The 72,089-nt window shown below is 38.6% G+C and overlaps 1 protein-coding gene, 2 long non-coding RNA genes and 3 pseudogenes across 7 annotated transcripts; 2 read left to right on the top strand and 4 right to left on the bottom strand.

Annotated features, from left to right (window-relative positions):
• The first annotated feature begins 8,614 nt into the window (after positions 1-8,614).
• LOC145592439 (E3 ubiquitin-protein ligase CIP8 pseudogene) lies at positions 8,615-13,800 on the top strand (annotated as a pseudogene). Of its 4 annotated transcripts, none has more exons than XR_014102417.1 (2): positions 8,615-9,898; positions 13,044-13,800. The product of XR_014102417.1 is annotated as an E3 ubiquitin-protein ligase CIP8 pseudogene, transcript variant X4 (transcript). The 4 variants fall into 4 exon arrangements; XR_014102415.1 differs by having other exon boundaries at positions 13,047-13,800; XR_014102416.1 differs by having other exon boundaries at positions 8,615-9,886.
• Positions 13,801-14,063: 263 nt separating this feature from the next.
• LOC145592440 (uncharacterized) lies at positions 14,064-16,287 on the bottom strand. Its single transcript, XR_014102418.1, has 3 exons — positions 16,198-16,287; positions 15,232-15,289; positions 14,064-14,727 (listed from the first exon to the last, which is right to left on the bottom strand). It is a non-coding gene; the product is annotated as an uncharacterized LOC145592440 (long non-coding RNA).
• A 1,542-nt stretch (positions 16,288-17,829) lies between these two features.
• Positions 17,830-18,777, bottom strand: LOC145592441 (uncharacterized). Its single transcript, XR_014102419.1, has 3 exons — positions 18,650-18,777; positions 18,221-18,333; positions 17,830-18,110 (listed from the first exon to the last, which is right to left on the bottom strand). It is a non-coding gene; the product is annotated as an uncharacterized LOC145592441 (long non-coding RNA).
• Positions 18,778-19,094: 317 nt separating this feature from the next.
• LOC145592201 (uncharacterized) lies at positions 19,095-22,328 on the bottom strand (annotated as a pseudogene).
• A 19,406-nt stretch (positions 22,329-41,734) lies between these two features.
• LOC145590919 (DEAD-box ATP-dependent RNA helicase 28-like) lies at positions 41,735-51,349 on the bottom strand. Its single transcript, XM_081647309.1, has 11 exons — positions 51,038-51,349; positions 50,756-50,938; positions 50,585-50,653; positions 49,893-49,999; positions 48,522-48,600; positions 47,177-48,082; positions 46,290-46,391; positions 43,445-43,543; positions 43,266-43,352; positions 42,656-42,918; positions 41,735-42,162 (listed from the first exon to the last, which is right to left on the bottom strand). The coding sequence occupies exons 1-11, from the start codon at positions 51,275-51,277 to the stop codon at positions 42,147-42,149; spliced, it is 2,151 nt and encodes a 716-aa protein (XP_081503435.1). The 5' UTR covers positions 51,278-51,349; the 3' UTR covers positions 41,735-42,146.
• Positions 51,350-66,365: 15,016 nt separating this feature from the next.
• On the top strand, positions 66,366-66,788 carry LOC145592202 (protein FAR1-RELATED SEQUENCE 8 pseudogene; annotated as a pseudogene).
• Positions 66,789-72,089: the final 5,301 nt, after the last annotated feature.

Below are 72,089 nucleotides of genomic sequence, written 5' to 3' on the forward strand. Positions count from 1 at the left end.
GTTGCTAATAGCCCTACAGGGCTCAAGGGTAGTACTAATATTTCTGATAATACATTGCAGGGTACAACACCAGGGAAGGTAGCAGCTCCAGATAAGAGCAGTAATGCTCCAAAGCCAGTTATCAAACTTCCATTCCCCAATCGACATTTAAAAACAAAAATGGATAAGCAGTTTGGTAAGTTCCTGGAGATGGTGAAAGATTTGCAGGTAACGGTTCCTTTTACAGAACTAATTACACAAATCCCTGCATATGCTAAATTCATGAAGAAAATATTGACTAGAAAAAAGTCTATTAGTGAGGTAGAGACAATCGCTTTTACTGTAGAATGTAGTGCCGTACTACAAAATAAATCTCCACCTAAACTAAAAGATCCGGGTAGTTTTTATATCACTTGTCATATTGGCAATCTGATGATTGATAATGCATTATGTGATTTGGGTGCTAGCGTTAGTGTCGTGCCATTGTCTGTGTGTTCCAAGCTAAATATGGGTAAATTAAAAGCTACTAATATTACTTTGCAAATGGCCGACAGTTCTTTTAAATACCCCCTAGGTGTTTTAGAGGATGTTCCTGTCAGAGCTGGTAAAATTTATAAACCTGTTGATTTGTTGTTCTTGATATGGCTGAGGATTTGCAAACTCCAATTATTTTAGGTAGACCATTCCTTAATACTGCAGGAGCAATTACAGATGTGAAATGTGGTAAACTGACACTATCAGTAGGGGATGATAAAATTATTTTCAATTTGAATAATACCCCTAAAAGCCCCATGACAGAGGAGAAGTGTTTTAGTATTGATGTGGTTGATAATTGTTCTAATAAGCCCCAAGCTCTTGCTAAAGATCCCTTGGACGCGGTATCTTGTGTTTTATCTTCTACAGGAGAAATAGACAAATGGCAAAAGGAAGTTGATGCAATAGAAAGAGCCCTTTACCGTGTGGGTCTTGGCTTTGAAGATGAGAAGGTGGTAAGCAAGCTGCGGAAACTGAGCCTATAATAAGAGTTCCACTGGATCGAGTTGCAGTTGCTCAATCTAATGACAACTTGAGGCAACCAAAGGTCAAAAAGGGGTCCCTTGTGAGCAGTAGCGAAGAACCACCAGTTCACGCCAAGGAGGATTCTCTTGATAGGGTGGATTGGCACCCTACAGGGCGTGTCAGGAAGCCGAGTCGTGGTCTAAAAACCGCTCGACCGGGTGAGGAACCACCCAACCAGGCGGTAGTCTAAGGGTCTTAAATTCTCAACTTGTGGTAAGAGGGTCGTGTGGGACCTAGATAAACCAGTGCTTTACGAGAGGCAACCCGTATTTTCTTGTTTTTTAGTCTAGCTTTCTTTCTTTCTTTTATGAGAGGAGAGAGGAGGGAGTTTAATGAGTTTATTGAGTTTTTGTACAGGTTTGAAGGAAAAGAGTTAGCCAAGTTGGAGAAAAGAGAAGTAGATATCCGTACTCATAGTGTTGTAGCGCACCCGACCGGGCGAAGCTCCGCCCGACCGGGCGCGAGAGATAAGTAGAAAAATCACCAATTTTCGGGGCTCGACCGAGCGCGAGATTTGACAAATATGAAACTTTTTCTCGCTCGACCGGGCGCGAGTGTTGAAGAATAAAAGTTGGGTATAAATCGCCCGATCGAGCGAAGAGGCGCCCGACCGGGCGCGAGAGGAATATAATTAATATAGTCAGATCGCCCAATCGGGCGGTGTGGCGCCCGACTGGGCGCGAGCCAGCCGTCCCCTTTTCCCCTCTTCCTCCTTCTTTCTTCTTCTTCCTCCTTCTTTCTTTTCCCATATTTTTCTTTTTCCTCCATTAATTCTCTCTCTAAAAACTCAATTTCCTCTACCTTCTCTCTAAGATTTCTCCTCCATTTCTCACCCAAATTCAAATATAATTACATATTCTTACTCCTCTCTTCATCCTATTCATTTCTATACCAAAATTTCCCAATTCCAATAAAAAGTTTTCATACCCATTTTACCAAATGGCATCAAAGAGGGCAAGATCAATTCTCGGGGGAAGTTCTAGTTCGAGCAACAATATGATCCAGAGTTGTAGCTTTCACAGTGGCCAACCATCCGAATCACTACTCCAACACAAAAGGAATGGCTCTATGAGCGTGAGGTAATCCCTTCACGGTGGTTACACCGCCCTACTCTCGAGTCTTTAGGCTTATTTGATTATGATAGATGATTCATGAACGATATAGGAATGAAAAAATTTGTTGATATGCACTATCCTACGTATCGTGAATTGACATGTGAATTTCTTTCCTCTTTGAATGTTGTAAATAGTAAAAATGGGACGAATTTGTTTTTTAGGTTGAACAATAGGAATATTAGTTTAACTTATGTTGAATTCTGTAAATTATTTGATTTGGAATTTGAAGAACATTTCTTAAAGTCAGTGGAGCATAGGGGAGGGCAAACGAGAGTAACCATAACCATGAATCGGAATTGAATGGTTGTTACCAACAATAATAGTATTATGATGATTGCACAAATTAAAATAAGACAAAAATTTACCCAATGAGGAAGTCATATGAAAAGTAGCTTCGGTGTCTATGTACCAAGACGGATCCGTGGATTGAGAGTCATCCTATGCACTGTCGATTCAATGTTAGGGGGTTAAATTTCCTAAAGCCATGAAACTATATGTTTGATCAAGCTCGACTAAGCTCGATTAAGCTCCTAAATTAGAAGACCCCACCTTAATTACAAACTTTGTTGACTTAATAGCTAAGAAAGACCGACGGCACAAATAACTAAAAAAGAAAAATAGGACAGTACACAAAAAGAAAGTGTGAATTAATTGAATTTCCTATCTTTAGCAAATGGTCCAATCCCACAAAAAGATCCTCAAAAGGAAATAATTTCACTGCAAAATATGGAGTTCTCGTACCTTTTTTTTTTTTTTTTTTTTTGTTTTTGGGAACGGCTGGAGTACTCGTACTTAATTAACAAGAAAAGAAGTCTTAAAAAAAAAAAAGAAATAATAAAATTATTAATAAAATAAAATTACTGGAATGCAAAATTTAGCTTTAGAAATAGGCAGATACTATTGCCTGAAACCCTGAACCTCTGAATGCTGACTCATTGACTAGGTTTTGTTCATTTTCTGATTTTTTATTATTTTCTGTTGGAAGTAGATGCTCCGTATTTAGAGTTTGAATAGGACTATGGTCTATGACTTAGAACTTTTAAAATCTTATGACTGATTTTTTTTTTTCTCTTTCTTGAATAACCTTAGGAATGATTGATTGAAACGGATTAATACTTTATCCGTTTCGTAATAATCGTAACACTAGAGTCTCATTTAATTTAATGTAAGACATTTTCAATCAAAATTTAGTATGAAAAACAAATTTTCAAGGAAAACCACACTTGTAAGATAGTTTTTTTTTTTTTTTTTTTTTTTTTTTTTTTGATTTTTACATATATAAGAAAAGGTAAAGAGAAATTGAAAATAAGAGTGGAAATGTGGGGATGGATGAAAAGAAAGTTAAAAGGAGGAGGAAAATGTAGGTTTCCTTTGTTTTGTAAAAAAAATGTTTTTTAACATTATGGATATAGTCTTACTCTTACATCATTAGGAAAATTATTTTTCAACCCTACACAAACCAAAACAAAAGAAAATGAGTAATAATGGAAAAAATATTTTCCATGAAAACATTTTACATCAAATCAAACGGAGTTTAGGTGTTGCACAAAGTTTTAGGGAAATTACTAATTTTAGGACCCATACCATGTACGATTAGTCCAAAATAAACTATACACAAATCATTAATTATCTAGTTATATAACAAACAAAAGGTGAGAAAAATTATCAAAATATGGCACAAAATATCGAAGACCTAATTAAATTATGAATAATACAACACATACACATACACTCATTGAATAAATCCATTGTCCGATTCACATTCCTCATCAATCATCAATATCTGAAGAAAAATTAAAAACAAATTTAATCATCAGTTTAAGAACAAATTTGATCGCTATTTTAATGATATAAACATGGTAATATATTCGTTTTAAAGAACAAACCTTGTTAAACAAATGTATGAAAAACACCATTAGAATCGTACAATGATATCTTATGGTTGTTATTTTCAAGGTAAAAAAAAAAATTACATACAAATCACCTTTGCGTCTAATAACATCATTTTTAAGGGAATTGTTTTATTAGGATAAGCTTTTGAAGATATCATCCATAATCTAATAACCTAGTCTGTATAACCACAAGCTCATTGGTACGACTAATGTCGTTAATTTAACCATGATGTGTCGTTAATTTAACCATGATTGATGCCATGATAAAAATGTGTTTGTGGCTCCAGAGCGCATGTATTCATAGATTTTACTTATATAATATAAATTATTATTCAAAGTTCACAAAAAAAAGGGTTATTTAAGTTTAGAAGCATGAAAATTATTTCATAAGAAATTGTTTATGAAAATTATATCATAAGAAAAACGTTAAATTTTATTATTATTATTATTATTTAACAAATATTGTTGATTTATTAACTTAGGGTCTGTTCACATTTACTTAATTTCAGTTCAGTTCAGTTCAGTTCAGCTCAGTTCAGTTCAGTTCCAATCAGTTCAGTTCAGCTCAATTCAGTAAATGTGAACAGACCCTTAATTAACTAACATAAAGAATATAACATGTGCTTTATTACGGCTATCGCTAGTAGCTAGTTTTATTTTATTATTTTTTTTTTAAATAGCTCGCTAGTAGCTAATTTAGGTGTATCTATCTTGTGCAATATATATTTATGACTTCCTTAATGCCAATAATTTGATTTGCTCTAACGGATTATTGTGCAGTGATCTTTAATAATACAAAATCAATTATGTTCATTGTTATAGAATATTGTTTGTGTTAAAATCAAATAAAGAATGTTTATCGATTGTTATAGAATATTTCCTATTGTGATTTTACATTTAAAAAATATTTCAATGAAAATATATATTCAAATCAAAGTATAGTGAAATATTTTATATAAGGAATGAGATTGTTTTTTTGTTTTTTTTTTTTTTCAAAAAAAAAAAGGGATGTCGGAGGGAAAATAACAACACCATGAAGAGACACGTATTATTCCTAAGGTCTATTTTAGCGTTATGTTATTCATAGGGTGGAGATTAAAAGAAAAATTTTATAATATAAAGTATAGTTAGTGAGATCGATGAGGATATATTTGTTTGTTATTCCCCCTATTCAAATTGATAATCAAATTTTAAATTTACAAGGTCTTTTAAATGTGCATACATTTGATAAATATTTTTTTAATAAATATTAACAAAAATTATAAAAAATTTGATAGAGAGTATTAGAGTAGTGGGAGATAGAAATAATATAAAAGTAGTGTGAATAGTATTGATAGGAGGGAGAAATAATAAAATACTAGTAGGTCCTTACAAAATAAGAAAATGTTGCAATTGTTATAAAACGGACGTAAAAGGAAAGCGTCATCATTATTATGAAACGGAGGAATACTTTGTATGAGTGAATAATTAATCTTTTTGCCACATATTCTTATTTGTATTTGTATTCTAGAATTAAAGAGAAAATACAAGTTTATTTCCGAGATAACAATTTCATGTATGCTTAGCAAAGAAGATTATATGCTTCAAGGTGAAGAAAGGATGCTTCATAAATTAAGTTCCAAATTTATTTATTTATTTATTTTGACTTCCTAGGGAGAACAAATTCATTAATAATAAGTCATACAACATCTAAAATAATAATATAGAAGTATAAACCACAATTTAGAGAAATGAATACAACTTTTATAGCCCAGTACCATAACTTTTTTTGCATTTTTTTGACACAACTCATACTCCACTAGTCCACCACTTCAAGTTTGACGCGAGTTGTGAGTTTCGACGTTTTTGCATCTTTTTAAGTAAAGTCATTCGCAATCCGCGCTAATGTTCAAATTGTAAAGCTGATGACAGCACCTAAATCTACATGAATCCAAATCATCCTGCCAATTATTAAAGCCCTATAAATAAAGTTTTTTTTTATCCATAATTGTTAAAAAAAATAAAAATAAAAATAAAAACCAAGAAATTTGGGAAAAATATTCTCAGTTATGAAGAAAACAAAGCAAAAATATAAAATTTTCGAATAAAATAAACTATATGTGACTAGGGGTGAAAGTTCGGTTTTTGGTTTGGTTTATTGCCCAAACCGAAACCGAACCCTTTATTTCGGTTTTTGGAATTTGCAAACCGCACCGCACCACTTTAGTTTTAAAACCGAACCAAACCAAACCACCTAAATTTCGGTTTTCTTAAGAAAAAAACCAAACCACACCAAATTTTCCTATCAAGCATCATAAACATCAAATTTTGCAAAAAAACCGAACCAAACCACACCAATAAAAACCAAACCAAACCAATCCATATAAACATAATTAAACAAGTTTTAATATCAAAGTTACAAAACCAAACCAAACCAATCCATACAAACATAATTAAACAAGTTATAACATAATTAAACAACTAAAACATATTTTAACATATTAGTAGCATAATGGCAGAATAGTAGGTCAGCAGGCTATCAGCACATAGTAGCATTGGAGCATGAACATAGCAGCATCATGAACACAGCAGCAGCAACAACATTTAGGAGAAGAAGTAGCAGCAGTAAGGAGCAAAGCAAATAGGCGAAATTGCAATTGAGCTTAGCAAATAGACGATATTGTAATTGAATTGCAGTAAATTAAAAGATTAATAGCATACATATGGATGGTGGAAGGTGGACGATGGTTGGTGGTCGGTGGTCGGTGGACGGTCGCCGGTGGAGTGAGGAACTGAGTGGAGTTACTGGAGTATGAGAGAGTGAGAGGTGAGAGGCTGAGATTGAGATTAGGGTTTTTTTTTTTTTTTTTTTTTTTTTTTTTTTTTTTTTTACCTTATATACTATGTAGAGTTGGGCTAGGTTTTTTGGGGTTGGGCCGAAATTTCGGTTCGGTTTCGATTTTTCGGTTTTTCAATTTCTGAAACCGAAACCGAACCACTTAATTTCGGTTTCTTGAATTTGCAAAACGCACCGAACCACTTAAGGAAAAAAACCGAACCATATTTCTAATTCGGTTTGGTTTTCGGTTCGGTTTTAAACCAAATTTGTTTCACCCCTATATGTGACCCTATTCTTTTGAGCTATTCTGCTATGCTCTACTCTTTTATGCCCTGCCCTTCTCTGCTGAAATCTGTTTTGCCTTGTTTTGTTTAAATTTGCTATGCTCTACAATGTGTTGGAAGCCTTATTCTGCTCTACTCTGCTGAAATCTTCTCTGCTATGCTCTTTTCTGCTCTACTATGTTGTGCTAATTCATGCTCTGCTCTGCCCAGAAGCTCAAAAGAACAGAGCCTATTTTTTGCCTAATCGGGTGAGAAAATTAAAACCTTAGAAGAGTAGAGAGATGGATTACAAAGTTTATTGTCCGGAATAATCTGACCTTTGCCTCATTTGCCTAAAATAATCCCACCTTTCGATTATTTTTTAATAATCCGACCTTTATACCCAATCCGCTCCATTGGTCTCAAGTGACTTGAAACCGACTAAACAGGTTACTATTTGTGACTTGGAATTATGTTGCACACGTCTCACCACGTGCTTGGCCAAAAATAAAAAAAATAAAATTAATCAAAAATTTCTTTTTAAAAAAAAACATTAAAAAAAAACCTCGCCCACCTTCTTCGACAGACCCACCTCCCCTACTTAGCTCACCCATCGAAACCACCTCCCCTAGCTAGCCCACCCACTGAAACCGTCTCCCTCCACTAGCTTACCACCAGAAACCCTCTTCGGCTCCCTTCCCAACATCGAACAAAACCCTACCCTCTTGTATTCCAGCACCAAAACACCACCTCCCTTGAGGTTTCGGGGCTGGAGAAGGGGAAGGATTGGGATTTCGGGACTAAAGAAGGAAGTAGGTGGGGTTTCTAACTGTGGGTTGGGTTGGGGAGTTGGTTTCGGTGGTGGGCTTAGGGGAGGGGTTGTGGTCAGAATTGGGGAGGGAAAAGGAGGGGAGGCCGTAAAAGGGGGAGAGGAAGGCCGGAATCGAGAGGGGAACGAAGTTGGTGGGCGGAATGTGAAGTGGAACGGACATGATTGCCAGAATTCGGTAAGGGGGCCGGTGGCAGGAACTGTTGGATTCTGGAATTTGGGTTTTTAATTTTTTTTTTTTTAAATTTTTTTGACCCATCATAGGCTCACACGTATCTAGTAACTTATAATAACAAGTTAGATGACCGGTTGAGACTATTAAAAGTGGAAGAGGTATAAAAGTCGGATAATTAAAAAATAATCAAAAGTAAAATTATTTTAAATAGATAAGACAATAGTCCGATTATTCTGAGCAATTTTTCCTAAAATTATTAGTCCCGAATTTAATACGAATACTTTGGGTAAAACAAGATGATAAGCAAACCAGTAAGCCTGTTTGTTACAATCAAAGTCTCTTTCGGATAACAATCAAACGCTAGTAACTAGGGGTCCCTTTATTACCACACCCACTGCGAAACACGAGATAACCTCTCCAGATAATTAAACTTCCTTAAATCTTAAAAAAAAAAAAATAAAAAAAATAACAATTAAAAAAAAATTTGTGGAGGAAAGTCCAAATCCCTTGTACCAATAACCAATCTCATTTCCACCCTTCACCCACCTCTTCCTTCTATCTCTCTCCTTTTTCTTTCTCTCTCTCCTCAACCCCATCAATGGCCGCCGAATCTCCTTCACCGCCGCCGTCGTCCCCTCCACCGGAGGCGATGACGGCGGCGCAGTACTGGTGCTACCACTGCGACAAACGAGTCTCCGTCGAATCTCTTCCTGGTCAACCCGATGACGTCATTTGCAACGAGTGTAAGTTCGGCTTTGTCGAGTCTATTCCTACCACATCTTCTACCACCAACGCCGCCGCCATTCTCTCTCCTCCTTCTGACCACATGGACGAAGGTACCCTCGGAAATCAGTTTCTTCAGGTTCTCCGCCTCCTTGCTCAGGTGGCGCGTGAAGACGACGCGCCACCGCCTCCACCGCCGCCTCCTCAGCCTAGACCACTCAACCCCGCTGATCCGTCTCCGGCCGATGAGTCTGACTTCCTACGCATCGAAATCGACGGCTGGGATGAAGACGAAGAAAGCAACAACCGCAACGTTAATCGCGAAGATGATGAGGATGATGATGAGGAGGAGGAGGACGATGATGATGATGATGAGGATGTGCGGAGTGTTGAGATCGAAGGACAGTCTGACGATGATGAAGAGGAGAGAGAAGAAGACATTCGGCGGCGGCGGAGAGATGTTCTCCGTCTTCGACTCCGCGATTTCGCTAATCGTGCTCGAAGCGAAGGGAGAAACAGGATCTTAGATTGGGCGGAAATTCTGATGGGATTAGAGGATAATTCAATTGAATTTCGCTTCGAAATGCCGGAGACTACAGATCGGTATATCGGACATCCGTTAGATTATGTCGATGAGGCCGAGTACGAGGCGTTGTTGCAGAATTTGGCGGATGCAGAGGGGAGGAGAGGGGCGCCACCAGCGGCGAAATCAGCAGTGGAGTGTTTGAAAGTAGTGGAGATCAAGACGGTGGATGAGAGTTATGTGTGTGCTATTTGCAAAGATGGAGTTAATGTCGGGGAGTTTGTCAAGGAGATGCCTTGTGGACATGGATATCATGGCGATTGCATTGTGCCGTGGCTCGAGGCGAGGAATTCGTGTCCGGTGTGTCGGTTCGAGTTGCCCACGGATGATGCTGAGTATGAGGAAGATAGGAAGAAGAGATTTCCCGCATTTCCTGGTAGTTCATCAGGGTCTGCTGGTGGGAATTCAGTTTGAATTGAATTAAATGGAAGAAGAGAAAGAAAGATAGAGGTGAACTTCTTGGTAAATTAGCTCTCTCCATTTTGTTAATCCCTTTTGGATTGTAGTATTTCTTCGTGTTGTTTTCTTTCTTTGTTTTTGTAATTGTATGAAACATGTTTTATGCTTTGATTTAAATGTTTGTCAATGTATATACGTTCTTTATCTTTATGATCATAGTATTTTGTTTCTTGTATGGTTTAACTTGTGGAGAATTAGGCTTTGTATTTATCTATAATAATCAATAAAGAAAGTAAAACTTGCTCACTATGTTGTTTGTGCATTGTTATGGGTCCAAATTTGCTCCATTCACATTCAAAGAAGTTTAAAATTTAAGTCTTTGATTGTTGGTTGTTTAGTTTTGCTTTTAAGCATTGTTCGTCACATATTGATGATGGTGATCAATTGCTTTGCTAGTATGTTGTTTGATGTGTGACTGAAATTTGGAAAGCAAGTATATTTTGATATTGAGTTTGGATTCCAGTCTCGGAACTTGGTTGCATATATGTTACCTGAAGGCCATAACCTGATTTGAAGGCATATAAGTTCCTCTGTGCACACATGAACTTATTGTTGGATAGATTGTTATTTGTACTTAATACCTGATATTGGAACTTACTTGATCAAACATTATTAAGGGTGAAAAAATGTGGAATAGTTCTGTGTTTATAGTTTTAGTTTGGAAAGCTGGAGTTTCTCTAGTTGAGGCTGTTTATGTCACCTCAATCAATCATCGGTGCCAGCTGAGATTTCATAGTTTCTGTTAAGAGCTGTGCTGCCATCTCAGAATTCGAACTTTGAACCTGTTCAAGTACTGATTGATGTGTTGTAGGTGATTTTTCAGAGTAAATTTGGGCTATTTTAAACATGTGATGGCTTTGAGAAACAAGGTTGGACTGAGTTGGATAGATTTTCTAGCTTTTTGTCTAGGTGCTTATGTGAGAGAGGTGTTAGACAAGGAAGGGGGAGTAGACTTTATTTAAGGAGAAAATGCTTGCTTTGCATGTTTGAACACGAGGCAGTTATGAGATGGTTAATAATGAGGGTTGTACTAACATGGTGTGTTGATTATGTCCAGACGTTCTATATTTTTTGGGGACTAGCTTTGACTGCTAAGATTTCTTTTCTTTTACCAGGGGTGGGGGGAGGGATTGCTTTAAGGCAGGCACTGAGGTGATTTGTGCAATACTATCATTAACTAACCTGTATATATCCCACTGAGGTAAGGTCTCAGCAAGTCTAGATGTTCGCTGCCTTTACTCCTAATCAATCAACACTGGAAAAAAGTGAGCCTAGGTGCTGAAGCTCAAGGTGATTTGGGTTAAGTACTTATATGACTCTTTTTAACAGGCGAAGCTAGGCACTGCCGCACTGGCAGCCTGTTTTCACTCACACTCTAATTTTGGGGATCTCTCCTTGCTTTGATGAGGCATGAGCCTGCCCTCTGTGTCTGGGCTTTAGGACTCCTGTGCCTTGTGCTTCTTGAGCCTTTTCATATTGGTTGAAAACTTTTAGCGTCTTTTTTCAAAAGAATTGTAAGTTTTTTGGAGTTTGTGGGTACTTTTTTTTCCTCGGGGCACACATTCAAAAGCTAAGGGGATATAAAAGGCATGAAGGCTCTTGTGCCATCTTTACCTTCTTTATATCTTTTTATTGTAAGAGACCATGGCCTTCAGAAAATGATTCATGGAGTCATGTTATTCCTCATACTTGTTTCTTGTTCTCTATGAATTTTCTGTATCCTGTTACTACTTGTTGGATGGAAATAGGGTCTCAGGCCTCCCTAAGCTCATAAGTGATTAATCATTCATATTGCATATATTTTTGTAGCCCTGGTCCCTGGATTTTTTGAGCAAATTATCCAAGGCCGTCATCAGTCTCAGCACATATTTGAGTTGGTTGTTTCTTGTTTCAACTTTTAACTCCTGCTTTACTCTGCAGAATTAAATGTTTGCTACTTGGCCTCACTGTGAATTATTTGATAAATGGCTAGATTTATAAGTCAACTTTTTGGTTTGAGTTATTTTTTTGCTCCCCTGAATAGATTTGTCATTGATCTGCTGGGTTTTATTCCTTGTTATCAATATCATGGGTCTGCACCTAAAAAATAAAAGTGTATTTTGTGAGTTCTGATTTCTGAGGCGTTGATGACTTTCATATGCTTGTCATTGCGTTTGTTGCAAATATAATGTCACCAGCTGAAATTTTAGAACTTAAATAATTGGCATTGAATATCATGGGTCTGCACCTAAAAAATAAAAATGTATTTTGTGAGTTCTGACTTCTGAGGCGTTGATGACTTTCATATGCTTGTGTCATTGCGTTTGTTGCAAATATAATGTCACCAGCTGAAATTTTAGAACTTAAATAATTGGCATTGAATATGAATCCTGTTTGTCACATATTTGCATACGTCAATTGCAAAGGCTTGAATCTTCCTCCTGATCTTTTAAAAATATTTTTATTGTAGTACATTCCTTTGGTATATATTTACCTAATAGGTGGTTCTATTATATTCATGAAAATGCCTCTCTTTAGCAAGTTGTGTTTACAGTTATTGCTCATAAACTACAGAACTTTATCATTGATACAAAGCTTATTGAGCAGCTATGTAGCGTTTCATGCATTGCAGCCTGAAGTGCATATAAATACATTCTTTATGGGATGGTTTGTTTCACACATTAGATTTACTAATTACTTACCCACAAAGGCCACAATTACTGATTATTGTTTTTTTAAAATCTGATTTGTAATCGAATATCAGATACTGTCTGGGACTTGGTTGCCATTGATTTTGTACAGATTGAGGGCTCGATAATACCCCCCCCCCCCCTTCTCTCTCTTAAGTGCCCTGAGGGCATGCTATTTTTTTAAATTACACCTTTTCTTTTTGTATATTGTTTAATCTCTTTTCCTATACTTCTTGTTAGGAAGTATATCTATTTCTTTTCTTTTCTTTTCCTTTTTTTTTTTTTAACTGTGTCGAAAATAACTGAAGTAGGTGCTGTTTCAAGATTTTTTTTTCAAAAGTAGTTCTAGCAATAGTTTTTGTAATGGTAAAATTTATTTTGTGAAGTGGGTAATGCCATAATGTATTCCCTGTGCTCTCTTAATAGTTTTACACTTAATGCTGGTTGTAAAGACTGCTGAAATTTGAAATTTTATTCAGCAGTTTATTCAAAGATGTATTGAATTGGTGATTTCAATCAGCAACAGTGTATGAGGCGAACATAATAAAGCAAACACCAATTGAAGCGGCCTTTCTATTTTGAGTGTCTTCTCAACAGGTCCAAAGTTTCTGGCAAGGTATGCCTTCTGGTTGATTGGCAATATAAATAAAGCAGCTGAAGAATCCCATTTGGTCATAATCTTCCCTTGTATAATTGATATTGTAACAGATTTGACATACGGAGTATTTTTTTTTCTTTTCCTTTTCCCCTTCCCCTTCTTCGCACCCCACCTCCCTTTCCCCCACCCAGCTTTTCTCAGTTTGGAGCATCAGAAGTTTAGTCTTGGATGGTGCCATGTTTAGGTTCTTTTGAGCCCTTTGTATATTTTTAGAATCTGTCATTTTTTTTAAAACTTTTGTACTTGCATCTGTGGTTTGAAGCTCAACTCATGTCGCATCACTGATGCATAGAAGTTTCAACATAGGAGTTGTCACTCATGTCAGTTGTCGTAGTCGAGGGGCATTACACACTGTTCAATTGAGCTGTGACTTATGAGATGAGAAACAAAATTTGTATCACAGTGCATTGGCTATTATGCAATCTGCATCTGCAGCATTTGGGAAATTGTCAGTTTCAGTGTTTTTTGTGACTGATTCCTGACTAGTGTCCCCGTATCGGATCTTGTATTGGAAATTGACATTCTCCAGGAAAGCAGCGCTCATGCTTTTTTAGGAAATATATGCACAGTTTGTTTGATCCAATGTGTTATACTGTTATGTGTTGTATGGTGGCCCCTTTCACTAAATCTGAGGAAAGACTCACATGGAGTGTGCTGTTTCTCCTAAAATAACGACGAGTTAACACATGTACGCTCTACTACTATCAGAATTATCAGTATACGGATAACATACGGAAGTATTTGCTCAACTTCCCAATAAATCCTTTGTTTTTAGGATTTCTTTTTGTTTTTGATTTTGAACCTTGATGCAAATGTTTTACGGTTTACCACTACTATCTAATTACGATTATTACTCTTTCAAAAAAAAAAAAAAAAACAGTTATTATTAGTAACATATTACGGAGTATTAATACTCCGTATGATACTTTTAAATCAATTACTTAGTCAAGTCAAACAAAAATAACTTCCAACTATCTTCTTATTTGAGAACAAATCCATTGTTTGAATAGATGCAACATCTTAATTAGGAATAACTTTTATTAACGGAAGGAGTAAATTAATTTATCGAAAATAAGTTTAAAAAAAAGTAACTTTTATCATTTATAAATTTAGCCGTGTCAAATTGTCATTAAAAAAAAAAAAAATAATCCTGTCAAAAAATAAAAACATCTCACACGTGAACTAAGACCTAATTAGCTAAGTGATTTATAAGCAATAAATAATGTGTATTCATTTAATCAAAAAAAAAAAGTGTTCATAATGATTATCATTTTATTGTAGTAATAATAATTAAAAAAAAAAAATTACAAACTGAATGCTACAGCAATAATTTTCCCACATGAATGCGTAGGACTTTTTTTTTTTTTTTGTTAAGGGAAAAGATTTCTATACATTTTACGTGTACAATACCATCCAAAATTGTATACACAGTCTATCAGATTGAGCTTGTGGAATTGAGACTATGAGAGCATATTCCATCCGATTAGTCCACCGATTAGAACAAACTGCAAAACATGGACGAAATCATGTATCATATAATAAGGGTCTGTTCATATTTACTTAATTTCAGTTTAGCTCCAATCAGTTCAATTCAGTTCAGCTCTAATCAGTTCAGTTCAGTTCAGCTCCAATCAGTTCAGTTCAGTTCAGCTCCTAATTTCCCTCTCTCATAAAATATTCAGTTCACTTCAGTTCAGCTCCAATCAGTTCAGTTTAGTTCAGCTCAACTCTAATCAGTTCAGTTCAGCTCAATTCAGTAAATGTGAACAGATCCTAAGACTCTTATTATCGTTATTGTCATAAGAAAAGAGTGCTTAGAAATTTGGTAAACATGCATATTATAGGTATTTTCTACATAAAGAACATTACTGTACTGTAGGTTCAATCAATTTGTTTGTGGATGTGTGTGTCTGCTGTGCGTGTGCGTGTGCGTGTGCGTGTGTGTTTTCCTGCAGTGGTATCCTCTAAATTATATGCACGATGAAAAGAGCTGAGAAAGGCTAACTGACCTTCATCAAAGGCATCTTTTCCATGAGAATGGATGGCCAACCAAAATATGGCATAATCCTGTTGTATTGAAAATTTGTTTAGCAATATTGAAACTTCGTACATCATAAAACTATAAAAGAAAGGAGCATTGAAAATGCATTGCTTTTAGTATGAGGGAGGGGCTTTGAGTACTAGACCCTCGTTAAAGGCGACTGTGCAAGATGCACTCTGGAATATTGAAGCTTTTGAAGGTGGCTTAAAAATTAGTCAATCAAAACACACCTCAGATTGTTAAAGATAAAAAAAAGGAATACTTAGAAGCACATTTACATAAGGTTCATATCAATGAAACGATTCAATTCATCAGGATAAACAATTAGGATTGTTTCCAAATGATTTTGCGCTTCTAAGCCATGATTGATTAGTAAAGTAGAACACCTAACTATCTAGTTATATATTCAGTTCAATATACCAAGGTCATTCTGTACCAGTAATCCTACATTCCTATGTCAAAAATAACATAAGTATAAATTTTTTAAACAGATCACACACATAAGACACCTACCCTTAATGATGAATTTGATCAACTATCGATTTAAAATTATCCAGAAAGAGTCCAACTATCTAGGATAGGGGCTTTCCATTCATGCAGCAACAGAGCAGCCAATGAAAATAATGGAAGAAATTACTAAGAGTACAAAAGGACAAGTATGTAGCTTGTATTAATGAGATTATTTTACTAGAGTGGTTTGGTTCTTCCTTTATTGAATCAACAAACTTATTCTCTAATGATATAACAGAATTAGTTTGCGGATTTAAAGAGGTAAGGATTGAGGGACAAGAAAATTTGTTAAGAGTAAAGTGAACTATGGAGGGAGATAAAAGGTAAATCAAGGGAAAGTTTCAACCAATGAAAAGACGAAAACAAAGATTCCAGGAACACATAAAAGCTTAATTATGCAATATAAGATTACATGTACACTTACCCTATCACTCTTCCAATTATATCATGATCTTCAAGCCATAGTTGGCCATCTGCATATAGCCCCCCATAACGGTCATCTACCGGATTAGCATCCCCTGAAACATCATGCACACATCAGTAGTGTAATTGTGTAAAACTGGGAAGGATAAACTACACATTGCTATTAGAATTAAGAACATTACATATCATTATAAACACAAGCTACTGCACATTTGGCCAACTTTTGGGTTACACTATTACACATATACACTCCCTATTCGGCTATTCCTTAGAGCTTAAATTTTTTTTTTTTTAGCAGGCACAAAATTAGTAGTGAGACCAAGACAGATCATCAAGCAATGCAGAAAAGGATTAACCATTTTCTTCTCAGCCTGCAGTAAGGTTAGAATCACAGTTCTCATATCTCTTTTAGTAGTCGATCATCTAGTCCACATGCCATCCTATGTGCATATCCAATCGTAACACTGCCTTTATTACTAGTTTTCCGGCTATTGCAGATCCCAAATATCGTCTTGTTAATGTCCAATTAACTGCCCCTAAATGATCCCTTGACGTGACTCCAAAACAAATGGCGTTGTTGAGGTTTAATTCAAAAACTAGTTGGTCCAGTACTCGAATGCACCCTTGTGCTTCATGACATTTTCTTTTGTTGCTCCCAAGCCTTCATATATTGCACTGACATACAGGAAGCCCTATGTACTAGAGTCTGTTTTTATATCTCAAATAATCCTACATAAGCATTAACAGTAATACTACGTATTTAACATTTACCTTTTGTTAACAGAATGAATTTGTTGGGAGCTTTCTGCCTTTGGACCTGCACAAAGAGCACAATACATAAGAAAAGTTGAGCAACATTATATTAATTAGATGAAAATTATCACAAGGCATGAATAGTGTAGGATTTTCATTAAACTTTCAAGGAAGATCGATTTGACAGAGATTAATAAGAGTTGGAAATTCCCAACTAAACCTTTCAAGAAAGCTACTTAAAGTTGCGATCAATAAGAGACTTATCCCTAAAATAGTAAGCTAGAAACTTAGAAAGATGTTTCTTACCTTTATTACACGATGAACAATAGGGATTTCCTTACCCTGAAATAACAAATGCAAATAAAGAGAAGTTAAGCAGAGATTTCGATTGAAAGAGATGGAGTAAATGGGATCAAACCATAAGTAGCAAATAAATTTTAAACCGGCATGTCATTGACAATAACCTCTATACCAATATGTCACCTATGTGCTAGCTTTTATACCAATGTGGTTATTTGGCTAACTTTTATAACCGGTATATTGTATTATTGGTAAAAAAAAAAAAAAACCAGTATATTGTAGTACTCCCTCTGTCCCCAAAACTTCTACTCTTTTAGCCTAATTTTAGTCTCAAAATGATCAATCCATTTGCATTAAAATACCCACCAATTTACAACAATATTTGTGCAAAATTAGCTTCTCCATATAAAATTTTGTTTTTTCATATATTTTTAATATTTTATCTCTCTACTTTTTTACAAACCCCATGTAAATTTATCTTTCCAATATGTTTTTATTTCTTTTTATTTAAGTTTCTTAATAACCGTGAAATCAACCCAAAATGGTCGAAGTTTTGGGGACGGAGGGAGTACTAAACAACAAATTCCCAATGCAAATGAAAAGAAATCATTAAAAAAAAAAGTCTTGTTAATGTCCAATTAATTGCCTCTTATTAATAAATGAAAAACTAAATAATAATCTCCTGTGTCTAAAGTCAAGATATATTAACATCAAGAAAAGTCCAATAAATAATAATAAAAAAAAAAAAAAAAACAAAACAAAAAAGCAAAAAAAGGAAGAACAGACCTCAATTTTGAACAATACAATTTATCCCGTTTGAATAGGACGGCTCTTTATGGTACTAAGGAACAATAAATCACCCTACACAATAATATAATACGAGTACTTTTAATCATCAAAAGAAAAATAAAATTATTAATTGAAACTTGTATTAATTATTAAAATAAAAATTATTGAAAAAGAAGGCGGACCTTTCGAATTCCAGGTTCCATGCTTCCGCTAATAACAACACTAACAGGGTATTTAGTTCCGGTTACCAGAACTAACAACTGCCATACCATCAACGCCGATGTAGTAAATAAACCTGTCAATACCATCAATTTTCTTTAATATAATTAGGAAATACTTCCCTATCTTATGCTAAGACAACGCATTTGACCCAAAAAGCTGAAATAGGGTAAGTAAAATAAGACAGATTGAATAGCAAATCTAGCAGTAAGCCTAAACATACAGTGTTAGCACTTAGCAGCGTGAACTAAGAGTTCTACGTCATATTGAATTGACAATTAGTAGTATGTGTATTTACACCTTTAAGCAACAAATAAACGATATAATGAGCATGTATTGAATTGACAATTAGCGGGTGCAACTAAGATATCAAATACGGATTGAAAAATCACCTAATTTTATGAATTCACTTGCCGCACCTCTCGACGGAATTGAGCGGTGTGATTGTTTAACGTAATCCAACATTTTTCTTTTTCTTTTTTTTTTTTCTTCGAACAAGAATGACCGAGGGACGAAAATAATCGGGTTACAGAATCAATAATAAATAATACAAGGAAGGCGCCTAATTTTAAATGATGGAGTGCTGCTTTCGTATTGGTTGATGTTGTGTCTCTTTCCTACATGGCAGCTCTTTATTGGTATGCTGAGGACCAGGGCCGTCTTAATCATTTTGGGGGCCCTGTTCTAAACTTAGAAATTGGGCCCTAAAATTTTTTTTAAACGAAATTATCATATAACAACATATTAAAAAGAAGCCAAAAAACACAAAGTACTTTATTTAAATTGTAAATAATATGATTAATATCAAAATACAATCTTAATTATTAAAAGATCAAACTATTTAAACAGAGCTATTCTTCTAGCATTTCTTGAAGCAAATTCATCAACCATATCTTCATATTCCACCTTCTCCAAAAGATCATTTTCAATTGCTAACAACGCCAATCCATTAAGCCTTTCTTGTAACATGGTAGACCGCAAATAAGATTTCAACAACTTCAATTTTGAAAAACTTGTTTCTGCAGAAGCAACTGTCACAGGAATAGTCAATAAGATCCTATAAGCAATACTAGCATTCGGAAAACAATCTACATCATTCAAAAAAGATAATATATCAATAGCTCCCATCTTTTTTGTTGGCATTGATGGAAAAATATCTCTTAATAGCTTAAACTCCACATAGAGTTCATTTCCATCAATATCAGATTGCCCATTATGTCTTAATGCTTGCTCAAAATGACTACAACATGACTTCAAAGATGCATCATCTAATGATTCTAACTTTTCAGAAGTAAACATGAAACCAAATATACTTTCATACTCTTGATATTGCTCAAATCTTTTATTAAGAGAAACAATAGCCTGATCAACAAGGATAAGAAAATAGTTTACTCTAAAAGATTCTTCCCCTGATAACTCAACAGAAGGGGTATCTAAATTCTCATCAAATTGTTTTTTTCTTTTAATAACACGCCTTTGAGGAAATATTGGATCGATATTCAATTCGATAGCAATTTCTTTAGCATCATTCAAGGCACTATAAAATCCAGCATCTCTATACTTTTCAAAATATGAAATCAACTCCTTTATTTTTTCCATAGCAACATCAATAACCATATCATTTGATTGCAAAAGCTTGCTAACCATATTAATTGCAGACAATATCTCAAACCATATAATAATTGACATTAAAAACTGAAAATCACCTAGCTCATTTCTTGCCAAAGATTTAGCTTCACTACTTAGTTTAGAATCAAGGGGATCATTCTCTGACACTTCAAGTAAAGCTTCTCTAAAATCTGACATTTGACATTTTATAGCTCTGACACTATCTATATGACTCTCCCAACGAATGGATGACAATGATTTCGGAGTTAACACTTTTACATTATCTTTCAAAATTTGCCATCTCTTAGTAGAATTAGCAAAAATGGTATATATGCGTTGTATAACTCCAAAAAAATCCTTAGCTTTATTTCAAGAGTAAGCCATATCACACAATGTTAAATTAAGACTATGACAACCACAAGGAGTATAAAAGGCTCTTGGATTTATATCTAAAAGTTTCTTTTGTACACCTTGATGTTTTCCTTTCATATTTGATCCATTGTCATATCCTTGTCCCCGTACATCAAATATGTCAAGACCAAGATTTTTCAATTCTTTTTGTATAACATCAAAAAGCCCCTGACCAGTTGTATCATTCACATTTAAGAATCCTAAAAAAGATTCTTCAACAGTAACTGAATATCTAGAGACATCCACATATCTTATTATTAAAGACATTTGCTCTTGGTGACTAATATCAGGAGTACAATCAAGTATCACTGAGAAATACTTTGCTCGCTTGATTTTTTTTAAGATTTCATTTTTAATTGCAGAAGCAAGCAAAATTATTAACTCGTTTTGGATGTTATGCCCAAGGTAATGAAAGTGTAAATTATCATTTGTGATACATCTAACATGCTCTTGGATAATTGGATCAAACTCTGCTAACATTTCAATCAAGCCCAAAAAATTGCCATTGCTATTTTGATATAATTTCTCGTTAGAACCACGAAAGGCCAAACTATGTTTAGCAAGGAATTTCACAATTGAAACAATTCTTTTTAAAACATTTTTCCAGTGATCCTTTTCCTTCTCAATTAGTCTTTGAGTCGTTTTATCAATAGTTTCATTCTTTTTGAGCCTTAGACGCAACTCATACCAAGTTGTCATATTCTTAACATGTTCAATACCGGTTTCATGCTCTTTAAGTCTTTCACCAATATGTGACCAATCACTAAAACCATCATTAGTTAATTGACCTCTACCAATTCCTTTTTTGAAAATTTTACAACAAAAACAAAATACTCTATCAAGTTCTTTTGAATAAACAAGCCAATCTCGATCACATTTCTCTCCATTAGATAAAACTCTAGTATATAAATTAGCCATAAAGCGTCTAGAAAATTTATCTTTAGGACCCTTTACAATAGAATGGTCTCTTTTAGGGCCTTTCGTCACTACTAAATCAATCATTTTCGATTCAAGAGCATCCCAATTTCTTGGATCAAATATATCAAAAGAGTAATCAAATTGGGTTGGTTGCTCTTCATTATTATTACCATTTTCATCAGTATCATGCTCTTCATCATCATCCAAATTATTCAAATTATCATTTTCAGTGGGCACATCAAAATCAACACTATTAACATTCTCAGTAAGAACATTTTCAGGAATTTCAGCATTAACATCATCAACATTCTCAGGAATTTCAGCATTAACATCATCAACATTCTCAGGAATTTCAGCATTAACATCATCAACATCTTGATTTTCAACAGAAATTTGTGGTTCTTTTATTAGAAATTTGTGAAGGGATCCTCTTAGAGATTGAGTTAACTCTTCATTTTTTTTCTTTTTCATACGTTTATCATGACCACAGACATACTTTCTTTTGGGAGGCATAATTAAAATATAAAAATAAAATTTTAACAGTACTTTTTTTTGAAGACAAAAAAAAAAAAAAAAAATTGCAAAAAACAAACAATCTGATAATCGAACAAACAATACTAATTATACAATCAAAATTAACAGTACTTACTAAATACTAAATACTAACAATCAAACAATACAATTAATCTAATAAATACTAATTAAACAAACAATCAAACAACTCACCCAAAAAACAATAAATTATACAATTAATCTAATAATTAAAATTGCAAAAGGATAGAAACAACCTGATAATTGATCCACTTGCCATTGATATATGATAATTTAGTAATTTTTGTGCTATTGTGGATACACAACCGCAAGGACAGCAACGAACTCGCACAACCGATTGCCGATTCACGATTTGCCGCAACCCCCTTGGCTTTGAATCTCTGATCTTCTTGTTAACCAATTTCTTAATTGTTTTTTTATTTGTTAAATGTAATTTGAGTACGAAGAACACAAGTAATTGAAAAAGATTGAAGATTGAAATGGAATTTATAAGGGGTAAAAAATTTTACCGTTTGATAAACGAAAATTAAGGGGTTTAATTGTGGAATACACGAAATTAATATCTCCATTGAAAGCAATTCGAGATTTGAGGAAAAATTCTTCATACCCGTTGTAATTTTTTTGAAACCAAAATGTCAAATTTGGAAAGTTAAAAATTTGGGGGTAAAACAATAAAATTAAATGACAAAATAGGAAGGATTCAAAGAATCAAAGAAAGGAAATTAAAGAAAATTTCAGAAATTTTGGGAAGTTGGGGCTATTTTGATGGAGCTAATTACCAAGGAAGGAGATGAAGAATCTAGAGAAGTGGGGAGTAAATGGAGGAAGTGAGGAACAGCTGTATTCACGTGAGGAGTATGAGTTGCTGACTTTTTCTTTTCTTTTTTTTTTTTTTAACTTAAAGCTTGGACTCCAAAATTTTGGGCCCTCCCAATTTGGGGGCCCTGTGCTAAGGGCCTGTTTGCACAGGTCCTTAGCCGGGCCTGCTGAGGACTTTTGACGGTGTTAGACTTTGAGGGCTTCCAAAGGAAGGTTTGATATGTACGTGTTTATACATATCAGGGGGAATTTTAGACAATTCACCTCGAATTTGAAAAATCCTACTCAGCAGCCCCGTTTTGCATACTGAACTCCCGTTTTGTACCTTTTGAATTTTTTAATGCTGACCCCTTGTCTTCTCTATTCCCCCTCTCTCCTATTTCCTCTCTCCTCATTTTAAAGTAGTAGCTTCTCTCTCCTCTTGAATCTCTTCTTCTTCCCTCCCTTGTTCTCCATTAATCTGAGGTTTTCGAAACTACCAATCTGCATTATAAGTTAAAAATAATTAATTTTGAAGGCGTTTTCCGACTGCGGTTTGAATATAAGTTTATATTCGTCGGCGTTGGATGGTGTTATCCCGGAGTGGCGAATTGTTGATTGTCGTTGCGGTGAAGCCTTAAATTGTTAAAAACAAGGTTAGCTCCTCTGATTGTTTTAAGTTTGTTTGTAGTCTTTCTAGAATTCTGCAAATTGGGTTTATATGTGTCGCGAAGTTAGGGTTCTTACTGTAAATGGTTTAAGAATGTTGGAATTCGTATCCTATTCAATGTTTTTGGTGGTTATTGTTTGCATAAATTATTAGGGTTTTGTTTAGAAAGTTGGATTTTGAATAATTTGTAGATGTGGGGGTTAATAAACTTCGAAATTGAATAGAGAGTTTGTGAATTAAGGGTATGATCATGTTTTTTGATTTATTTGTGTATTATAATTGTTTATCGAATCGTGTATTATAATTGTGTATTATTGTTTAATTGTTAGTAAATTTGTGTAATTATTTAGTTTCGTTGTTTAATTATCGAAAATTTCTGGGAAAAATTGTCGAATTTTAATGTTTAGTTGTTAATAGGTCGAATTGGTTATTATAATGTTTTTCTGTGTATATTTTTAATTCAATCTGGATACTAAAACTGAAAGGGGTTGAGTTATTTGTGTTGGGTGTCATGATTTAGTGATGAATATTATTTATATTATGTTTTTTAGTCAAAGAAGAAAGGAGGATGAGGAAGGCAGTAGTACGATCAAATGGTTGGAAGAAGGGAATGGTGAGGTTTCTTTATGGGCTTTTGAATTATGTAATTCATATGTGAAATATTTAAAGTTTTAATCTTTGTTTGTTTAAATATGGTGCTGTGAAGGGTCCTTCAAAGTGTAATACTGCTGTGAATGCTGTGAAGAGGCCTCGTGGTAAGGCTCCTGTTGAAAAGGGTTGGAAGGCTGTAAAGGGTCCTGTAGGAAAAGGTCCTAGTAAATTCCAGTTGGATAGGAAAGTGAAGGGTAAAGGAAGGGTGGAAGATAGTGCGTATGATGAAGACTATGAAGAGGATGATGAAGATTACGAAGTTGAGGAAGATGATGGTGTGTATGAGGAAGAAGGACAGTCAGTTAGTAGTGGTGATTTTATGGAGAACATGATGATGGAGTACATGAAGTTGAAATCCAGGAAGAGGAAAGGGAAAGTGGAAAAAAGTGTGTACAAGAAGCGAAAGGTATGATACTTTTGTATTTCTTTAGTAAGTGTAACTTGTTGTGTATATTTTATTTATTGACTTGTGGTTATTGTTGGTGTTTGTGTGTGAAAGGTACCAAAACTTGAAGGACATAAAGTGTTGTCTAAAGGGGAGGTTCTGAAGACTCACCATGAAAATGTTGGCAAGGTAAAGGAATTAAGACCTTGATTCTGTGAAACTTGAAGGGTATTATTGTTGTTGATGTTGTGTGAAGTCATTTTCATTTGGATTATTGGGTTGGTTTAATTGTGTTGTCTTCCTAAAAAATTGTTTTAGACATTTGAACAGTATCCCAATATTGTATGCCGTGTAGAATCCTTCTGTGATTATGTGAAGTTGTTTGATCCGCGGAGGAAAGGATTGGTACAGCAAATGGGGTTTGGTGGATTGCTTGAGTTGGATATGAAAAATATCCCTCGGCAGTTCTGCTATTGGCTTATGGCCAGAGTACTTGAAGATGGGACAATGGTGTTCGGAGAAGGTGAAATTTTGCCCTTGTGTGCTAGTCAAGTGAGAGCTGTGTTAGGTATTCCTATGGGTTCGAGACCCGTGCCAATGGACATAAGTGATGATGAAGAAAAGATAATGTTGGTGAAATCCTTGTATGATTCGTATGGTGTAGGGACGAAGAATGAAACTATTTCTTTGAAAATGGTCTCTGGGGTTTTGTGCCCTGTTGATAGTGAGAACAACCCTTTTCCTCTACTGACATAAACTGGTGAAGAGGAGTTTATGATAGCATTCTTGATTGTGGTCCCTGGCAAACTTTTATGCACAACGACAAACTCGTCAAATTTGGCTTCCTCTCTAATTCCCTCTTTGACAGTGGCAACAAAAGCTAGTGAATATGATTGGTGTACATTCACTATGAATTGGCTTTGTGACTCTGCGCACCGTTTCCAAGCAAAGTTTTTACGTGATGGTTTTAGGTCTGGATCTGGAGATAGCTTTCTTTTTGTTATGGTGAGTTAGTGGTGTTTGTGTAAAAGTAATTAATTATATTTTTTATGTTGTTGCTGCCTGTTGAGTTGAGTTAACACAACTGATGTTGTTTTGTAGATATTTTATCTAGATCACCTGCATAGGAGACCCTTGCAATGGGGTGTGTTTCCTAGGGTGAAGGTTTGGATTGATGGAAGACAAGATCAACCCTAATGAATATGGAAAGCTGTTGGTAAAGTGTTACCTTATTTTTTAACAGAAGTGAAATTGTTGGTGTATTATATTTTTTTGTAGCTCAATCACTTGTATTTTGTGTAGGCCTTAGACATAGCTTATGGGGAGGTGCATCCTCTTGATCCAAGGGATGATGAGTGCTTGCGGGGACCTGTATCTGCAGGTACTCAGGTGGATAAGGTTGATAATGTTGTGGTTGAAGTGATGGATAAGGTAAAAGTTTATTAAAATGTATGTTGTGGTTGACCTGGTGAATTCTGCTGCTGTTGTAACCCTATTTGGTTGTATGTTGTAGGTTATTGAGAAGTTGACCCCAAGGTTGGAGACCTTTGTTGAGGGTGTGGTAGGAAGAGCATTCAGTGCCTTTGTCTCGAAGATGAGTAACATGGGTAATTTTACCGCTACTGATGATTTATGTTCAACCCATAGCCACTTAGCTACGGGGAGTACCGGTCCAATACCTCAAAATCGAGCCCCAATGGAAAAAGTAGTAGGAGTTGTGTTCACGGCCGATAATATGGTGGTGGAGGAAGAACCCAGGCCTTGTAAGATAAGTGTGTTGGAGAAGAGGCTGTTGAACTTTGTTCGTGGCTGGAAGGAATTGAAGAATGAAAATGCGTACGTACAAATTGGTTGAGGCTACAATATTTATGTTTGATATGCCTATTTTTTAATGTGTGGTTAAGTGGTTGAAATTGGTTAATTTTGCAGTCCTGGTCCTTGTTTAATTGAGTGTGATGGGATGGATGCATCCCAAAGGGATTGTTACCGTGTACTCTCCCCGAGGTGCCGGGTTGGTAACCAGTATGTGAGGATGGCTTCCGTCCTCTATACCAAAACCTGGGCAAAGCACCACACTATGAAGAGGATAATGTTGGATCCTTCATACTCGGTGAGGAATATGTTAGATTAGTGATTTAGTTTTGGTCTGTGTTTGGTAAGTGACATTGGTTCTTTTTTTCTAGCATTTTGTCATTCCAGGCAAAGATGATTTGAAGGGTTTGGGCCAAAAATATGCAAAGTTCTTCCTAAGCTTTCAACTACAGCAAATTCAAAGTGTAAGTTGTTTGGGGCTTGTGTGTAGGTAGTGTGGTATTTTTGTGGGTTGTTAACTGTTCTTGTTTGTGGGTCTGAATTCTTTTTATGTTACAGGTATTTGTCCCTGTTCTAGATACTTCTGAAAAAGATGTTGAACATTGGTATTGCCTTGCTTTAGATTTGAAAGCTCACCAGATTTGGATGATTGATTCTCTGTATGATGATGCTTACTTAATGCATGAGAAAATTGTTAATAGGCTGGTAATGGTTGTGTTTGGCCTGAAGTAAATAGTGAAATGGAACCCTTGTTGTAACTTGTGTATATAACTTGTGTTTATTATAATTGATTACAGATTGAGGCGTTAGGGGAGTTGTTTAACATCTCTGATCCCACTTGGGAGGAGGGAACTATTTCTACCTAGGTGCGGAAGTCTGTTACTGCAGTACAATCTGACACGTATGTAATGGAACTCATTCCTTTTCTCGTATTATTTCAGTAGTTTTGGATTCTTGTCTACTAACTAATTTTGGGTGAAACTATTAGGTGCTCGTGTGGTGCGATTATGTTAGCAGCGATCAAGCACTGTGCTCGCAGTTTTGATGTTCCCTTTCAAATGGTGCGCTGGAAAATAGTATTTTTGCTTATGGTATGTACTCTATTAGCCATTTTTAAGGGAAAGTGCTGTTGTTTTTACAGGAGAAGATTCACAGCTTGAGGCAGAACTTATTTCTGCATGATGTGAACAACTATCACAACCAGGTGAAGGACCGATTAGAGGATGTTTTGCCAAAAGAACGCCGAGGGAGTAGAAGGGGTGGTTCTCAGATGACTTGCTAGGTTATTTGCAGTTTGCAACTAAAGACTTATTTCTGCAGTTTATTAGAATATTTTAATTTGTGGTTTTTGCTAGATACATTGTGGTGGGGTGTCCATGTGTTTCCCATGGTTTTGATGAAGTTCGCTATTTAATTTAGAAGTAGTATTGGCACCCAACTGGAACATTGTTTACCATTAATTTAGAAGTAGGTACAACTTCTTACTAATCTTTCAATTTAGAAGTACTATAATAACCCTTACATTGTTGGTTGTTCCATTACTTTGTTGCTCATTACAAAATGGGCTTACATAATTAGCATTTATCAGAACTCGAAGCTTGATTCAGATGTCCATCCAAAACCTTCAGTTGAAGTATCAGTCTGTGTGTTGGTTTCAAACAGATATTGTGCATGCTGGAGGCGATTAACATACTCAGTGGGAAAATCGCTGTATTGAATTGGCTGACCTGTATTAATAGACAAGTTATCATTTTCCTCAATTCCATTTTCTGCAAGCATTGTCCTTCTAAACCAGATTAGTTGATCCCTATCATTCTCCATACTCTTAAGAGGATCTTCCTTAGAGTATTGTAGCCATGTCCAAGTTACCTTGATGTCACCCTCTCTTGGTGTGGTGAATTTTTTCCCAAGTATCGCAATTCCCCATTCCTGTCCTTTGCCCACAGCTTCATCAACCTCTAGCCACCAGTCTTCTAGATAAGCAAAAAACTCAAAAAACTTTTTCAGGTACATGTGGTATGTAGGGAACGCATAACACTCTGCTAATGATCTTCTTAGAGTGCGCAAGTTGAAGCACACTGCAATCTTTGCCACATCTACCAAATAATACATGAAACAATACGCTTCTTTGCGAAAGTACCTCGCCTTCCCTACTTTGAACAACGTCAAGAATGGGTAATCAGGGTGGAAGTCAATTCCCTTAACAGGTTCATGTAATCCCCCTCTAGCAATGGTTGCCAACTGATGGCTGAACATCAATTCCTTGCTACGCCTGGGCATATAAATATCCCGAATGATGCCGTTGGGATCTTGATATCCAGCGTTCTTCAGTTTTCGTACTCTTCGCAGAAGCCTCTTTCGTCTTCTTTCAGCTTGTCTAATATCTGTTGAATAATTTTAATACATTCACTTGTAAAGACAATGCAATCACAAATATTATTTCAACTTAAATCACTCACAACTTGTCTAGCACTTGATGAACAAGTTTAACACATTCAGCGCAACTTTTCCTAGCTCAGTAAATGAAGCGCTACATTCTAGCGCAACAATTCCTAAGCTCAGTGAATGAAGCCAACCTGTAGCGCTACTCGGTCTAACCCCACTGACTTAAGACAACCTTTTTCAGCGCTACTTTTCCTTACCCCAGTCAATTAAGACAACCTTTCATCGCAACTTATTCTTATCCCAGTGAATAAAGACCACCCCAGTGAATTAAGACAACCCTGAGCCCTACTTTCCCTTACCCCGGTTAATTAAGACAACCTTTTAGCGGTACTGATCCTTACCACCCCAGTCAATAAGGACAACCTTAAAGCGGTACTTTAACCAGATAAAGGTCGAAGCTTTTTAAAATTTACTACCCAAAAAAGATTTATACACATGAAGAACCATATATAAAAAGATAAACATAAACGAAGGCTACAAAACAGCACTAATATAATGCAAATTAAAATGCCAAATTAGTAAATTACAGTTTACCTCTATTTGCCATGACAATGGAGCAGCAGAAGGGAGCCAAAGAGATAGGGAGAAGTGGTTGTTTGTGTTACAATGTTACGTCTTATTATGCAGTGCAACCCCAAAACTCTTATAGTACAATTTAGCTGTAACATAAATGAGTCCTACCTTCCTTAAATTGTTCAATATCTTATGTTAGAAATGTGTTTCGCCCAACACCACATTGTACTCTCTTAGCAGTTCTTTTGTCTTATCAGTCAGTAACTTTGCTTCTAAAGTTGAACAAAAGTTCTTTCCTAGTTGTACCTACTATCACCCATTATATCTCATAAGTACAAATCTTCTGATATATGAGGATTTCATGGGATTTTTTTCCTTCCCCATGTATGTATTTTGTGGTTGGGTTATAATTGGATTTTAAAATCATCCAAGTAATTGGATTTTAAAATCATCCAAATAATCCTTCTTATCATTTTTATCCCCCCCTTGACAGTAGCTCATACAATAGCTTTTAGTTTCTATAAACACCATGTCAAGGTCTGAAAACTTGACCACCAGAGCTTGGGGAAGGCCCCTTGAACCGCACCCAACAACACCCGTCATGTACTTTACCCCTTTCACCGCTACAACCACTCCAGAACTTGATTTCAACTCCACCCCGTACTTTGCAAACGACCACTATTACAAACAAGGAATTGCCATGCCTCCTGCCTTCCTTCGTGATCAGCTTTCCACTTCCCTTGATTTCATGACAACCACATACATTCCAAAAAGTGTGATGGAAATTTCTGAAGACAACGTCCGCCCTGCTTACTATCCAGACTGTCTGACTTGGATGGTTATCTCCACAAGGGGGTGAGTGCATTTGCTAAATGGATTTGCAGTAATTCAAGGTCAAATGGCTTCATACCCAAAGAAATAGTCCCGATTTTTGATTTGAAGCCTGAGGTTGATCTCCACAACCTTCCTCTGTACACTCTCCCTACAAAGGAAAGGCACATTTTCATCGGAGCTTCAAATGCAGCAATTCATGTGATGGAGGTCCAAGGGAAGGTAAAGTTCATACATCTAAATGTATTTTCTTGTGTTACTGACAAAATGAAGGTGAAGTACCACAGGGTTTCCATTTGGGGTTCTGATAGTGAAATTGATGATGGTGCTCCTCAATATTTGCATACTGGGTCAGCTATTGTTGTATGGAACGCACGGAATGTCCACAGACCATCATTTGTGGAGACGTTCTATGAGATTTTCCAATACTATGCTCCTATCGTTGTTGTGGTCACGGAAGCTAGGTTTGACCAATCTATACTTGAGTTTGTGAAGTTTGAGCTTAGGGGCGTCTACAATGTGGAAGGGTTTGGTGGCCAGAATGGGTACAGTGAGGTGTTGCTCATTTGGGATGTGAAAGATCTGTACCCATGGGTAACGAAGAGGGGAAATTCATATTTCGGGCATCAACTTGGAGTTGATATTGAGGTAATCATTTGGTAAAATTTACTCAACAACATTCGTGTATTAGTACTTTAAATTGTATATTATAATTGTAATCATACCTATGTAAATTCATATGTTATTATTAATGTGTTGAAATGGTTTGGAAATTGTAGTCATTGAGGAGGGTTAACTCAAGTCAACATGATAGTCAACTGGAAAGTGATCCTGGAAGTGATCCTGATGACCCTACTATCCACGACTGGAATGATCACCTTACCCCACTGGCACCACAGTTACCCTTCATTGAAGATGACGAACCCGTGGTGAACCTGGGCAACCCAACCACTCATGACTGGAATGATCATCTCACCCCATGATGGTCTTAGTTATGTTACATCCTTTTGTGTTGTGTTGTTCTTTGATGACACGGCTATTGTCAGGCCATGGGTGTTTCATTTTGTTTCGGCTATTAAGACTTTATTTATGTGCTTTTGTAATTTTATCTAGTAAGACTTAAGTATTTGTACTTAAAACTTTAGTATTTTATTAGTATTGTTAATGATTATGTGTGAACTCATCCTCTATGCTTGCCTCTTATTCAATCTATTTATCATAATGCTCTCCGTGTGCAAAATTAATATTTAACCCACACATAACAAAATTAGCCGAGTAATACATATAACATCATTAAAACAAGTAGTAATGGTCAGAAACACGGACCAATTCAGTGCACTACAATATTAATACTAAACGACGATGGTACTACAACCATGACAATGTCGTAGGAGAACACTACTTATTTAAATTGAAATTGGACCACGATCGACACCACGGCAACAATAACAATAATTTTGATTATTTTCCAACCGAAACGCTCAAGATCATCCATCCTTTGCCAAAGTAAACCAACTGCGTTGTCATTCCTGTTGCGGATGAAATCAACCTCATTTGCCCACTGCCAGAAATTGCAAGCTCTACACTTGTAGTAAGGCCGGAGAGGATTTGCTTCCGAATGAGAAATGCGGAACTCGGCTATTGATTGGCCCCCACAGTTGCATTTCTTCGCAGCTACCCATGTAATGTCCGAGTTCGTGGTTTCAAACCTCCTAAGCCTAGAAGTAGATGAAATGGAGTGTGAGTGTGATGACATTGTATGGTGTTTCTGATTTTTAGTACTCTGAATTTGCAAAACCCTTCTAAATTTAAAGGGCTGATAAAATGCAACTTTAGCCAGCAAAAATGGGCGGGAAAGGTGTACCGAAATGCCCGCCTACAATTTCGTATAAAATATTTCGCGTAAAAAACCCAGTGGTACGTTTAAAGTCTCAGTAGTACTTTTAAAAGTAGGAAGTATGATAGGTTACGGTAACAGAAATTAGCATTGAAAACAATTACACATCATTATATATCACAGCTGAACAGTTTTAGAAAATTTTGGTAAATATTTTGTTCCAGTTGTACTCATAATTGTGGTGGTTCCCTTGGTAGATCCTACCACACACTGAGTGAAACAAATATTGTTCCAGCTGACGTAATTTTGTACAACTGGTAACAACAAATTTTTGTAATTAAAGAGTTACTAATTTAACAACTTAAAGATGGGCCAATTAGTATTAGTCACTAATTTGGGACCACAAGTTTGATTTCAAACATAATTTCTAGATTTAAATTATGATTATAATAACCACGGTAACATTGCTTCAAAACCTTAAGGAAGATTCCCTTATGAAGTCATTGGTGAGTTCTAGTGATTCCATTATACATACATAACATGGATGACAAACCAACGTTGGTAATTGTAAATTGGACTACGTACGTTAAAATCTCATTTGGTGTAGGAGTTTTTACATTGTTATAATGTAACAATCATACCACATGACCTCCAAGTAATAAAATAAAACCTTATCAATTTGTGATGTACACGTTGTAGTACCCTAGACAGTGTTAACATAATATAAAACAAATCCAGTTAAAGGTAAAAATTATTTTAAACTGGACTTTTTGGTTTGTCAGTGGTAGTTTTTATGTTCCAGTGTAATTTAGTAAATTAAGGTACTAACCCATAAACCCTAAACCCATGGTTGTATGAAACCCATAAACCCGAAACCCTAAAGCGTAACCCTAAAACATAAAAGTAATAATAGTACCCTAAAGACAGTTAACGGTACCCTTGTAGTATATAGTTGAACTTTCAACTACTGGCCTTAATATGAGTATAGTGTTATACGTTAATGTTACAGTAATGCTAAATAAGGACCAGCTGCACATGGCTGAAATGAAGAGAAGACTATCAAATTGAAGGAAAACCGATTTGTTACCTAAGAATGGGTTATATGGAACAAGATAAATACAAAATAAGATTGACTTGAGTAATATAATTGAATTGTTATTATAATTAAGAAGTAATAATAATTAACTTATTAGTATACCAAGGAAAAAGTGTGAATGACTTAACATGAATCACTTAATATGAAAAACAACATAGTATCTTGGTTTCTTTGTAAGACATTTGGAGCCGTGTAATTCTTAAAAATAACAAATATGATTACATTTTAACCTGTGATTTTATGAGCATAAGTAAATTATGGGATTATATTGTGTGGTCTAATTCACGTTTAAATCCACGTAAGTTTATAATCCCCCCTATAAGTTTATACAAAATAATACCATTATAAGACATTATCACATAAGTATAAACCATCGAGCCTCAAATTAGAGCAGAACATAACCTATAAGTTTATAATTTATAATCCCCTCTGTAAGTTATACTTTTAATCAAAGGTGTTAACCTTATTAGGGTGGTACCCTTGACAACTCCAGTGGTACCATTTCTAAAGGTAAGTGTTTATCATATTTAATTGGAAGTGGAACCTATATCATTTCCAGATGTACCCTTTACAAAGGAACTATAAGTACTAACAAAAGCATGGGTTAATACCCCAGTTGTACCCTTTATAACGTCCAATATTAGTAGTAAGAATGTCAACTCCAGTTATATCGTTTCGAATTTCAGTGTAATAAATAGTACTTACAGTGTTGTGTTCAATAATAACTAATAACTACTAAATGAAACCAAAATAAAATAATAACGTTTTGCCAATTATTAATCAGCCTCAGTTAATATGGTTCAGCTACAACATGTGATCCTCCAAAAACAAGTTTCAGGTTGTAGCCTTCAAAACAATAAGTTAAAGCAACACCCACCAAATCAAAAAAAGGCTTTAGGCTACAAATCAAAATAAGGCGCTACTGCCTTCAAAATAAAGTTCTATCCACTGGGCAGCTGCATTTCATCACTGAGCTCTGCTCTTCCCTACTGTGCAGAGTTTACTGGGTTAGTGGTCGTTGGACCATTAGTAGCAGTAGGACCATTACAGTGTTGGTTAGTACCATTATACTGTTGTTTAGTACCACTGGAGGGTTCCTGATGAGCATTAAGAAGTTGGTTTGGATGATTGTACTGATGGTGGTAAGGATGGATCACCTGCTGCTGACCAGTAGGATAAGGAGCAATGGGTATAAACATCGGTTTAGGAGCAATGGTTCTGTATTTTGTAGAAGAGGAAGCACCTCCAAGTGGTGATGCAGACTTAGGGGTACGAGGGGAGGCAACAGTCTGTGTACAAGGAATTACTGGTCTGTAGTGATGCTGGTAAACAGATTGTCCATCACTCCCAGAAAAGTTTCCCGATGGAGTATAAGGGGTATTCGCGCCAGACACACCAGTGAAATACCCAATTGATCCGTCAGCATCCACCATCTGGATGCCTCCTATAGAGTGCGGGCTATAAGGAAACACAAATCCATGTGGTGGAGGCAACTGCGAAGTATCGAAAATAATACCATTATAAGACATTATCACATAAGTATAAACCATCGAGCCTCAAATTAGAGCAGAACATAACCTGAGAATACGAGGGTGTAACATTTGAAGTTGTACGCTGTGATCCATGCTGCACCTTAGTAGATTTATTTGAAGCTCTACTATTGTTGTTTGTCTTACTCCCTTTTTTAGACTTCTCAACACAAGAAGGGAACCTCACATCAGTTGTTCTGTGAGCAGGCCTCTTTGGCATTGGGGGATCCTTCGGTACTTGAGAAGAGCAGCTACCTTGTCTCTGTGTCGATTGGGTAACTGGAGTTCCCTTCTCACCTATACCTTCTCCTTCTCCGTTTGTAACTACGTTTTTAACATTGATCATTGATAGCTTTTCATCCACTTGAATTTCTAGTAACTGGAGGGTTTGCATGACAAGATCAATTGTGGTTTTATAAACACAAGCCTTTGTACTAAGTGAACCAAACTTCACCCTCATTTTATCAAACCTGCAAACCTCTTCGATCTTGTTTGGATCGTGGTATGCAACTTTAACCCTTGTGTGCTTCCTAATAACATCTTTCCTCCAACGCCTTAGAATGAATTTGTCAAGTATTTCGTAATGATCATTAAGCTCATACACCTTGATGATGTGCCGACATATAATACCATGGCACTCAAAGTGCTTGCATTCACAACAAGCTTCCTTAGAAACACAATCAAAGTTGATCTTGTATCTCCGCTTCCTCTTAGAAGGTTTCTCCTTCGTAGAGTTTTTCGGCTTGTACCAAACTCTATCCTCAACCACATGCTCAATGATGCTCTCAACAACAACTGTTTTTTCTACTGGACTAACATATAGGCTCCGGCTACATTCTCGCTGGACTTCTTTGAATTTTGCATCGGTATAGATCTTTTGGAATACCAACTCAGCTGGGAAGTCGCTGTAAGTCTTCCACACATATCTCGCGTTGTTATCATCAGCCTTTTTTCACTACTTGCTCTAACCTCAAGAGCCTCTACGTACCGCTCAACAAATTCATCCAGCAGCGTGTGTTTGCTTAGATAACCGTCAAAGAAGCTTGAATGCTTTCCACTCTCTGTGTGGTCCTCATCCCAGCCTAAAACAAGTGCTTCACATAAGGTGGAACCCACATTCCTCGTTCCTCATACAATCCTGCAAAATTCAAATTACATAACTTGTATAGACATATGTATGATTTCTTAATTTTGAAACAAAATTATGTCACAGACACAGCAGCACATCAACATACTCCAACATCACATCAACGCACTCCAGCAGCACATCAAGGAAGATTTCTCAAACACACTCCCAGCAGCACATCAATAACACTCCAGAAGCAACACACACTCAGAAGCACATCAACACACTCAGGAGCACATCAAGGAAGATTACAATATAAAGAAGCATGCATGATATACTCAAAAAAGACAATGCAGCAGCACACATCAACACACTGGCAGCACACATCAACAAGACACTCCAGCAGCACATCAACACACTCCCAGCACACCAAAGGAATAATACACCAACACTTAAGTACTTTCCAAATGATACAACACAAAACACATTCCAGACAAATGTCATCAAATACATAAATAAATAACTTGATTATTACCTGCCAACCATTCATCATCTTCAACTTTGAATTTCTTAATAACCTCAGGCCATCGTTCTTCAAATTCCTCAGGGTCAAGACTATCATAAATCGCCTGCTGCAGTGCCTCCTTCAGCTCCTTGTACTTAACATGCTTGCCTAACTTCTTTCCAAACTTGTTAATGATGTGCCAAATGCACCATCTGTGGGTTGTACCTTTCATAACAACCTTTAGAGCTTTCCGCATTGCCGGGTCCTGGTCAGTTAGGATACCAATAGGTGGTTTGTCGCCCATACATCGAAGCCAATTTGAGAAAACCCATTCGAAAGTCTCAGCATTCTCACGGGTGACAAGAGCGCATCCAAAAAGAATGGTTCGGCCATGATGGTTCACTCCTACGAAGTTGCAAAAAGGAAGTTTGTATTCATTAGTCAAATAAGTAGAATCAAATACAACTACATCCCCAAACTCTTCGTAAGCCACCCTACTCCTTGCGTCTACCCATAAAACATCCTTCAATCTTCCTTCTTCATCTACTCGATATGTGTGAAAGAAATTTGAATTGTCATCCACCATTCTCTTAAAGTATGAAAACATGGCTTTTGCATCCCCTTCTTCAAAGACCCTTTTCCGTTCCTTAGATACTTCATCATGTAAGTCTTTTTGCTCAAACTGCATCCCCTCCAAACCATTCCTCTGCCGAGCCATACTTCTATAAATGGTAGAAACAGGCACCCCAGCCCTTCTCTCATGAAATAGCTGCTTCACAATATGGGGATTTTCCACAAAAATTTCTTCCTAAATTTACTTATACTCTTCGATTTGCTAGGGGTTGGAGTATGCCCATCATGTTCCATTTTAGCCTTCGTTATCTCCCATTGACCTACAGCGTTTACATGTGCATATATAAACACAGGGCATTCACATTTTTTTGATTTTCGCTTAGGACACAATTCTTCATCTTCACTGATTTGAGCATCTGAGACAAAACCAACTTCAACCTTTTTCCTCTTCCGACCAGGCCTCCCATATCTTTCACAAGTCCACCTACAATTCCTCTTTGCACCTTTTCCATTATTTGCACCACTTGCACGCACAACACCAAACCCATTCTGCTGCCCATATTCCCTGAAATACTTATCCACTTCTAACATTGACTCAAACACCATTCCAATGGACGGAGGTGGCAAAGCAACATCCATCTCCACCTCACCACCCTCCTCCTCAATCTGAAGACTGATGGAGACATTAGCCTTGCCTTTGGTTGGAGTCTTAAAGGACTCCTCCCCAACAATAACTTTATTTAAGCATAAAACATTCACCTCACAAAGGTCAGCAGTTTTTCCAATTTAACAATTTGTTTTTCACACTATTGTAACAACAGCACATTCACACAACATAGCAGGGTAAAATAAGTTTCAGAGGTATTACAAATTGATAAAAAAGGACGACAAGCAATACGATGACAACACACATAACATACAATACCTCGAATTTCATAGCTCGAATTTCTGTATTATAGAACCTTTTATACAATTGTAAATGTGAAAACCCTAGTTATTTATAGCAAATACACCAACACCCACAAAATCATATCATCACTGTAGCAATTTCTCACTCACCTGATTTAAAACGGCCTCCAACGCCACTGCACAGTCTACTCCTTCACCCAGATCCTCTTCACCGGCTTCACAGATGCTCAGGCCAAACTCACCACCATTGTACCTTTCAACATCCTCCGTCGTTTCAAGGTACTCCATTACGCACCACGGAGGATAATTTAAGTTCTTTTTAAAATTCAACACTCCATTTCTTTAGTTTTTTGGAGTTCAACAATGGAGGAAAAGGTGCTCAGCTTTTTCGATTTTTTAAAAGAGGAAGAAGGTTCTATACTTCAGTGGGTCTCTCTCCTTCAGGAGGAAGTACAAGTGGGGTTCCTTCAAATGTTTTTTTTAATCTGCTAAGGGTCCCACTCCGTTACACAATTTTACTATTCCGTTTAGATTTTCCCTCCATTTTCACAAACCGTTACACTAAAGTTGCATTTTATTTACAATTTTTCCATGTTATGCACTTGCATATACATATCAAACCTCACTTAGTACTTCCTCGTTAGACTTTCATGCTCCTAGGAAATAAACTAAACTTACCAAATATCATATCATGTTACGGAGTATTTATTTTCTATATTTTATGCTTTCCTAATTAGATGAGATTTGTAACTTAGAAACTAGATAAATTTTAGATAGTAGTATATAATACGGAGTATTATAATTTATTTTGAATTATTCAGGCTTGAAGAGCAAGTAAAATATCCAAATGAGTTTCCAGCTTAGCCTAAAGGGTTTAGCAGTTTGCGGATATTTCATACAAGCAATTGATTTATCCATTTGCTTCAACTTCCTTTTGAGTTTTGACCTCTTGGTCCTCATTATAATCAACTACAAACAAACTCTATTATAAAGATGATAACCAAACTTTTTCACACTTTTTCATCACATGAAAGCAACATTTGCTTGCCTTTTTTTTTTTTGAAATTAAAGCAACATTTGCTTTTGTATTTAACTCAAATGCTAATTTATCCACCAGAATTTTCCAAATAGACATAAAAAAAAATTCTAAAATCTAAGGAAGTTTAGCTATTTATCATGTTTAGGGGATTTATTAATGAACTATTTATTTTATTAACATCTAGCTATTGAGTAAGCTAGCTTATTTGCTGACACATAACTACCAAATATGACCCTATTTCTTGTTGACACATTTGATGATATTTTTGTATTTTAAACTTTTTGTGTCTGACAAAACTAATGATATAGATTTTCGAACTAAAATAGGCTATAAAATAGTCTTATTTGGACTACGTGTTAGAATCCGACTTCTTTTGATGTATTAGATTCCCTTTAGATGCTTTCTTACATTTTACTTTATATTTTCTAAGCCTAAGGTCCCATTATTGTGTTACTATCAGTGCAATGTTCACTAGGGATTCTCCTTGTAGTCAAATTAAAGCTCTTTAAAGGGTGAATGATTAATGAAATATTAACTCTTATACCAAGAGTTGCCTTACTTTTATGTTTGTTTGTTGTTAGACCTTTATATATATTGTGTCTTACTTGCATAATAGCTCCCCTCCAAATCAACTTGTTGCACTAAGAACTTGTGGTTTGGACCTGCTTGTGCTCGCCTTGAAGTATCGGCCGTCACAAGCCCCGATCATCCGCACTCCGTCGCCCAAATAGACGTGAGTGCTCCTATGAATTAATTGCCTTCTTGTGTTGCTTTGTGCTTCCAAGCCCCTCTTCCGCTCAAGGCTAGCGTTCTTGCCAACAAAAGGTTAGAGCGCGCCGCACATTTTGGGGCCGAAACTCTCGGACCGTGACAGTTGGTATCAGAGCCAAGTTCCAAACCTTGTCGCAAGCAAGCCGTGTAGGCACCAAGGAAGGCTACACGTAGATGGAATTCATAGAAGAAAGACTCGGTTGGCTCGAGACAAAAGCGAACGAATGATCCCAGCTCCAAGTCGTGGTACACGAGCAAGCCGAGCAAATTGTGAAATTGATGGAAGATAGAGATGCTCTCCACGAACAATTGCAATTTGTTCAAGGACAAGCTGATGAAGCACTTGAGAAATGTGCTACCCTAATGCGCACTGTGGGTAGAGACACACTTGGTGCTGGTGCGGTAAAGATCAAGCCGCCCAAACCTCACGACTACAGTGGCGCTAGAGATGCCAAAGAAGTCGACAACTTCCTCTTCGACATGGAGCACTACTTCCGAGTATGTCAATTAAGTGACGATCAGAAAGTGGATACTACTATCATGTACTCGTCTGAAGATGCTAAGCTTTGGTGGCGCACCAAGCACGCAGACATCGAAGTAGGAAGGATAAAGATTGATACATGGGCGGAGTTTAAAGGGGAACTCAAAGAGCAATTCTACCCGACAACACAGACTTTGTTGCTCGGATGAAGTTTCTAAAGTGCCGCCAGAAGGGCTCTCTTCGTGACTATGTGAAGGAATACTCAGCGATAATGTTGGACACCACAGACATGAACGAGAAAGATCGTGTGTTCAACTTTGTCAATGGATTAAAGGAATGGGTGCAGCAAGAGATTTTCAGGCAGAAGATTGATACCCTCGCTGCTGCTATGTGTGCTATTAAGAGATTGATGGACTACTCAGTTGGGAAGGGCCATCAATCCAAGAATGATTCAAGTGGGACGTCAACACGCTCCGATAGCCCGACTCCTAGCTCTCCAAAGGGTACAGAGAATGGCTTTCAAGTATCGTCCAACACCGTTAATACATATCATAGAAGAAGTGGAGCAGGTGATGCCCAGAGATCTACATCAACCTCCTCCCACAACTCCGAAAACTCAAAGGCCGGCACGTCCTCGGCAAACGTACACAAGGTCGATAAACTGCATACTTTGTCGAGGCCCACACAAATGGTGGGAGTGCAAGCATAAAGAAGAGCTTGACAAGATCCAGAAGTGATTGTCATTCATGTTCGTTCAGGAGGCCCCAAGAGAGACCAGCAGCGATGATGAGCCCACATGCAGAATGGGTTCCATGTACCGAATGAGTGCTATGAGAATGGTAGCACCTGAGGAAGAACCAGAAGTTTGATACCTATCGGCAATTCGAGTGATGGAGCCAGAGAAAAAGGCGACATCAAAGAAACAAGCTCACACCAAAGACACCCAGAAGCAGGAGATGAAGCCCAGTGAGTCGGCAACATCCAAGATACACCCCCGCCAAAACCAGAATCAGACACCCGGTTTGAAGCAAAGAGCAACGAGCCCAGAGACACCAAAGGAGAACCTCCCAAGAGAGAGGGGAAACAGTGGTCGAGCAAACAACGGAGGTCACGTGTAGGGAATCACAGAAACAATGGTCACCCAAGAGGCACCAGCCACAACTTGAAGCTCACCACCACAGTCCCCAAAGATAAGCTCCTCGTCAACAACGAAGATCCAGCTCCAGAGTCAGCAAAGATTCAAGAAGTCAGCCGCACCAATGGCGCACCAGAGACTCGAGATAGTTTAGTATTTTCTTGATTGTAACCCTTTTAAGTCGACGAGGTCATCGACAGCTTAAGTGGGGGAAGATGTTAGAATCCGACTCCTTTTGATGTATTAGATTTCCTTTAGATGCTTTCTTTGAGTTTACTTTATATTTTCTTAGCCCGAGGTCCCATTATTGTGTTATTGTCAGTGCAGGTTCACTAGGGATTCTCCTTGCAATTTAATTAAAGCTCTTTAGAGAGTGAATGATTAATGAAATCTTAAACCTTCTACCAAGTGTTGTCTTATTTTTATGCTTGTTTGTTGTTAGACCTTTATAGATATTGTGTCTTACTTGCATAATAGCTCCCCTCCAAACCAACTTGTTGCACTAACCCGCTTGTGCCCGCCTTGAAATATCAGCCATCACAAGCCCCGACCACCCGCACTCCAATCCGTCGCCCAAATAGACGTGAGTGCTCCTATGATTTAATTGCCCGCTTGTGTTGCTTTGTGCTTCCAAGCCCCTCTTCCGCTCAAGGCTAGCGTTCTGGCTGCCAAAAGGCTAAAGCGCGCAGCACGTTTCGGGGCCCAAACTCCCGGACCGTGACACTACGCCTACTACATTAAAAGATTAATCTAGCTCTTCTGCACCTATTTTACCAACTAATGATCAAATTAATGTTTTAGAGAAAATAAATATATTTTTAAAAATTAAAATACACTTATTCTTGTTTCTCTTTATATAGGAAATGGTTTTCATTTAACTATGCGAAGAAAATATTACTAGACAGTAGTGCAGACCAAGATTGTAATAGAAGTGGTAACATATTGCACTTTAAAAAAAAATGCCATTATTATTACCCTTAAAAAAACGCCATTAATATTACTGCCAATCATCTTTTACAACTTAAAACAAAATGCCATTATATCGAACAAAAATGGAAAAAATGCCATTATAAAGCTTTTCCTTCGAACCGCAGCGTAGTCATATAGCATATAAACCTCAAAGCCCGCCAAATATACAAGGACAAGCCAGGTAAAATTCAGTATCTAGCATGCCCACTGTTATCCGTCCTGCTGAGATGCAGAACAATTGCAACTCTTTAGTTACTCTGAAGATTGCCCAACAAAATTGCACTTCACTTTAAAAAGTAGATTTTCCATGGAAGTTGAAATCGCCCAAGTTCATTTCTTGCTTGCCTCCAAAACTTAGTCAGGGATCTTGGCCTGGATAAAATGCCTACCTTCGCTTATACCTGCACATATTGAATTAACTATAAGAAAACATGTACTTGCAACAGAAGAATTCAAATCTCAACAGGACAAAAGTTGCTTGCATCATCTACAAGTGAGGATTAGCCACTACCAATGTCGCACCCCCCAATAGAGTGGCACATATCAGATAAAGGGCTGGGTGAGGACACTTAAGATGGAAACAAAGGGGCAGAAGGGAGAATCACCTATAAGTGAGTGGGTGACCAGAAAGTAGAGACCCACTAGCAGCCACATAGCCAGCAAAAGGGCCAGGCAACAGAGAAATGGAGAGGAGGGGGGGGGGGGGGGGGGGTGTCAAACTGTTAGAAAGAACAAACATCAACCAATGAACTTGAGATGCTTGTACCCATGGACGGAAACTACCAGGGTGTGAAGTGTGTTTGTCACCTACATGTGAGTTTTATACCCTACAAATGCTGAAATCTTTTAATAAGTATACATGTTATATGCGAAGCATCAGTAGCATACTTATACCTCGATTTACTCTTAAATGAATTCCTGGACTTCTTTTGAACATGCTGAAGGTTCTTTTTCCCCCGTTTCTCACTCATATCAGTCTGGAATAGCTCCTGCATCTCATCTGTTCTTGACTGAGGTTGTGCTGCTTTCTTCCCCATCTTTTTGATATTTTTACCACCATCTTGTGCTTTTTTCCCAGCCTTGATTGCTTTAGCTTTGCGATAGGCAACCTCGACAAGCGGTATTCCACTTTTATCTTTCTTACTCTTTTTATTTTCCTGCCATCACACAGATGGTTGATCAGAAAAATAATGTAATTCCAAACAAAAAAGATAATATGATGCTGATTAAATTAACTATCCAGAAACAAAGCTATTTCCCAATGTAGCATGTAAAAATGAGAGATTCAGGGCCTGAGGACATGGGGATTAGAAGAAAAGGGGCATGGTGAGCATGTGGAGCAATAGCAGTCAGGATGCCAATTCAAATTGCAAGCAGAAAAGTGTAAATAAGCTTCAATAATATAGCCCTAGATACCAATTCAAATAATAGAAAAAAAGTCTTCCGTGCAATATCAAGTATAAATCCAAATTCACATTAATGAAAGCACAAGATTGATACTCACCCCTTCTGAATCATCAGACTTATTTTCCTCTTCCAGCATCTCTCTCTCCGCTTCCAGCTTTCTGCGCTTTTTCCGGGGCAAGTTTTTCTGCTCAAAGACAAGTATAATAATGAGATTTTATCACCATAAACCATTACACAATTGCCAGATAATATAACTGCGGGAAATAGGACAAATACCTCACGCTCTCGTTTCCTCTTTTCCTTCAATTTCAAATCTTCTGCTTGCTGGGCACTGACAACGACATTACCAGAATTTTTCTTCGTCTCCGAGGATACCTATTGAATTTATATATTTAAATTAAATCAAGAACCAAACGCTCAACAGACAGAATATTCTGCATCCTAAAAAAAAAAAAAGATTTTCTTAAATGTCATAATTAGCATTAGATAAGAGCTTTCTTGACTCAAAGGCTTAATAAAGTAACGCCATTTTTCTTGAAGTTAAAATGGACAATTTAAGGCGTCTAGTTTTAACCAAGCTTCACCAAATAGTATTTAAGGGATTTAGTTTGATATACTTTAACATTCAAGAGCCTCCATAGTTTACCCCCATCAAGTAAATATGGAGGCTCTTGAATTTAAAAGGGGTCAAAACAGATTCAAAATTAAGATTCCTGAAAGAGCTTTACAATCTGTAGGTAAAAAATAATTTGAGAATGTATCCTCTAGATGCAATCATAGAGAGTACCATAAAAATATGGATAGGTGGCCTGAACCATAATTTTGTGGTAATATTTAATGAAAAATACTTAACTACAGCTTCATAGAAAGACAAACAAAGCCATATGCCCATATCCTTCTTCAGTTTCTCAAATTAGTGTCCTAATAAAAATACATTCCAGACAGTATAATATTCTGATTGAAATTTGTAAAATTAAGTGGAAACTACCTAATCATTACATCCCAGACTATAATATTCTGATAAAATTTTAAAAAATCAGGAAATAAAGTGGAGACTATCATAAAAGCATTTGAGAAGAACTCGAACAACCAACAAAAGAGAATAACTAAACAACTACCTAATTCCTACTAGCAAGTTTTTGTTTTGGCGGCACAGCCAATTAATGGAACTGTTTGGCAAACCCATCCAAAAGGCCAAGCATTTGAGAAGAACTCGAACAACAACTAAACAACTACCTAATTCCTACTAGCAAGTTTCTGTTTTGGCGGCACAGCCAATTAATGGAACTGTTTGGCACATTCACCAAATATACATAAGAAAATTGATGGGTGTTACTAAACATATATGAAAAGAATTTAGAGGGAAGAACTTTTATATTTTCCTAAGAGGGAAATGGGAAGACCAATTAGGATCAGAGTGGGTAGGATGGTAGAAGGGGTGGAACCATGGAATGGAATGGGTTTTCTTGGACGAAGATACTAAGGGGGCGTTTAATTGAACAAAGTGAAAGGGAAAGAGTCTAAGAGCATCCACAATGGTTGCATAAACGAACCTACTTGCAATTTCTAAATAATGTAGAGCTACATGCTAGGCATTGTAGAGCTACATAGGTTGTAGCTAAGGCCAAACTACATAGCTCTAGTACACTCCACACAATACACATATATTGATTTGTTTCATATTTTTTATGTATTTGTTTGTTGGTTTGTTTATAATATTTTTAATGGTTTATTTATTACAAAAGAATGTAGCTTACATTGTAGAGGTTATAGCTTAAATCATGTAGCTTGGAGATAATGATGTGGCAACCCAAAGCTACATGTACATGTAGCTAGCCATTGTGGATGCTCTAAGAAAGGAAAACAAGGTGAATGGAAACCGAAACCCCAAAATTTACAAAGTTGTTTGTTTTAAATAAGAAAGGGAAAATCATCCAACAACCCAGACTTCCCTTCAACCACCAGCCCTTCACCACCACCACCCTATGCTTACATCTACCCTTTACCATACAGAACTGCCTTGTTGACAATACAGGAAAGTGAGACATAGCATGAAAATTGGTGCTCAATGAAGAACAATATGAAACATATAATGATGTCTTCAACAATGACAACTAACTGCAAATATCTGAATTTGGCAGTACTTCCATAGAGAAAGAAATTATGAGCAGGGCAGAAATGAGATACTACTTGAAGGGCAATATCTTGACTAGGAGGGTATGATAATGACCACTCCATTTTTTTAAAATAGTTGTTATCATACTCAGCAATATGATTTTTTAGGCTATAGTTGGAACTTGGAAGAAGCACCACATATTTTGAAGGTAGGAAACATATGTGAATTAGCAAAAGGGTTTATTAGGAATGGCTGCAAGTATTTTATAACTCAAAAAAGTTCTTAGCTTAGAAAATGTACTGCAGGCTATACTGTATCTTATGATTAAACAGCAGATGAGTATCTTTTGCAAGTGGTAGACTGGTAGGTGCTCTTTTGCTATTGGTTAGTGACATCATAGTACATATAGATATTGTGATTTTGTGGCATCATAGTACATGCAGATATTATGACTTTGTGGCATCATAATACATATAAATATTGTGATACATGAATCATATATTGAATGTCATATTTTAGTTACATTTAGCATTGTTACGTTCGTATAAATCTCCAGAAGTAGAAACCTTTATGCCAGACTTATCAGATAAGTTAACTCTGACCTATAACAAACAGACATTTAGAGGCATATTCTTCAAAAGAGGCAAGTGTGATTCATAAAATATGTCCCCTTTATGACATTTTATATAGATAATCCAGCATGGCACATCTTGTCTTTTAATAGCCACTGCATCACATGTTAAGAGAAAAGATAATACAGCTGACTCACAACTGCACCATTGATCGATGATGGAAAAGTTTTAGCATTTCAGTAGCGGAGTCTCATCTTTCTTTTATTTGTTTCAGTGAGATAAATGAAAAATGAAAAGTAGAAAGGATCTCAAGTATCCTGCGATATCAGGTTATTGAATTGAAATATATAATTAGCAATCTATTCCAAAGTAAAAGCATCATCACCATGGCTTCTAACTACAAGAAATTCACAATAATCTCAAGAGACAGTACCTTCACCTCCTTTGCAATTAAGTTCTTTTCCTTCTCTGTTATAAACCACGTCTTTTTAGGCCGGGAAAATATTTCTTCCCTGTGCTCAATCATATTTTCAGCCTGAAAAAATGAAAGTAAATGAACATGTCAGCAATGATGGAAAGTTCAATATATCTGGATTCTGATATAAAAAGCAGAACACTAGTGGCCAACAAGTAGTAACATAATGGATTTTTTTTTTTTTTTTTGAAACCAGTAACATAATGGAATTAGTTAGCTTAAAGATAATCTCTTGAACTTATACTCCAACTCCTCGCAATGATTTAGGATATGATATTCAAGCAAGTTCATAACTTCATAAAGAAAGTGAGAAGACCAAAATCTTCCATATTTTTTTATAGCAATCCTCTAGGATGTTAAATCCAAGCATGTCAATAAATTTACAACTTATCAAAAACTTCAAAGTTTTATTAATTATTTATTTATTTTTGACAAGACAAGTTAATCCAAAAACTACAAAGTTAAGATGTTTTAAGATGCAATTTTCATAAGTTAATCCAAAAAAAAAGACACAATCATTCATGCTAGGACAATAAATCATCAAAGACAAGAAAATTTTATGGAAATTCAAACCACACTATCACTGCATATAATGCTTCAATGGACTGATCAAGCTATTACATTCCCAAAGTTCTAGATTTAATTTACATTCAGACACAGTATTTAATTATGGATTTTATGAACTTCTGATGGATAATGTAGTGTATTTTTCCAATCACTATAAAAATCATGATCTGGTTGATAATTACCAAGCCAAAAACTCCAATTTGCAAACAATTTGACATCAAATGGATGTGAGGGGATAGTAGTGTTGCCATGCAGAAAGAAAAAAAGCATAAACAAACCTTTGCTGCTTCCATCTCTGCTTTTCTCAAAGCCATTTCTTCTTTCTCTTCTCGAAGAATAGTAGCAACCTGATCTTCCATCTGCTCAATTGTTTGCGCCCACTTATTAATTGACTCTTCAGCAACAATTCTGCTCTTTAACCTAGAACCAGCCTTTTTAGCAATGGCTTTTAGTAGAGAGCGATCATTATCAGTGACAAATGTGACTGCGTATCCTTCCCGACCAGCTCTTGCTGTACGACCAACTCGGTGTACATATGTTGTGAGGTCACGAGGACAAGCATAATTAATAACTGTCCGAATCCCAGCTATGTCAAGCCCTCGAGCAGCAACATCTGTTGCAATCAAGAAGTCTACTTCCTGCTTTCTGAAAAGTTCAAGAGAATCAAGGCGCTGTGCTTGTGTAAGATGGCTATGAATCTCGGCTGCTTTTAAGCCTGCTAACCCAAATAATATCTTCAACCTATGAGCAGCAAGCTTGGTTCCACTAAAAATGATTACTTTGGATGTGAATGTTTTTGAGCATAATGCAAGAAGCACTGCCTCATAATGTGCTTCACGCATTCTTCTTATTCTCACAACCTCCTCAGTCAAAGCTGCGGGTCGTTGGGCAGATGGATCAGCTGACAGCCGTAGTGGTTTCTTTAAAGATAGTTTGACAAGCTCTGCAACCTCTTCAGTCATTGTGGCAGAAAAAAGCATTGTCTGCCTCCGTTTTGAACACATACGGACGAGTTCTTGGATCTCAGCATTAAATCCAAGCTCCAAAAGTCGATCAGCCTCATCAAGAATCAAGACAGCAAGATCATCTAGATCCACAGACATTGAATTACGTAAATGGTCAATCATACGCCCTGGAGTTGCCACAACGACATCTGGCATCGACCTTAATGCAGCCTCTTGCACCTGAGTTCATTTATGATGTCACTCAGTTATGACAGATATAGAAAAGAAGGAAGACATCTAGAACAGCCAAAACCGGATATAGTTGAAGCAATGAAAAACTTTCAATGTTATCCGTAGTAGAAGTATTTAGTGAAATTATGGTTATTTCCATTTGGACTAAGGAAATCACATTAAAACATCAAGAGGGCTGAAGCACACACATGCATAGACAAAAAGCACAAGCATGTAGGGGTCGCAGGCTCACAGTAAAATTCACACTTGCACACAGCTCAGATAAGAAGGACCCACTAAAAGTGTAGAAGCATCGCATCAAACCAATCTCAATCAGGGGACAAACTACTTTGAAATGTAAAATGGCAAACAGCACAAAAAAGTTGCAGATAGCATGATAGATAAATTGTACCGAAACAGAAAAGAGCCAATAAGAAAGTATCATAACCTTATTTGATAGCCCACCAACAATCAGGCAGCATCTTATATCTGTAAATTGAGCAAGTTTTTCTATCATACTGTGAACCCTGAAAAGCCACGTCAGAACACTAGAGTGAGAAAGAACAGAACACTATATGTTTGAGAAAGTTTACAATTACGAATCAAGACAACAAAGAAACATGTAAAGGATATACACATAATTATGTTCCACAAAGGCCAGTATCTTAGGGACTCCTTCACTGCAAGTAAAAGGCAAGAAGAAGTGGAAGACAACCCTCAAAGACTTTAAATGTCATACATTGTTAAAATTCTTTGGAAGCTACAACATTTTTCTATAATATGGACTAAATCACAAGTCCATGGAAGAAATAACAAAAAGGTATTCTGTTTCAGTCTGCTTTTAAGTATTTTGATAATCAGGGATTCATTCAATCCATTGATTACAAATCCAATAAATGAATGGGAATATATATAATTTTATCCACTTAATAATGAGAAAGGAACTTCGTTCGAGGATATTGCAACATAGCAACAAGGATCCAAATCTAGAGACGAAGAAGTATTTCTTATGATACTTTTCTGGTGCATTATTCAAAAAATGTACCACCAAAAACGCTATATCCTGTGCTTCTTACACCCCACAAAACCTTTGGGCGTTCTCCAAATTCTGTGAGGCAAAAAAATTTAGAAGTGATATTATGGTGGAATATTTATTATAAAAAAAATGAATATTAAGTTAAAGCATATGTACAGGAAACTGTTTGTGGATGGTGGGCAAGGAAAACAATACTGAAAAAATTTTAAGTGGAAAAAAGGAAAACATTAGACTAAAGGTAATTGAGACCAACAAAAATGAAAAATTAGGAAAAGTTTGTGGTACAATAGTACAAGGATAGTATATCACTATACATTATGCATAGATGCTTCAACAATTTGATAATCCTTTCGCCTAATAGGATTGAATTTCACAAACAGGCAATACTTTGTTTTAGCTTTACCAGATTTTTTAAAAACCAAAGATGCTGGAGGAAATGAATAATAGCAAGGCAGCACTCTTTTAGTTTCTAATGCCTATATAAACATGCACCAAACCTCATCTTACACTTGACCACAACTATTACAGCAATGTTCAATGTGTCATCTGTAATGTTAGATCAGGACATGTTATTCATGACTATTTGATATCGCTTTAAATTGGAACCTTTATGAGGATATCAATTTATTAAGCATATAAACACATGCTTATGAAAATATACATTCAATATAATAGGTAAGAAAAGGGTTCCTCAGTTTTGTAGTTTGTTGTTGTAAGTTATTTGGTTTAAAGAAATAAAATCTTCTTGATGACCAAAAAAATGGAGTTAATAGTGAAACTTACTGGACAGCTAGCTCCCTTGTTGGAGTGAGAATAAGAACCCTAATTGCCGGCACACGCTTTGGGCGGTATAGCAACCTCTCCAAGGTCGGCAATGAAAAAGCTGCGGTCTACAGAAACCGAACAGAGAAAAATATAAATTACAATTATATCCAAACCCATCATATTTTCCTCCAATAACAGAATAATGCACACAAGAGCAGCCCTTGAACAATTCCAAATATTAGCAAATTCCAATTCTAGAATGCATCCTTAAACAGCAGCAATCAGCTAGTTACAATCAGATTCTTCCTTTTCTTTTCTTTCATATTAAGTCAGTCTAAGATAAAGCCAGTAACAAACTAAGTCCAACCTTCTTTAAAAAGTTTATCTTAGAATTAAGAGCTTGTTTGATATAGTGTTTCTAAGGGATGGAAGTCGAATCAATTAACCATTTACCAAGTGTTTGGTATGAAAGGTAGCGTAACACACCTTATTTCCTAAAGGTAACCATTAATTCCTTTCTTTCAGTATACTGAACAACTAATAATAGTAGCACTTAACAACATTACCCCTTCCTCTTATTATTCATTTCCATTCCATTTCCTTACCTAGATTCAAATCAAACATGCACTAAAGGGAGCTACAATCATGAATTTCAAATTCCAATCTTTTCAACAATAATCCTAAAACAATGAAATCAACCAATGATTTACCTTCCCAGAACCGGTTATTGCACTCGCACAAATATCACGCCCGGCCATTGCCAATGGTATACAAGCAGCCTACAAACATTTTTTCCATTATCAGTCCTATTCCAAAATAAATTTGAGCTAGTAATTTAAGTAAAATCCTAAAAATTTATAAAAATATACTCCTAAATAAACCTGGATTGGAGTAGGCTTAGAATACCCTAACGCTTCGCAAGCTCGAAGCAACGGCCTCGAAAGATTAAGCTCCAAAAACGATTTAGCTTGATAGGAAACACCTTCAGCAGCTGCAAAGAAAGGCTTATCACTTTCAACAACATCGTTATCGTCATCATCTCCTTCTTCAGGCTTGTAATCCTCCTAATAAAATCAATCAACCAAAATCAAATTACAATTACAATTGAGAACTGAAACTGAATTGAAATACAAAAGAGGAAGAAAAGGAGAATGAAAAAGTACTTGTTTATTGGATTCGGAGTCGGAGTCGGAGTCGTTAGGGAGAGAGACGACGCGCTGTTGACGAAGCTTGTGGATTTTCTGGTCGACGGAGGTGGTGTGACGGCGGGCGTGTTCTTCGGCGACGGCTTCGGAGTAGGCGGCGAAGTCCCAGGCAGATTCGGGGGCATTGCCGTCGCCGGAATGAATGTCGTCTTCGAGTTCTTCGTCGCTAGGAGGCTCGAATACGAAGCCTGAACCCATTATAGTAGAGCTCTGTCTGCTACTGCTAGTTTCAACAAAGTGGTGGATCGAATTGGAACTTGGAAGGAATGAACAAACGTTGAATAGGGTTTTTGTGTTGGTTTTCCAGGGTTTTAGAATACGAGACAAGGGGTTTTTCTTTTTTTTTTTAAATTTATTTTTTGGAAATTCTCTTTGATAAAATCATATCCCTATTTTTTAATTTTCTCAATGGTGAATAGTAAAAAAACGAGTTAAGGTAATAATTAGAGACTAAAATTTTATACTTTTCACCTTTTGGGACCCGAATTTTATTTTTTCACCGTTTAGGACCTAAGAAAGAATTTCAAACAAATAAATTGACTATGGTTAAGCGTTGAAACCCCCTACTATTAAAAAAAAAAAAACAAAGCGTTGGGACCCACTAATTGTTTTAGATTTTAATTTATTTGTTTTCATTGTTCATCAGATTACTCCTATTCATCATCAACCTCCCTTTGAAGAAAAATTGAAGCTTTGAAGCTGATTTTGGTGTAGATTATTAGTAGTGTGTTAAGCATGTTAACACAAGTAAGTTGTCTATGAACTGGGTTTAGGGATATTTTGTAAAAAAAAAAAAAAAAATTATGGGTATTCATGAATTATGATGCTAAAATTAATGATTAGTGTTGCTATAGTGTTGAATTTATTTGTTTGTTCATGTATTTTAGAATGGTGAATTTCAGTTTGGGGCCAATGTATGCCCAGTCAATTTATGCTCTGCAACTCTCGTCTTTCCAGATGACACAATACTAGTAGAATTATTAATTTATAGTTTGGCAAGAAAACATCCACACCACAAGTAGAATTACCAAGTATATAACTTTGCAACAAAAGGTTAAAAGTTAGGCAACTAGTTTACTACATTCTCATATTTAATTTCAATTATATAGTTCAATGATCAGACGCTGAACTACTTAACCGTTCCAAACTAAATCAAATGATCATACATCGATGCACGATTTTAGTCACCAAACCAACTAACTAATGAGAAATAGAACAAAATTTTTGAAATTTTAATGTATTCATTCGAAAATGACAAGAAATTCTGGAATATTGATTATATTCTGATAACGAAATTTGAGAAGAAATAATGAAAATTTGATGTTATTCTGAAATTAAATTTCTGAAGAAATTGTGAAATTTTGATGTTATTTTTAAATTAAATCTTACTTTAGAATTGTGTTTGAAGGATTATAATGGCTGAATAGATAATGCTCATCATCTAATGAAGAGGAATGCTAATGTTGGAGTCCTTGGAGATATTGTTGTGATAGTTGTAAGCCAATGCAAGGTGCTTTTATCAACTATGTAAGGTGGATCTTTTAGGTGCTTGTATTTGGGGATGATATGAAGAAGGCTTGCTGCTGTTTTTGGATGTTGAAAGCTGGATGCTGTTGTTTTTGTTTTGGAATTTTGGATTGTGGTCTGCTATTTTAGTTTTAGGAAAAAAAACCGAAACATAGAAGGCTAATTTTTTAAGTAGAAAATTTTTTTTTCTTAAAAAAAATCTATTGCTGATGTTCACGATGTTATTTTGCTTTGAAATTACTTTTTAAAAAAAAATTTTAAACCCCCATTAATGCTCAAGTTGGTTAGTAAATTTTTCAGATGGGTTAAATGTCTTGAAATTTATCCACAGGTCCCAAACGGTGAAAGAAAAAAGTTCAGGTCCCAAAAGGTGAAAAGTATAAAACTTTAGTCCCTAATTATTACCTTAACTCGTAAAAAAACTTACTCCCTTTGTTTTTTTAATACATCAGTTTGACTGTCACATTTGCCGAGACACAACTTTGACTATTAATATCTTTAATTGTCTTTTAGTTAAAGTTATAACAAAATTATATTATGAAACTAAATATTATGATCAATCTAATGATATATAATATAATACGGAGTAACATTTATTTGATTTATAGGGGTGAAAAAATTAAGTCAACCATGATATATGAATAGTGCAATTGTCAAAGTGATACATTTAAAAAGGAGGAGTGCCCAGTTTATCTCAACGATAAACATAAGTTGTAAATCGGATGGCAAAGTTGTAAATATTTCGAAATCAAAATGGGCCAGATCATTTCAAATTGGCTAGATTATCTACACGTGTAAAAGTAAATAAAGTTGTCAGAAACACATGTTATTCTTGATAACAAACGGCCGTTTGTTCCTTTTTGACAACGTTTTCTAAATTCTAACCATGGTTAGTTGCAGTCTTTGTTCTTTTTTCCCCAAATCAGAGGATGAACTGTAGAAACAAGGGAAGTCAAAACCCTAATTTTTATTTCCCCTAAATTTGTGCTATCTTCATACTAAATTGGAGCTTCCCGATAGTCGATTGAAGCTCAAAGATGTCAATTTACTGAAGCTTGAACTGGTTCGCCTAATCAAAAAAGGTATGTAATTAGAATATACAATGTAATCGTATTTGAATTATTTGGATCTTGTTGTTGGGTCTTATGCGATATAGATGTTCGTGTATTCCACATTTTAGGAATTGAAGGTAGTGTTAAATGTATCAGTTAGAAGCTGCTTATGTATATGTTGTTCAGATTTTCAGATTAGTGATTTATATGTTTTTTTTTTCTATTCTGAGTGATGAATTAGTGTACAATTAAACAAATTATGTGCTTCTGTATGTGTCAGTGTTCTATTTTAGTGTTGCATTCTGACTTCCGAGTGATGAATTAGTGTACAATTAAATATACAATGTTGCTAATGGTGTGTTCTATTAAAGATGAATAACTGTACTATTGCATTCTCAATACAAAGATCTGGTGTCCTATTTTGTGGTGTCATATTTTGTGATGGTGAAGGGTGATTATTAATGAGACCTCCTATAATGTTCAGATATGATGGAGAACCATGATAGGGGAAGTGGAGTGGATGTTTGTGGTCTAGGTGTCGAAGTAATGTCACATAGAGAAGTAGTTGACTTTGAAGATGGGAACTCTCCTGACATGCAATGTATGGACCTAATTGCACATGCATCTCTACCTCCAACAATTAAAGATGGACCTGATGGTTGTGTTCAAGGTGAAACATGTTATAGGACCCCTACCCGTACAATACAGACTGTGCACACTGTTGTATCTAGTAACAAAATCAGTGTTGTTAGTGTAGTCGAGGAACCTAAGGAGGGCATGATTTTTAAAACTTAGCAGGATGTTGAAGCCTATTATAAGGAATATGCTGAACAGCTTGGGTTTGGTGTCAGCAGGGTTCAAGGTTCATTCTCTAAGAAGGATAAGGAAAGGAGGGGGACTACATGGAGGTGTGAATGTTGGGGGAGACCGGACATGAGAGCAGTGAGAGCGGCGAAGAAGAGGGCTAAATCAATGGAAGTTGTTGGTTGCAGTAATTTAGTTGGAGGGGTTATTGCGGAGCCTGAGTTGAATCGTTGCAAAAGAAAGTCCAAAAAGTGTGAGTGTGGTGCTAAGATTTATGCTAGTGTTAACGACGATGGTGAGTGGGAGTTGAGAACTGTTATTTTGAAGCACGATAACCATGATTTAATCCCAAACGGAGCGAAGTTGGTAAAAGAGTATAGAATGAAGCAAATGACATCCACTGTTAGGAAGAGGTTGGTGAATTATTATGATGAGAGGGTACCCGTGTCTCGTATACATGGCTGCACTGCTATTGAAATGGGAGGGGTTGAGAACATGTCGATGACGGTTAAGGATTTCCAACATGAGGTTTACAAGGAGCGCCACTGTTTAGGGTATTTTTACCCTAGACAAGTGGACTAATGAGGAGGTGCCACGTGTCAGAGGCTGGCAGGTCACCCTTGACCAATCTCCAGTTGACACGTGGCCTCTCCAGATACTTTCGTAGAATTGCGGCCTTCAAGGGCCCAATTCCCCAAAATCCGCCATTTGGCGGCGCAGCCCATCAGTCCTAGGTCAGAATGACCTAGGGAGGGGCACTTTTCCCAATGACCCTATAAATAGGGAGATATTTCCCCAATTTGGGGGACATTCAGAAATTTACTATCATTTATTACATCCTACTTTCTCTCTCATCAGAGAACTCCTGAGCTTGGAATCCAAGCAGATCCCCACCTAAATTTCCGCACTTTTTACTCTCCTTCAAGTTACTAACTTGAGCGTTGGAGGCGGAGCACCACCCAACCGGTGTCTTTGTTGATTTTGCAGGTACAGAGCCAGCAGGACCAGTCTTCGAGTTGTAACTCTCCCAAGGGACAAAAATACCCAAAACATTTGGCGCCGTCTGTGGGGAGAGTACTTCAAGATGGTTCAAAATTCTGTACCAATTCTTAACTCTACTTCTCTGCGTCCGGTTACTCAGGCGGGTAACCAAGAGGACTTACAACCGGTTATTCCACCGGAAGGCTTTGAAATCCCTCAACCTGCGCCTCAGCCTCAGCCAGAGGTATTCACTGAGGAGGAGGAAGAAGAAGACAATGATGTGGAGACCTACATAACCAAAGATGGCTCCCTCATCTCTAAATCCATTCGTTCCTGAGATCAACTGGAGCGAAATCTAGACCAGGCGGGTCCAAGCAGGCGGCCCACTGGGAGGTCAGACGGGGAAACCCGGAAGACCAGAGGAGAGGCTCCAGTCACCCGGAATGAGCTCATGAAATTCATGAACTCCTTCAAGGGTGAAATTAAGGAGATGATCAACAACAAGGCTGGCTCTAGTAAGAGTCCGCCGGCTAAAAAGACTCCCAATGATGGGAAGAAGAAGAAGCCGGTCAAGGACAGGCAGCCAACTCCACACCCAAAGGAGAAAGCAGCCGCAAAACTTGACTGGTCCAAGATTCTGATGCCCCAGAGGCAGCCCCGGCAACCCTAGCCGGAGGCCAAAAAGGCGTTTACCTTCGATGCTAGACATGTCATCAATTGAAGGAGACAGCAACAGTCTGAGTCAGCTTCTACCTCAAGCTTTCCAGACAGCTTCAAGGAATCTTCTGCAAGGAACTCTATGTCCTTGCATGAGAGTCGGACAGACGGAAAATCCGTCAACACCGAACCTCAACTCATGATAGGGTCTATGCCATACGCACCCCAGGCGCAGTATGGGCAATATGGCCTCCAGTTTATGCAGCCACCCCCATTCGGAGGTCAGGCGGCATATACCAATGTCCAGCCACTGGACTGGCAGCTACAGCTGATGAGGCTAGGCGAACATCCGTCTGCCTTTGCAGCCAATATAACCGAGGCGGCCCAGCCGGCCAAGGTTAAGAATGTTTTGGTTGGTGCTTATGATGGCACCACCAACCTAGAAGACCACCTAATGGCATATACCAACCTAATGTGTTTACAAGGTTAGGACGACGCCACCTGGTGTCGCTGTTTCCCGGCTACATTGAAGGGCATTGCCCAACAATGGTTTGGCAACTTGCCAGCCGGGTCTATTGATTGCTTCAAGAAGCTAGCCTTCTTATTTGCCACCAACTTCTTAATGAACATCCCTGCTAAGAAAACAAGTTTAGACTTGAGTACCATTAAGTAGGGAGAGAGAGAAGGGCTACGCTCATATGTCAGGCGATTCAACCTGGTCAGGATTCAGATCCAGGGGCTGTCTGACGAGGTAGCATTTACAGACTTCTTCAAGGGTCTGAGAGACGGGTCGACCTTTAAGTTCGACCTTGTCAGAAAAGGGGCATTTACGCTACAGGCGGCCCTGAGGGAGGCGGAAAGCTATATTTAAGCAACCGACCTCTGCACGCCTGGTAGCCAGACGGACTCCAAAAAGTCTGACAAGCAAAAAGAGAGCCGGTCTGCTCAGCCGGCAAAGAAAAAAGAAGAGAGAAAGAAAAGAAAAGAAGTCTGGGCGGTCAGTGATTCTGAGCAGCCGTCCTAGAAAAAGAAAAAAGAGTTTAAACCGTACGTTCCCCGGTACGAGTTTAACAAAGACTGTAACTCCATCCTCATGGAGGTAAAGGACCGGCTGTCCATTGAGAAGCCGAATCCAATGAAGAGTTCTGTCCAGTCACGGAACAAAAATAAATTTTGCCAGTTCCATGAGGAGGTTGGCCATGACACCAACGACTGCTTCAGTCTACAGTGGACGTTGGACCGTCTGGCTGACAAAGGGCTTTTAAAGTCCTACATTTCTAAGTCCCCAGCCGGGGCAAAAAAGAAAAACAAGGGTCAGCCCTCCAAGGCTACCCCCCAGCCTACTAGTAGTTCGGATACCGACAGGGATCCGGTCTACACCATAGCAGGCGGATTCTCTTGTGGTGGCCCTACCATCCGGGGCACCAAAAGCCATCTTCGAAAGATGGATAAGGATGATGATGAGCTGGCGTCTGCCAGCTCCATTTTTCCGGATGTCCTCATTACTGAGAAGGACAGGGGCAGCGTCCGCCGCCCGCATGACGACCCGGTTGTCATTGAATGTAAGGTCGCCAACCAGTTAGTTGGGCGCATCCTTATTGACACCGGCAGCTCGTCATACATCATCAGCCTCCGGTGCTTGTAGAAGCTGAAATACAGCTCCAGCAGCATGCATCCGGTCACCCACCCCTTGGTTGGTTTTGGGGGTGGGATGGTCTATCCAGCCGGAAGAATTGACTTACCCATCCGGCTGGGAGAGAAGGGCCAGGGACGACATATTGTCATCAGATTCTTGGTCGTTGAGGAGTTGACCGCCTATAACATTATTCTTGGGAGGCCAACCCTCAACAAAGCCAAGGCGGTAATCATCCCGTCTCTTATGCTCATCAAGTATGAGAGGGATGATGGTTCTGTTGGTTCCCTAAACGGGGATTAGAAGACGGCCCGGGAGTGCTATCTCTCAGCCGTCAAAGATACTGTGGCCTCAGACGGCCAAGGGAAGGAACCAATAGATCTTGACAATGTCAAGGATGCCAATTCACCCCACCAGCAGCTGGAAAAAGAGAAAAGCTGCAGAGCTGGTGGAGGTGAAGAAAGAAAAGAAATAGCAATCACTGACCGGTGAACGGTCAGAAGAGCTCCGTCCCCAACCGGCTGGTGAAAGTATTGATCTTGTTCTGGACGACAGCCGTCCAGAGCGAACTGTTAAGGTTGGGATGGTTGCTAATGCTGTTCTGGGTGCAGACTTGCACCTTTTGTTGAAAGAATTCAAAGATGTGTTTGCCTTTGAAGTGGAAGAGATGCCAGGCATCAGCCCAGATCTCGTTGTCCACAAACTTGCCGTGGATCCAAAAATGAAGCCCATCCGGCAAAAGAAGAGAAACCACGGTGAGGAAAGAAGTCAGGCGACAGCTGCCGAAGTAAAAAAGCTGCTGGATGCCAGGTTCATTCGGCCTTGTAATTTCCCCGACTGGGTGGCAAACGTTGTGCTTGTAAAGAAGCCGAATGGTACCTGGCGGATGTGTGTAGACTACACAGACCTCAACAAGGCATGCCCAAAGGATAGTTATCCACTTCCAAAAATTGACAGCTTGGTTGATTCAACAGACGGTCATGCCTTGATGAGTTTCATGGATGCCTATTCCGGCTTCCACCAGATACCCCTGTGGAAAAAAGATCAAGAGAAGACGGCCTTCGTCACTGATCAGGGGCTATTCTATTATACTGTGATGCCGTTTGGCTTGAAGAATACGCCGGCTACGTTCCAACGGATGATTAATACAGTCTTCATTAGTCAAATTGGGAGGAACGTAGAAGCTTATATTGATGACATGATAGTTAAATCCAAGCAGCAGGCGGATCACCTTGCTGATCTCCGAGAAACCTTCACCACACTCAGGCGGCATAAGGTTATGTTAAATCCTAAGAAATGCGTCTTTGGTGTTGAGTCTGGGAAGTTTCTCGGATTCCTGATTGATCAAAGGGGGATAGAGGCTAACCCTGAGAAGATACAGGCGGTAATTGACATGAAGTCACCCCGCACTGTTAAGGAAGTATAGAGACTCACCGGTTGCCTGGCCGCCTTGGGACGATTCCTCAGCCGGTCAGGTGATAAATGCCTTTACTTTTTCCAAGCAATCAGGAAGAAGACTAGATTTGAATGGGGGGATGATGCTGAGGCGGCCTTCCAGAAATTGAAAGAACACTTGCACTCTTTGCCAAGGCTTGTCAGTCCTTTGCCTAGAGAAAAGTTGTACATGTACTTAGCCCTCAGTGCCGTTCTCCTTGCTGAACGAGACGGTACTCAGCTCCCGGTATATTTCATTAGCCATGTGTTGAAAAATGCTGAACTCCGATACCCCATGGTGGAAAAATTTGGTCTTGCTTTATATATGGCCTTCAAAAAGTTGAAGCCATACTTTCTGGCCCATCCGGTTGTAATTTACACCGACCAGCCTCTCAAGCGGCCAATGTTTACTCTGGAGTCATCCGGAAGAATGTTAAAGTGGGCTATTGAAATGCAAAGTCTTGAAATCACCTACGAACCAAGGAAAGCAGTGAAAGGTCAGGTGTTTGCCGACTTCATTGTTGAAATGACTCGTCCGGTTCTTCCGGATAATATTGATCAGGTTTGGAAGGTGTATGTAGATGGGAGCTCTACAAAGAACGGCTGTGGTGCAGGCATTTCTTGTGAATCTCCAGAAGGAGATAAATATGAGTATGCACTACGGTTCAAGTTTCAGGCCTCAAATAATGAGGCAGAGTATGAAGCCCTACTAGCCGGAATCCGCATGTGTAAGGCGGCAGGAGCAACAAAGATTGACGCCCATTCTGATTCTCAGTTGGTTGTTAGCCAGTATGAGGGCACTTATGAAGCAACTCATCCGACTATGATCAAATATCTTCAGGCTGTCAAAGATGAGGCTGGGACACTCGAGGAATTCAGATTGAATCAAGTGCCCCGGTCAGATAACCACCCGGCGGATGCGCTGTCAAAGTTGGCATCATCCGCCTGCCATGATACGCCTCGGTCAGTCTTTTGGGAAGTTCTTGAAAAAAGAAGTATTTATGAAGAGCCCATTGGAATTCTGGATCGAAGTTCTACTTGGATGGATGGCATCCGGGCGTATCTTGCAGACGGTACGCTCCCTGATTCACCTCAGGAGGCAGCCGTCATGAAAAAGAGAGCAGCTAACTTCGAGTTGAGAAATGGAGAACTCTTCAAGGCTGGATTTCTCAAGCCCTTGTTGAAGTGTGTTACCCCAGAGAAGGGGAAAGAGGTTCTCGAAGAGCTGCATGCGGGATTCTGCGCCTCCCATATAGGCGGCAAGTCCCTAGCCGTCAGAGCCAGGCGGCATTATTTTTGGCCTACCCTTGAGGCAGACGCCAAAGATTTTGTGAAGAAATGTGATAAATGCCAAAGGTTTGGCAAGCTAATACATCGCCCGGCTACTGATCTGACGGCAATCCACAGCCCAGTCCCGTTTGCTAAATGGGGCATGGACATTTTGGGTCCTTATACGCCTGCTCCAGGCGGAAAACGCTATATCTTGGTGGCTGTGGACTATTTCACCAAATGGGTAGAGGCGGAGGCAGTTAAGAATATCAAGACAAAGGATGTCATCTCTTTCATCTGGAAGAATATCATCACCCGGTTTGGGGTACCTATGTCTATGGTATTTGACAACGGCCCTCAGTTTGAAACGCCACAGCTCAAGACTTGGTTAAGAGATCAGGGTATCTCAAGTTACTTCGCCTCAGTTGGCCGTCCTCAAGCAAACGGTCAGGTTGAGGCATTCAACACACTCATCTCAGACGGCATCAAAAAGAAAATTGAAAGAGCCGGTGGTTTATGGGCTGAAGAGTTAATTCATGTTCTATGGGCCATCCAGACAACTGCCAAGGGGTCAACCGGAGAAACCCCATTTCTCATGGTATACGGAGCTGAAGCCGTTTTGCCCATTGAACACTATGAGCCTACGCTCAGAGTGATGCTCTATGATGAAGAGGCAAATTGGGAGGCCATGCGGCTGGCATTGGACTCCCTCCCGGAACGCAGGGGCAATGCTGCCCTGCGACATGAGATATACCGTCTGAGAATGACGAGAGCCTACAACAAAAGAGTGCACAAACGCCCTTTGAAAGTGGACGATTTTGTGTTACGGAAAATGGAGGCAACCGGTAGGGCCAATGAGCTTGGAAAGCTAACTCCTAATTGGGAAGGCCCCTACCGGATTTATGAAGAAGTTAGGGATGGCACATACCGTCTGGAAACCCCAGACGGTAGACGCCTGCCTAGAACTTGGAATGTAGATAACTTAAAAAAGTACTACTTCTGAGTATTGTAAAGTTTTTTATAACAAGAAGTGTTATTTCCTTCTGGGTTTACCCAAACTAGTATTGTAAGGTTTAGTAACAAATTTACTATGTGAATAACTTGAGGCCAATGGCCAGATAAAAAACTAAGTATGACACATAGTATTCAAAATCAAAAGTCCATAGTGACAAGAGGCCAATGGCCGGATTCTTAAGCTAGGCACAAAACCGCCTAGTGGCTATGCAGCCGGTTTCCAACTAGACCAGAGGCCAATGGCCAGAAGGTTGTCTTTTTTACAAATTCGTCTACCCTGTTATGGATATAGGCGTCCGGCGACACCCCTCCGGGTGCAATCGTCGCAGAGAACAGCCACCTTGCTCGTTCTATGTACCCATGCAGGCGGCAAAGATTGAACGGCTAAATTAGCCAACTCATAGCTGTCTGACTTAACTTTTTCTTCTAAGTAATTTTTGGTCGTGAAAACTCCGGATGTTTTCAAACATCAGCCGGAGTACCATCATAAGCTCTTACTTAGGATTATTTTATCTTCAAGTTGCGCACTCCTCTTGTTGGGGCAAAACCTTTTTGCGTAATGGCTACAAAAGAATACCTATGCAGTTTGATACCGACTGGGGTAGAGGTTGTATGCCTGTCATTTGACCGGCTGTGTACTTGGTTTGGGGCAATCACTATTGTGATTGATTGTCTTACAAACATCCCATACTCTTGTAAGTATGAGAAGATTCCAAGACAATCAATCCTTTTTCAGATTAAACCAACCACACAGCCGTCCAGGGGCAAGGACAGCCGGATTGGTACCTGTCGCATACTTTTCATAAGACAGGCAAAATCACAAGTATATATATTGGGTATATATGCAAAATTGAAAAACTGAAAAAATTGAAAAATTGTGCAAGTGTAAGAAAAACCGACCGAGTCGGTATACTTCATAAAATAAACTGGCTCGAGGCCAGGCATGATTGTTAGCCGGATCCACATCCGGTATACAGAGAAACAAAAAAAATTACACAAGTACTCGGCACACAGGCCGGAAAAGCAAAGGTTGGCATACAGCCGCTGAGAAAAGTGAAAAAAAATGGTTGGCATACTGCCGCGGAAAGGGAAGAGAGCTACTCTTGGGGCTGGTCCGGCTGGGCCTGGGATGTAAAAGGAACTTCCTCCGGAACCACAGCCTCTTCAAGGCTGGCTGTCCTTGGTGCCCAATTCCTTCATTATCTCATCAAGGTCCGGCTCCTCAATGTCCGAGACCTCAGCGCCATTCTCCGCTGCCCAGGGCTTGAACCGAGGCGGAGCAGGATCCCCAAGAACCTTGGCATCATACGCCGCAGTGGCGTAGTCATACCTCAGCTTGTAGACATCAAAGTCTACCTCAGGGTAGAGAAGCCCCTAGGCCATCCGGAGGCGGATCTCATTATCCCGCTCATTCTCTTTGATGAGCCTCTCCTGCTCAGCCTTGAGCTCTTCTTGGTGCTGATTCCTCAAGCTGACAATCTCGGCAACCAGCCGGGAATTATCCTTCCTGAGATCAGCATTCTCTTTGTCTGCTCCCTCCAAGGCCTTGAGGTCTGAGCCGGCATTTTGCAGCTGGAGCTCCAGGTCGTTGATTCGGTTGTTAGCCGCATCATTAGCAGCCGTTAAACTCTTGACCAGCTCCTCCTGTTTCAACTCCAGTGCTTTAATCTCAAGATCAAACATATTATATGCATATTCAGCAGAGTTGAAATTTTGTTGAGCCCTTCTCTTGGCATCAGTTACCTCTTCCTGCTTCCTCCGGAATGGCACCCGGAGCCCATCCACCCGGACCATAAACTATGCAAGGTCATCCGGGAAATTAAACACTTAGCAACAAAAAGAAAAATGAAATGAACTGAAATGAAAAGGGGCAAGTTCTACTTACCTCCGCCAGCTGCCCCAGAATTTGGTCGAAGTCGACCTCGTGGCGGTTGGGCACGGAGTTCTTCTCCGACTGGGTGAGAGTCCTCACCATTCTTTTGCCAAACCCCGCCAAGTCAGGGGGCCCAAAAGTAGCATCTGCACCATAAGAAGGACTCGGTGAGAGACTAGCAGCGTATTTGGCATTCATTCTTTGCCGGCTACTCACGGAACCCCCGGAAGGGTCAGTCATAGTCTTGACGCGCATAAAATCAAGCGTCCAAGGAATCTCTATCTTACCTTTAGAGTCGGCCATCGTCGGCTCCTCTCCTCCGACTGCAGCACCACCTGCAGCCATGGGTGGTTCGCCACCCTTCGATGCTTCAGAAGCATCCGACTTTTTCTTACTTGACTTCTCTGAGCTTTCACTCAGAGTCGCCATAACATTGGGGCCTTTTCCCCCGGTTGTTGGGCGGTCTTTGGCATCAGAGCCGGAGACCGTTGAGCTTGCCTTCTTCCCGGCTTTGGCAGCCGGTTTTTGGAGTTGCTCATCCCCTGGCCTTTTTAAGACCTTTGTCATTGAGCGGGGGAGGATGCCAGTTGAAGCCTGCAAAAACGCAAGTAAAACATTAGTCATCCGGTATTGAAAAGACTTGAAAAAATTCAAGAGAAGTTGAAGTTTATCTTACCCCGCCTTTCTTGGCCTCCTTGGCCTCAATAGAAGCCTTCTTGGCCATAATTTGCTCCTTGCGGAGCTGAGCTGTTGACTTAGCCGGCGTCTTGGCTGGGTCAACCATTTTCTTTGCTTCCGCTGCAGAAAAACATGAAAAGTGTTAGAACGAGAAAAAGTTCAAGGCATGAAAGTATTAAAATTGCAAGCGGAAAACCGCCGGGTGGGTGAGTGTATCTACCCTGTGGAAACATAGGACTCAACCCGCAGGCGGACAAGAATCTCTCGTCCGCAAAGAAATCCGGATGGGGGATCCAGTTTTTTGGAACAACTATATGAGACCCATCCCCCAAGGGCTCAATTGTTGTCTTGAAGAACTCCGGCTCCATTATCTGCACCCGGACTTTGGTAGAGAGAGCCGGGCGTACACACTTCTGGCCCACCAAAGCCAACTCCTTATTGTAGCGCCGGAGAATCTTGTTCATTTTCAGAGAAGGGGAGGAGACTAAATACCACTTGTCTTTCCAACCTCCACACTTGGACACTTTGTCCAAAGTCATTAAGTATTCCGGGAGCGTGGAAATAGTGTACCACGCCCCGTATCTGCATGGGGCACTCTTGAGATAGTGCATATGGGCGAATGCAGTGAAACTGGGCTCAATGTCCTGGAGCTCGCAGGCGGCAATGTAGCTCAGGATATTGACCCAGGAGTTGGGTGTCAATTGCCACACCCCCAAGTCGTACCCCTTCAGAATATTCCGGATGCCACGGTGAAGGGGGAAGCGGAGGCCGGCTTCTATCACCGCCTCATAGCAGACAAAGTAATTGTCCACATTGTTAATGTCGTCCCCCCAAGCTAGTACAGCATCAGGCGGAGGGACGATAATATCCCAATCTTCCCCGAATGGGTGTTGTTGTTTGAAGGCTTCAAAGCCACTTTCCAGAAGAGAGATATCTCCTGGCTTCATCTGGGTTTTCAGAGGATCCGGATTTATTTCTTTCATTGCTGTTTGGCGATAAGCCTCAGCAAGGTCCTCTTTATCAGAGCCGGATTCCTCTGACTCTTCAGCAACCTTCTCGGCTGAGTTATTTGGTTGTTCTGGAGAGGAGGCAGTTTCCTCACTGTCTCCCCTTGATTCATTACTGCTGGAGGTAGACGGGGCGTCCTCATCTGAGTTATTTTGCTCAGCCGCCTCGTAATCCTCCTCCCTCACAACTTCATCTGCGGGCACTACCCTAGTGCGCCGCCTCCTGGGCTTGATAGCCGTCTGTTTGACTCTAGCCATTGTGTCCTTCACAGACACAGAGAGGGAAGAAGCCGGAGATGAGCAAAGCACTCCAGAAACTCCAGACAAGGCACCCCCGGTTCTAGACTCAGCCGTCCCTAGTGACCGGCTGAGCGTCCTAGGCAGTGCCGTGTGTGCAAAAGGAGAGCCCATTTTATTTTTGAAAATCAATGTATACAGCCGGAAACGAGTGTATACAGGCTAAAGAAAAAGAAAAAGAAAAGGAAGAAAACTTAAAGAAGGAAACGGATAGTTACCTTACTTTGAGTTCTGAAAATCTGAAAACGGCAAAGTAACCGGTGACCGGGTGACTTCGAAAGAGCACACGGAAATCTTGGACTTGCTTAAATGCAACCGGGATCAGAGCACCTCTCTCTAGAAAACTCTCTTTCTCTCTCTAAAAGGTCAAGGAATATAAAAGTGAAGAGGAGAGGGGGGGTAAATCCCTATTTATAGGGGTGAAACGGTGGAAATCCCCGTCACCTCCGTCAAAAACTAGCCGTTTTTACTGTTCATCTCTCACTGGCTGACACGTGTCACAGGCGCCACGTGGCCTGCCACGTGCCACCTGTGAGGGGCAAATGTTTAGGGTATTTTTACCCTAGACAAGTGGACTAATGAGGAGGTGCCACATGTCAGAGGCTGGCAGGTCACCCTTGACCAATCTCCAGTTGACACGTGGCCTCTCTAGATACTTTCGTAGAATTGCTGCCTTCAAGGGCCCAATTCCCCAAAATCCGCCATTTGGCGATGCAGCCCATCAGTCCTAGGTCAGAATGACCTAGGGAGGGGCACTTTTCCCAATGACCCTATAAATAGGAGGATATTCCCCCAATTTGGGGGACATTCAGAAATTTACTATCATTTATTACATCCTACTTTCTCTCTTATCAGAGAACTCCTGAGCTTGGAATCCAAGCAGATCCCCACCTAAATTTCCGCACTTTTTACTCTCCTTCAAGTTACTAACTTGAGCGTTGGAGGCGGAGCACCACCCAACTGGTGTCTTCGTTGATTTTGCAGGTACAGAGCCAGCAGGACCAGTCTTCGAGTTGTAACTCTCCCAAGGGACAAAAACACCCAAAACAGCCACCTTTGGATGGAAGGTGGGGATGCGGCTGCTATGATGTCATACTTTGAGTATATGATGGCCGATAGTCAGAATTTTTTTCATGCTAATCGTTTAGTTGAAGAAGGTCGGTTAAAAGATGTGTTGTGGGTTGATGCTCGTAGTCGAGCTGCTTATGAATACTTCGGGGATGTAGTGTGTTTTGATGCTACATACTTGACTAATGAGCATGAATTGCCGTTTGTGAATTTTGTTGGGGTCAATCACCATGGACAGTCTATTTTGTTGGGGTGTGCATTGGTGTTTCATGAAGACACAGATACGTTCAGATGGATTTTTCGGCAGTGGCTGTGTTGCACGGGGAATAAAGCCCCGGTCGGTATCCTTACAAATCAAGCTGCTGCGATGTGTAAGCCGTTGGAAGAAATTATGCCAAACACTATACACAGGTAGTGCATCTGGCATATCATGTCGAAATTCCCAGAAAAGCTTGGCAAATGCCCGATGTAAGTGATCTTATTCATGTCTTTAACTATGATATGTCATGTTGTCTTTTTAATCTTGTTTGAGATTAGCTGATATATAGTAAAGTATGTGGTTTATGGTGGATATATATACACTAGTAAGGGTATCATATCAATGTATTACCTTGTATAAAGTGTATAAATTTGGTTTTATTCTGTCTACAGAAGCCCTCACTTTGACTGAGTTTGGAGAAACGCATGTTTCGAAAACGAAAGTTAAAGTAGCGATAGGGACGGAGAATGATTCAGAACGTTCTGCGATCCTAAATCATTCTTGTAACGCCGATACCTACAAACTAGCCTTAGTTAAACAGATAAAAGAGTTAAGAAACGCGTATCTTGCACCGTCGAGCACACGTCTCTGGGGGTAACCGATTTTGTTTCTGCATGCTGTTGTTGTGATGACCTCCACAAGCTAAGGGATATCGCCTGAAGACTGCTCTGCTTGTAGCTGCCTTCAATTTTCGCTGTGACAGTATTCCACATCTTAGGGAACACCATCGAAGATTGCTTTGCTTGTAGCAGTCTTCTGCCGTTTTGTGACCATCTTCCACAAGCCAGGGAACATGATCAAAGATAACTCTGCTTGTAGTCATCCTCAGATTTTTGACAATTTCTCATATCTTAGGAAAAACTGTTGAAGATAGCTCTGCTTGTAACCATCTTCAGCCTTTATGACGATTTTCAACATCTTAGGGATTATCCTCGAAGATTACTTTGCTTGTAGCAATCCTCTATTTGGCGTGATAACTTTCCTTGGAAAGTTATCGAAGATCACTTCTTGTTGATCCTCAGTTTGCTGGTGCTTCGTTATAATGCTTGTTGTGTTGTTGCCTGTGTTTTGATGTGCTTTGATGTTTGCATTTGCTATTTGCGTTTGCGGTTTGCTTTATGAACCAATATCTTGGTGCTTGCGATGAGCCAATGCTTAGGCGCTTAAGCTAAGTGAGACGATCATCATCAGGTCGATCACTTACTGTGATTGTAGTCGAGCCGACTACTAATCATGTCAATTTGCTTATAGGGGCTAACTGGCGTACCAAGGAACCCAAAATTATTGCATGTGGTCCGCATAAATCAACATGGGAGCCACAAATTATGTCACTGAGGAAAAATATCCGGTGCGCGCCTTATGTTCTGTCGCGGCGCAACAGGCTTGTCGTAGCGCGACATGTCTGTTGTTTCGCGCTGGACTCGGGTTTTCCAGATTTAAACCCCTTCTCCTTCATTTTGCTGTTCGTGCCTCTTTTGTTTCGTTTTCGCTCGAAAATTCTCTTGACTCGTTCTCCTTCGTTTCTAAACGAAATTCGCTCAAGTTTTTTGCAAATCGAAGCTTGTGATCTCTAGTTTGCCAATCTATGTAAGTTTTGCTCAAACTCACTTTATTTCATGCAAATTTTTATGCATGTTTACTCGCGGTTTTCCGGAAAAACCGAGAATGTTCTTGCTCAATTTTCTTTGTTTGTCAAATTTTATGCCATGAATTTACTTGTTTATGTTTGTATATCACCTTAGGAGTGTTTTGAGACTTGTTTGACTCAATTTGGTGGAGAAATGAGCGATTTGCCATTGTTGGACTCCTTAAGTTCGTGAGAACAATGTGACTTGTTCTTCATATTTTTGCTAGTTATTCATGCTCAATTTGTCACAATATTTGTTCCAGTATTGCAAGAAATTGTTTGATTGCTATTTTTTCTTGAATCAAAGGCATGCTCTGTTTTAGTACTACGTACTCTGTTTTTTTTTTATGAACATAGTATCATGCGGCTAGGCGAACCTTAGATACTATAGAACCTTTGATTTACTGTTTGATTGCATAACTAGCATGTCTCGACAACGCGGTTCCGACTCACGTTCTCGTGGGGCTCATCGAGAGGACGAGCTCTTTGATGCTGACTAGGGTACTTCCACCAGTCTGGGGGTGTTCCCCGAGTGGGACGGGCGTACCTTATACTTTGCGCCTTTGTTTCACATCTCAGAGCGATTTCGCCCAGGATGACTGACTAGCGAGTTTGTTGCCATGGCTCGGGCAACGATACTATCGGACAGTTGTACGAGTCCTACTTCCTTAACAACGAGGAGTTGCGTGGGCTATGGGACTCTTGTGGTCTGATTCCATTGTTGCAGGCCACTCAAGCGCTCTATTCTTCGTCCTCGAGTCGTTTTCTAATTCGAGCTTTGGTGGAGTTCTTCTAGGATACCACCAACACTTTCCACTTTCCATGGGGTGAGATGACCATCACTCCTGTCGACTTCTCTCTGATCACTGGACTCGAGTTCCGGACCGCTGCAGTTCCATTTGGCAGCGATATCACCGTTTTATTTCCCGAGGTAGAGGAATTACTCAGTCCTATCGCTATTCGAGCTCGCGGCGAGGCTCGGCCGATGCAGATTAATAGCCGATGTATTCGGCGGTCTATGCTCGTGGAGGCCTTTCGAGATGGTGCGACCACCCCGGAGCAGTGGATGCGCATCTTTGTTCTGATTCTTTTGTCAGGGAATTTCTCTCCTAATAAGGGTAGCCGAGTGCTACTGTAGGGAATATTTCAAGCATCCCACACTTGAGCCCCACTGTGATCATACACTTAAGTATGGTAGCGTCCAAAGGAAAGGAAACTAGAGTAAAAGAGTCGCCAACAAGTTTTAGGAACTTGTAAACCGTTCACAGGGTGAAGGTTACACCCCTTCACGATCCATGAGATCGCTAACTCCATAGGTCTGGAACCATGACTGGATATTCGGGGATGGAGGTACAAATCCAACCTAAAAGAGATTGAACCTGCCTTAATAATATGCCTCTACTTTATTCTTCTCATATTCATGTGCGCTTTCTGACTAACATACAATCATTAGGTTAACCCTAAACCTGTTTAATCTATGTTGGTGGAATTTAATGCACAAACAAAACTGTTATTGGAGATCGCTTGAATTTTAATCATATTAGCCTAAATAAGATTATTAATTATCTTATTAAGCATGATTACAAGTACAAATTCCCTTTAATCTTGGAAGAGAGGGCGTGATCAAGCAATAACAATAATATATATCAAGCGACATAATAATCACAATCATCATCATAATAATATTCTCAATAACGCATAATGATATTAGTAAGATCCTAGGCATGATACTAACAAGATTAATAACAAACCCTAGCATGTCACCAAACAATAAAAAAATCAAAGCTTTAGCCCTAACATGATACTAACATGATATTAGAAAGAATAGGAAGCAACCTAAACATGATACTAGAAAAATACATGATATTAGAAATTTTAATTATTACCCTAAATATGATACTAGGAATCACAAAGACATCCTAACATGATACTAGGAATCAAAGTAATTAAAGCATGATTTCTATATCAAAATAACAATTAAATTACTTACTTGGATGCCTCGTATCTCTTTTTAATAACAAAATACACGCGTTAGTAACTTCAAGGAAAATATTAAATCTAACAATTAAATAATTGAAATAGTGATTTGGGACCAAACCCTCAAAAATTATCAACCTTTCACGTCTAGGGCGAAGGCAACTTTGAACTTGGCTAGATGTGTCTAGAACTCGTGAATGTGGAATTTTGTATGAGGGAAGGTTTAGAATAGAGAGAAAGCTTCTAGCTTTAGAGAGAGAGAGATGATGATTATTGATAAAAAAACGGAGGTCTAGGACCTTATTTATAGAAAAATAGTCCGGAAACAAATCAAGTCCTATTTGGAATAAAATACCTCATGTCGCCAACGACAGGAGTTAGCGCCAGGCGACAACCTTGTCGTCTTGCGCTAAATCAGAATTAAAATGCGCTTTCCACACGGAATCCTCTTCTTAATACGATTAAGCAGCTAATTCCGCGTTGATCAGATTAAAATCATGTTTGTGACAAATCACATATTTTATTCAAAATTAAACTCTTTAAAATATAATTATTAATCCTAATCTCATTAGAATTTAAAAGAACGTTCTAGATATTCTAGAAGATTAAAATCAATCCTAATAACTTTAGGAATAATAATTAATAGGCCCTCCTCTAGACCATTGGGCCGCATATAAAATTCATTTCGAGCCCAATTTAATATTTTGACCATAACTTCCTCATTATTCATCGGAATTGTGCTTATAATATATCATTGGAAAGCTCTTTTCGATCCCAACCCAACTGTTTTCAAAAACAGAAAGAGAGATATTTTAATAAAAACAACCACATCACTAGACTTTTCACACTTTCACCTTGTTCGATAATCAAGTGACATGAAAGATATTCATCACTGGGTTTGGTTTTTGGGGAGACACATTTGGGTGTCTACAGCTACTCTATTACTTGCCTGCTCTTCGCGAACTTCGTATGGTCGGGTCATATGATTGGGCCAGCTTGGCCTATGCTGACTTCCTGCTTGGATTGCGACACGCTTGTCGCCATCGCAAGTTTGAGGAGGACGTCACTCTTTCTAGTTTCTAGAGGGTCGTAGAGGTATACCTTATTTCTCTTACTAAAGTTTATTTTAGACATGTGCTAGCAACTTGCTGATGCTTCTCTGTCATTTACAGGTCTTGTTTTACGAGTACTTCCCGTCTTTTTCGCTTGCGAGGCCCTCGCCTCATGGGCTCCCCGTTGTTGCTAGTTGGGGAGGCCGTTACAATTACCACACTGCTACTACCCGCGTTCGAGAGTTAATCCTCTCGGTATGCCTTGCTTATCATTTCCGTCTTTTGCTACTTAGTAAGAATCTATCTCATGGGTGTTCATTTTGGAGGGGCTTGAGATCCAATTTCGGCCATGGGCCGATTTTGACCTTCTCGGACGAGTTGTCCAGTATACAGCTCAGCGTCGCTATTTTCAGGGGACATACGACGTTGTGGTGTATCTGGGCGAGAGAGTTGCGATTCAGCACTCTACCGAGTCTTTTGTGGTTCCTGCTCGTCCCCCTCGGCACATGTTTGACCAGATGGCTATAAGAGTCCATTTTGGTGAGTCGCCAGCTGGTACGGATTGGCAACGTTATATCCATTCGAGCCGGAGTTATGGCGAGAGTCATATGCTGCGTTTGGCTCCACCTCCATGTATATCGGAGGAAGCACGGGTATATTTTGTGCCTTTGATTTGTTCTCTTGATAACCCCCTAGCAGATTTTAATAGCCTTGGTTTTGTTTAGATAGGCTACAGCAGCGGCTAGGGATTTGTGCCTCCACCGGTGTCTATCACCTATCAAAGGTCTTTTGGCCCGGTCG

The sequence above is a fragment of the Chenopodium album genome, chromosome 18 (genome assembly GCF_948465745.1).
Source record: "Chenopodium album chromosome 18, dcCheAlbu1.1, whole genome shotgun sequence".
NCBI classification, from domain to species: Eukaryota; Viridiplantae; Streptophyta; class Magnoliopsida; order Caryophyllales; family Amaranthaceae; genus Chenopodium; species Chenopodium album.

Excerpts from the sequence above, each read along its gene's own strand:
- LOC145590919 (XM_081647309.1), bottom strand. The coding sequence starts at position 51,277 with ATGGGTTCAGGCTTCGTATTCGAGCCTCCTAGCGACGAAGAACTCGAA. Across the intron at positions 50,654-50,755 it reads CTAAGCCTACTCCAATCCAG|GCTGCTTGTATACCATTGGC; the intron begins GTTTATTTAGGA and ends AAATGTTTGTAG. Across the intron at positions 43,544-46,289 it reads TAATTGCAAAGGAGGTGAAG|GTATCCTCGGAGACGAAGAA; the intron begins GTACTGTCTCTT and ends TAAATTCAATAG.